Below are 72,089 nucleotides of genomic sequence, written 5' to 3' on the forward strand. Positions count from 1 at the left end.
CGACATCATTACATCTTGACGAAACTGGCGATTAGACTGAGCTATCATCATCTGAATAGATACAGCCACTAATGCTTCAGTGAAATATGCCACCCGATCCATATAGTCAGTGTCACTGCATCAATACGCCATTGCATTGATGCACGCTGAAATGCCTTCAAAACAGTTAATTAAAGCAGACTGTCACTAAAGTGCAAATAATGGTAATACACATTTAGTAATCAATGAAGGGCGGTCATCAGAACCCGAGGGCTGAAGTGAAAGCTTGCATTTCCATATAATGGGCAACTGTCCAAAATCTTGTCTGCCAAATTATATATTCCCTTATAGTCATGCATCAGTCCACTCATGTAATTCTAGTATATGTGTGGGCCAGGTTTTCTCTTTCTCTGAATCAGCAAAAAAATAAAATCCAATTACAGATATGTTTGCACAGCCTATTGTGTCAAGTTCATAGTGAACATCAGTCTATTGTAGCCTCTAAACATTGTCAATATGTCCTCCAGCACTTAACGTAATGATCTGGACCATGTCATGGTGTGTCAGACATATTGGTTTGACAAATAAAACTGGCAGTAGCCTGACACTATAGAGCAGGGGTGTAAAATAAAAATACTAAAAAAAAAAACACTACTTACACTACAGCACTATCACCCACCGACCTAGTTCAGGCCCTGGCCAAATCCCTGGCCAGACCTAGACACATCATCTAATTACAGAACAGGCAGAAAAGGGAGGATTGGACCCCCTGAGCAGAATGAGTGTCTGTCGGGCTGATAAGGACAGGGCCTCCTCTTCTTCTGCACCCATTCTGAGCAAGCGAGTGTTAGAGCGGGACACAGATAGATCATCTTTCAGGGATTAGAGTGCAGAGGGAGGAGGGCACCGCCTGATCTCAGCGCTGCTCCAGTTTAGGAGTAAGAGGGAGCAGTGATGCCACCGCAGTGCTAAATGAACATGAACAACATATGCTGGTCCACCTTATAACACTCTTTTACATTCTTTGTTTTCGGGCAAGTCATTTTGACCAATTAATCAGCCGCTGTGACAGGTGCCATGTAAAATGGTTATGCAGAAATAAAATGCTCTTCTCTTGTATTCGTATTTCCTGAAGAACTGTGCAATTTTGTACTAAACTACACTAATGATATTATTAGTTTATTGTTGTCATTGTTTTCAAATGATATATCATGTAAAAAAAGTAACGATCAAACTTAATTCCACATAAATATATACTACAGTTTAGAAGTTGGGGGTCAGTAAGATCTTTCAGTATTTTTCAAAGAAGGCTCACCATTAATTTGAAATATGGTGAAAATAAATAAATATATAAATAAATAAACAGTGATATTGTGAAATATTGTTACACTTTCTATTCAAATATATTTAAAATATTATTTATTCCTGTGGTGACAGTTTTTTTTTTAATGAAGAGTAATTTTAAATAGATTTGCATTAATCATTATTTTTGGTCAGTTTTGATCAGTTTGATTATATACATATATATATTTGTTTATATATATATTTATTTTTTGGTTTGATGGGAATTAAAAAAAATTGTTATTATTTATTTATTTACTATTTATTCATTTTTATGAGCCATTGAATGTTTCACTCAGGCTGTGATATGGCCTCTTTTTAGAGTACTTTGTGTCTGTAATGTCCAACTCTGTTTGAACTCTAGTTGAACGCTGTTGGCACATAAGCATCCTCCTTCATGGTCAGTGGTGGTCCTGCAGAGGGTTGTGTGTTTGTGTGTTTATTGTCTGTGTTTATTTTTGGACTTCAGAGATTACCCATTACATCCTTGCTTGCACTGGCAGACACAAGTTGGAGGTTTAAGCCTGTCTAACCCCCTCCTCCTTTTCCTGTGCTTGTAACCCTTGGCCTTTTTTAGACAGCAGCAAGAGAAATGAACGTGAACTCCTACTTTCTCAGACTACAACCCCTGACCCGTTTAAGACTGCTCCCCTGCCCCCCTCGGCCATTCATTTCTGAGAATAGAAACTCGGTCTGAACTCGAACAGAGATGACAGATTAGTGAGGAGTGTATAAATCTAATCTCCCAAGAGGAGAAAGGATGAATATTCCCGATTGCCCCAAAACCCAAATCAAATCAAACTGTTATATCACACAACCAAATCCATACATACGTTCCTCTTCTATTTTTAGTCGGTTTACTATATAGAGTCTTATTAAATGGTCGTGACATGTGATGCATTTAGACAGTAAGTCTCTTCATGAAATCACTGTTGTTGAAGCGGTTCCATTATGGCGCAAAAATTTTGTTTACATCACCAGATGGTGAATAAAAACATTCATCGACAGCTTGTAGCTTAAAAAACTTAGTTAGACATGTTTCATCTACACATCAGACATATATTGGTGTGCAGATATCAGCGATGGAGATGTTCACCGCTATCCAAGTTTTATAACAATTCCACCCACTCAATATGGAAAGTCAACAGGAAGATCCTCGCTCTACTGCTGTTCCCCTTGTTCTGTCCAATCACAGGCCAGGATTCTGAGGGTCAAGTATCTCCTGAGGGGTCAGTGACTAAGTGGGGTGATAGAATGAGATAAATAAAGGGGACCCGGTCTTTGTGCATTGGTAGTGACAGGCCAGGACCTTATAAGGTTGCATCTGAGCACTTTAGAGAATCACGTCTCCCCCACGAACTCTCAACCATCGTAGCCCACCCTTACCTTTTCCTTATTCATGAGAGAGGGGGTTTCTTAGGTTTCTTCTTATTCAACCAGTGTTATTCTTAAAGGCATAGTTCACCCAGAAAGGAAAATTCTGTCATTAATTACTCACCCTCATGTCGTTCCAAACCCATAAGACCTTTGTTCATCATCAGAACACAAATAAAGATATTTTTGATGAAATCCAAGAGCTTTCTGACCCTACATAGACAGCAGGGGAAATGCAACGTTCAAAGCCCAGAAGGGTAGTAAGGGCATCAGTAAAGTAGTCCATGTGACATCAGTGGTTCAACCTTAATGTTATAAAGCCGCGAGAATACTTTTTGTGTAGTTTTTTTAACATAAGGGTTGAACCACTGATGTCAGATTGATTATTTTAACAAGCAATCTCCTTGCTATGTTTCTGAGCCTTGATCGTGCAAAGATCCTTGTGGTCTATGGGAGAGTCCGAGAGTTCTCAGAATGCATCACAAATATCTTAATTTTTGTTCCGAAGATGAACTAAAGTCTTACAGGTTTGGAACGACATGAGGGTGAGTAATTAATGACAGAATTAAAATTTTTGGCTGAACTATCCCTTTAACCCCCAAATCCTCCATTTCACCATGGACATTTTTGACAGTTGGTAAAAATAAGAAACCAAGTCGAAAATGGAGGTGTCATGTGAAAGGAATATGAATATGTAGAGTTTACATAGTGTCCCATAACAAATCACAAGCTTGGCTTTGATATTGTCAGACAAGGGCAAACCATAGAAACAGAATTTTGGAGTGAAGGTCAGGACAGGGTACATGCTGTTCTGCTATGATCCAAACTCCCCAACTCTATCATTATGAGCGTAATACTCCTGACATTTTTTATCCTCCTCTGTCTGGGTCTCAGGCACTGAACCTCCACATGTTTTGGCACCTCTCTGCATCAGAGATGTGCACATTGCATGCACATCTTATGTGCATACGTTTTTAGCCCCGTTTTCTTCTTTTGAAAGATTTTCAAGACAAATATAATTTTCTCAGGGAGTAAACATAATGGAAGTTAATCAAAGCATTAGACAGGATTTGCAGATTATTATCGACTGATGTAACTCACCAGTTCACTTGACTAGCACAGAGAAAAATGTTTATCATGGCCAATAAGATTTTCTTTTGAGCACGACTCCATGACATCTGTCTGTTCTTAGCCAATGAAAATAATCTGTGAAATATCAGCAGGAAATTTGTTTTTCCTTAGAAACAATCTTTTCCATATGAGCAACATGCTGTGGGATACGAGCTGTACTTTTATTGAATTAGACTGTGTGAAAGACTAAAATCTTTCATTGTTTCTGTGGCAGCATCCTAAAGCATCGCTCTTCTCTTAATGGGGTCTTCATCATTATTTCAATCACTGCTGTAGTAAACTGTGATTCCCAAGGTTATAAGCAGAGAGCAAATGAGGTTGCATCTATTTCCAAGTCTTATTAATAAATCTGCCTGCTCCCTGGCAGACACTCTTTGACGAAGGATAAAAGAGTCTCTTTCGCCTCAATGCCAGAAACGTATGTTCTAGATAGATGTAGAGTATAAAGTTTTCCTGTTGGCGTATCTCTGTAATAAGTCTGAAGAAGATTGCAGACAAAATTTCTTCTAGCTGGGTTTAGAGCATATACTCTACATGACTTGTACATTTTACTAGCAAGTTTCCAGTTTATTGTATTGTTACATGGAAATATGGAAAAGCATGCATTTGTAAAATGAAAAGAAGACAGACAAGTAAGTTTAAACGTTAAACTTTACATATTGCTTATGAATTTTTATTGTCATTTTGGTCAAAAGTTTTAGTTGATTTTATTGTTATGCGCATTTTCATAGTTTTTTTGTTATTGTTGATGAAATCATTGATAGATGTTTGTTATCATCAATAATTTTGGTTTCTTTAAATCTTATGATTTGGGTGCAAAAATAACACAGACAGCATGGCAATAAACTGCACTATCAATGTACACTTCTTATATTTTTTGTTTTTATGGCATCAGAAGACCAATGTTTTTGTTAATTTTTTTCTTTTCTGTTTAGCTGGGTTTGTGTCAATGTCATCCAGCTTTTTTTTTCTGATGCAATGAACACTGGAGATGACACTCTTCCTGTCTGTACCAATTACTTCCTGCCTGCAAGGCAGCTTGAACCATTATGATATGTTGATCATCTCTCTCTCTCTCTCCCTCTCTTTCTCTCTCTCTCTCCTTCTCTCTCTCTCTCTCTCTCTCTCTCTCTCTCTCTCTATATATATATATATATATATATATAGATGCAGTTCATTTGATTTACCAATTTTAGAAAACACCCATTAAATATTATCAAGTTAAATCTAAATTGTGATTAAAATAATTAAAAGCTTAGCTTTAGACTTCAATAGTAAATGTATTACTATTTTAGCTATATGGGAAGTGTTTCTCTCTTTTTTTGGTATTCAACATCTTGCCTCAGATGCTGTCAGTAGAGCACAAGTTGTATTTAACCTGCAACATTTCTTTAAAATGAGAAGGATGAGATTAGTTTATTTATGGGGTTATACAGTACATTAAATCCATTAAAAGGAAATGTGCTATATATTTAAATGCTATCTAAATGAAACATGCATAGTCCCTAGTTCCTTCCTCTCATTTATTCTAGATAGGTGCCTTTCATTTTCCAGTTCCTTTGGGTTCATCTGTATCTCAGCACATTAAAATCCAGCACCAGCCTTAAGCCTTGACAGCCCTGACAGCAAAATCACAGTCTCCCCCATCAGACACCATTACATGGGAAATGGCAGTCACGGGGGAAAAAGACAGGCAATTTACAGCCGTTTAAATGCAAGACACAGTCCTGGCTCTGGGGCTTTTCTTACACTGACTTCTCAGAAAGGAGCCATAGATCTGGAGCAGACAGACAGCATGCACAGACTGGGCTCTAAGTAAGTAGAAAGGGGTAATGGTGATAACCTCTGACTGAGAGTGATGAGCATAGAGAAGCATGAGCGATCACCTTATTTGAACCTGCGGGGACAGAGAGAGGACCGGAGTTGGTGAGTTTCTGCAGGCTATAAATCACGTGGATAACTTTGATGATGGTGGTTCGATATGTGTTTCCTAACATCCAGTTGTGGGTCCTGACATGATTTCTGCACCAAGCAAAATTATGGCTGTTTTAGTATTTTCCTTTCTACTTCAAAATTAAATGTTTAATTCAGTGTTTTCGTTGCTGATTCTATAAATTTTCTAGCAGTATACTAGAATCTGGAAGTCTTTTCGTCTGCATTTATACACTCTAAAAAAGGGTGCTATATTTTTACAGGTGCTATATAGCACCTTTGTCAAGTGGTGCTATGTAGAACCATGAGAGGTGCCATATAGCACTTTATTGCTTCAACAGAAATGATGCTCAACAGTGGTTTGGGGGCTTTTTATCATAGGGGAACCTCTTTTGGTACTATATGGCACATATTCTTAAAGAGAAGAAGCTTAATTAGCATATTTGTCAAAATGTGTTACACAGAACCATTAGAGGTGTCATATATGACTGCCATAGATGATCCAATATGCTTCTAAATGACACTTTTACTTAAGATGAATGATAACTAATCATTTCTTACCAAATTGCAGCTTTAAAGATTCAATTTCCTGTACTAAATGCTTACTAAGAAACAATATATATATATATATATATATATGTATATACACATATATGTATATATATGTATATATATATATATACACACATATATGTATATATATATATACACACACACACACACATATATATATATATATATATATATATACACATATATATATATATAATATATATATACACACACACATCAGTAAATACTGATGATTTTGGCATACAGCTCATGAAAACCCAAAATTCGTGCTGAAAAACGAAATCTTCATCTCCATAAAGCTTTTCAGCAGATGGAAGCATGAAGTGCTCCAAAATCTCCTGATAACTAGCTGCATTGACCCTGCCCTTGATAAAACACAGTGGACAAACACCAGCAGCTGACATGGCACCCCAGACCATCACTGACTGTGGGTACTTGACACTGGACTTCAGGCATTTTGGCATTTCCTTCTCCCCAGTCTTCCTCCAGACTCTGGCACCTTGATTTCCGAATGACATGCAAAATTTTCTTTCATCCGGAAAAAGTACTTTGGACCACTGAGCAACAGTGCTGCTTCTCTGTAGCCCAAAGTGGCTTGACCTGGGGAATGCGGCACCTGTAGCCCATTTCCTGCACACGCCTGTGCACGGTGGCTCTGGATGTTTCTAGTCCAGACTCAGTCCACTGCTTCCGTAGGTCCCCCAAGGTCTGGAATCGGTCCTTCTCCACAATCTTCCTCAGGGTCCCGTAACCTCTTCTCGTTGTGCAGCGTTTTTTGCCACACTTTTTCCTTCCCACAGACTTCCCACTGAGGTGCCTTGATAAAGCACTCTGGGAACACCCTATTCGTTCAGAAATTTCTTTCTGTGTCTTATTACCCTCTCGCTTGAGGGTGTCAATGATGGCCTTCTGGAGAGCAGTCAGGTCGGCAGTCTTACCCATGATTGCGGTTTTGAGTAATGAACCAGGCTGGGAGTTTTTAAAAGCCTCAGGAATATTTTGCAGGTGTTTAGAGTTAATTAGTTGATTCAGATGATTAGGTTAATAGCTCGTTTAGAGAACCTTTTCATGATATGCTAATTTTTTGAGATAGGAATTTTGGGTTTTCATGAGCTGTATGCCAAAATCATCAGTATTAAAACAATAAAAGACCTGAAATATTTCAGTTGGTGTGCAATGAATCTAAAATATATGAAAGTTTAATTTTTATCATTACATTATGGAAAATAATGAACTTTATCACAATATGCTAATTTTTTGAGAAGGACCTGTATACATATATATATATATATATATATATATATATATATATATATAAGCAACCTTCTCGTCAGAACCACACCGCAAGCCGCACACACAGCACATCAATATCGTTCTAAAACAATGTGATGTTATAAAATTTATTCTGTGGGAATAACATACATCACATAATCTCTGTATTTTCCGTCCTCGTTTGCTTCGCATCGCGATTCGCGGAAAATGGCAACTGTGAGAAAAGTTTCAGCCCGTTTAGACGCGCAAAGTACATAAATGTCCCGGATATCAAACCTTCTTCTTGTTTAATGGTGAATAACCCCTTAAGTGCATTATCACCGCCTATTATACTGGAAGTCATATTAAACTTGCAAAAGGTGATGGGTCTGAAATTTAAGAAGAAAAAAAAACTTGTGGATAATTCAACAACAAAACCTGAACCCTTTTCTGATTTTACTTTTATGTGGTATGTGTAAATGAGTTACAGAGACATTTTATTTTGTGTGTGTTCATTAAATAAAAAAAGATGTGTCTGCTTATGTTTGTGTGTTTATATATATATATATATATATATATATATATATATATATATATATATATAATACATTTAAATCTGATTTAAGTTTAATTTACTGAAATAACATTAAAACTACAATAGCATGAATAATTGTAACCACAGTTAATAATTTACTTTAAGTAAAGTGTTAATCTTTTACTGCACTCATTCAACTTAAATAAGTATATGAATTAACTGATTTGTCTAAAAACACTGATTTATTCAGGAACAGCACTCTTGCTTAACTCACCAATTAGAACTCTTCCTTAGAATTTGTGTGCTGAATTTGAGAGAAAGTCTTTCAGTTTTTGCTATTTTTGTGGTACGGAAGTAAATGTGGTAAAATATGGTAAACAGAGCTGAGAGTACTACAGTCTACACATTAAATTGAATAACTCTGTTTGAGCACTTTATGTGTTTTCAGATTCTACAAAAAATGTGAGAGCTTTTTGCAGCTGCAGATTTTATGTGGCCTGATGTTTCAGCATCCTTGATCTCACTAGGCATGATGTTGACACACAGATTTCACATGTGCCATCAAGGTGATGCACTGGTTAATTTTTAAAACTCCAAAGTTTCATAAACCTGGACTCCAACATCAAAAGCAAATACATGAGGCCTGCTGTGTATTTGACAGTATTAACATCACCATTAAGAACCATAGCTCAGAACAGCTGAAGCAAGATGAGAAGAAACATATCTGTCAGCCTTCTCTCGCTCAGCCTACTCAATTTAATGCCAGGTGTACAAGAATTATTAGATGGGTAGACTATTGTGACTACAGTGATTTATTAGGCCCACAGACATGGAAAACCCAGTTAATGTAAATACAATATAAGTGCCAGACAGAGTGGTATAAAATCCTTTCAAATCGTACGCTATCATGAAATTAATTTGAATTGCCTTGACATGTGTATCTCTAAATACCTGCAGTATACACCCTGATCTCAATGGCTATCTCCAGGGAACTAATTTCATGGGTATAATGCTAATTTGAAAAGGAGTGAAGGGGGGTAGGCGACCGGGAGAGGAGGCGAGGGTAGATATAAAAATGGCCATGTCTAATCCTTCATCCTTTTTTCTGATGGCCAAGTTATTTAGGCACTGTTCCTCTGCATGCATATTTTTACAACCATTACAGCAAGACAAAAAGTAGTGTATTATCATTGCTTCCAAGCTGTGCAGGCTTAGGATTTACACACTGTAGGTTCACGCTTGGCACTTTATTATGATCATCAATTTCTGCAAATATGATGCGCTCTTATGTTGGGCCAAGAGACAAAATGATGAAAGCGTGGACCACTGTCTAGAGCACATATTTACTCACAGTTATCTTGAAACACACACATACAAAAATAATTGTAAGAGATTATCCACCAGTGTTTGTCCCGTTAGGAAACATGTCTCTTTTCTGCATCTTCTGGAATCAGCTCATTTGAGCTCATTAATGAATTCAGAACCGTCAAGCAGCAAACCAAAGTGGACAGTTCTGAAAACTGGCAGCCGTGCCGTCTTCAGAGCTGGCTGGCATGCCCCGGGATGGCTCTTTGATGCCACTATTGTAAACATCTGTTTGGTCTCATGGGAGACTGATGTTCAGTGTGCGTACCCCTCCAGAGGAATTAGCCGTTCCCGCCTATTGTTTTCTTAGAAACAGAGCATTAATTATTTATCAGTGCTTCTATTGAAAGTATTTGATGTGCCACCCAATTTTAATAATGGAAAATTACAAAATGTGGCTTGGTGTGAATTGAAACTTCAAGCAATAGCTCAGCCATCGTTTACTCACCCTCATGTCATTCCAAACTTTTCTTTATTCTGTGGAAAGAAAATATTTTGAACAATGTTGGAAACCAAACAACATTGGAACAAAGACAAAGAACTTAGACATTTCTCTAAGTATCTTATTTTATGTTCCACAGAGTAAAGTAGGTCACAAAGGTTTCGAATGACAAGATTACAGAATTTTCATTCCTGGGTGAATTATCCTTTAAATGAAAAGCAGAGAAATTGGAGTTTCTATGACTCCTATTTAGCTTAAGTAGCTTCATTTTCAGCCTAGCTATATTTTACTATATCAGTGAAAGTTAAAAGCATCATTAAAGCAATGCATTGTCCTTGGTAGAGCTCCAAAAGGTTTCCGTGCCAAGACACAGCATGCATCATGAGGGAACATACAGGAAGCTGATCACTGGTATAGGCTTCATATTTTCTTTGATTGTAGGCCATTTTATCTGCCCTGTTCTGTTATTTTGCCATTTTAGCTCTCACTTTAGGGTTTCTGAGATGATCCAAGAGCAGCAGCATCCTCTTCTTTCTATCAGATTGTTTTCTTCCTTTCCTTTTGAAATTTTTCTGTTCTCCCGGCACCCGTTTTCTTCCGCAGAACCCCAGCTGTTTGGTGATACAGTGTCCAAATCAGTACAGAAACACATGCTTGCTGCAGGCTCTGCACAAACACCAAACAGCTTGGTCCACACGCATTCATACAGTATAGAAAAAATGCACAGCATTTCATGTTGTTCCAAACCTGTATGACTTCTCTTTTGTGGAACACAAGATATTTTGAAAAATGTCCATATAAAGAAATTTTTTTGTTATGTTTTGGACCTCAATGACTTTGATTGTATTGGCTAAAACATTCTTAAGAATATATTTTGTGTTCCACTGAAGAATGAAAGTCATACAGTTTTGTTCCTTTTAGGGTGAACTACTACTTTTAATGTCGTCCTAGGGATATTCTTGATGGCAATGCGATTATCTGGCTCGGCTCGGTGTTCATCTTCAGTTCTCTCTTCACAGCAGTTCAGTCAGTGTAGTGTTTGAGTAAATGAATTACTCCGGGATATTGGTTTGTTTGAACTCAGAGGGAGTGTCATCCACATTAAAAAAGTTAACAGCTAAAGTCATTTGTGGATTAATGCGTATTGGAGACGTGAAGCGTTTAAAATGATTCAGTTTGATTTGGTGAACTGGTTCAAAAAGATCCTGTTACATCGAATGATTCGTTCGCGAACCGGATATGACAAACTGCTGTGTTTTGAACTGTCTTACAACAGACACTGAAGAGAAGACAATGCTGAATAAAGTCGTAGTTTTTGCTATTTTCGGACCTAAATGTATTTTCGATGCTTCAAAATCTTTTAACTGACCCTATGATGTCACATGGACTACTTTGAAGATGTTTTTCTTTCCTTTCTGGACATGGACAGTATACCGTACACACAGTTTCAATGGAGGGACTAAGAGCTCTCAGACTAAATCTAAAATATCTTAAACTGTGTTCCGAAGATAAAAGGAGGTCTCATGGGTTTGGAGCGACATGAGGGTGAGTTATTAATGACATAATTTACTCCATTTAATCTACTCAAGTAAAAGTAAAAAGTAGCTCATTTAAAATGTACTCTTTTAAATGTACATTTTAACAGTGGGAGCAAGGCAAAAATGGGACAGGCCAAGGGTGTCAAACTCAGTTCCTGGAGGGCCACAGTCCTGCACAGTTTAGATATAACCCTAATTAAACACACCTGATCCAGCTAATCTAATCATTTAGGCTTATTTGAAAACTACGTGATATGTGTGCTGGAGCAGGGTTAGAACTAAACTCTGCAGGGCTACGGCCCTCCAGTAACTGATTCTGACACCCCTGATATACAAGACATAAAATGATGAATACTCATTTGAAATTATAAGAAATTAATTATTAAGAAAAAATCAAAGTATACTTTTAAATGTGAAATTAAAATGGCCAGTATGTGTCAGCAAGTCACTGTTAACAAGTGAGTCATTGCGATTGAACCAATCATTTAAACAGTTGATTTATTCAGGAAGTAAACACTGTCATGTCGCTTAGAGACGCAAAACTGTGCTTTGGTGGCTGTGTTTGGAGTTATTTTTTGCTGGTCTCCCTAGGCAAGCACAGCTTACACTGTAGAGCACACATAATAGAGATAGAGTTTCATTTTCAGCTGTGTCTGCACCACTAACGCCTGTTTTGTCCGTCTGCATCTTTCTTGTGATTTTAGCACCAGTTTGCCCTTCTGCCCATTATTTACTGCAGTAGTTTCCAGGGAGCAATTTATTGATTTTTTTTTACTCATTAAATAATGTGTTTTAAAATGTAGCGAAGAACAATACTTCAAACAAAATATACTTAAGTAAAAGTAAAATTACAGATTTAAAAAAATTACTTTAAAAAGTAGAAGTCCACAATTACAGTGACGCAAGTAAATGTAATTCGTTACTTTCCACCTCTGGCCATTTCAGTAAACAGATCCTTCTTCTAAGCAGCCATGATATTGTAATTGATGCAGTATGTGGTCTGGCATTGTCATGTTGGAAAGTGCAAGGTCTTCCCTGAAAGAGACGACATCTGGATGGGAGCATATGTTGTTCTAGAACTTGGATATACCTTTCAGCATTGATGGTGCCTTTCCAGATGTGTAAGCTGCCCATGCCACACGCACTCATGCAACCCCATACCATCGCCTTTGCTTCTGGATCATGTTTAGATATGGTTTCTTTTTTTTACCTATAGAGTTTTAGCCGGCAATGGCGAATGGCACGTTTGGATTGTGTTTACCGACAATGTTTTCTGGAAGTATTCCTGAGCCCATGTTGTGATTTCCATGACAGTAGCATTCCTGTATGAGATGCAGTGCCGTCTAAGGGCCCAAAGATCACGGGCACCCAGTATGGTTTTCTGGCCTTGACCCTTACGCACAGAGATTGTTCCAGATTCTCTGAATCTTTGGATGATATTATACACTGTAGAGGATGATACTTTCAAACTCTTTGCAATTTTTATCTGGGAAACTCCTTTCTGATATTGCTCCACTATTTCTCACCACAGCATTGGGGGAATTGGTGATCCTCTGCCCATCTTGACTTCTGAGAGACATTGCAACTCTGAGAGGCTCTTTTTATACCCAATCATGTTGTCATTTGAACTAATAAGTTGCAAATTGGTCCTCCAGCTGTTCCTCATATGTACATTTAACTTTTCCAGCGTCTTATTGCTACCTGTCCCATCTTTTTTGGAATGTGTAGCTCTCATGAATTCCAAAATTAGCCAATATTTGGCATGACATTTCAAAATGTCTCACTTTCAACATTTGATATGTTGAAATATATATATTGTGAATAAAATATAAGTTTATGAGATTTGTAAATTATTACATTCCTTTTTTACTCACAATTTTTACAGTGTCCCAACTTTTCTGGAATCGGGTTTGTAGAAAAACAAGAACAGCTTTTTCTTGCTTTTCTTACTTTTTTTTCTTGACACCAAAACAGAACATAAACAATCTTTTTGCATGGCTGCATTGACATGTTTGATAAAAGCATCCTAAAATGTTACATTTTCAAATTATGCATAGAACTACCTGATGATATTTACAATCAGTTTTGGTCTACATTGAGATTCAACCTTCCATTTACTGGCAGTTTAAACTTTTAATTGATTGCTTGATTGATTCTTTTTGATGTCCCTCGTGCATTGTGAAAAGAATTAATTGATTTCATCAGGTCAAAACTAACTTCAGGACATTTCACCCTGTGTGAGCTCTTCCTGTGCAGTTCTTCTTATGTGTTGGTTATCTGGTCCCTCAGCATGGCGTTGCGTCAGAGACTCTTTATAAGCGGTAGGGTCCCGCAGTGTGTGTGGTGACCTGTGAAATGCCAGCGTCAGGGTGCGCAGATGAAGCACATCTGGAGCTCATGCTGAGCAGAGAGCTCTGATGTGAAGTTCAAGCTGGAGGTATGGCCAGCTGGGCTCACACCTTATCTTCCCCATAAGATATCACATATAAAGTAAATGTATACGCACACCAACAGACATAAAGTGGGCCCAAACAGTGTTTGAAAACTTAATTCGCACTGTCTGAATGTCATTGCAATGAATACAAAATAACAAAGCAATTTAGACCAGCTGTTTCTAAAGTGATATTCATTAAATGTATGAATACAAGTCTCCTCAAGTGTCCTAGCAGATGTTGTTCCTCATATTTTACTGTGTACACAACAGTGTTAGATTTCAGATTAAGTATTAGATGAAAATTAAACCTGAAAATTAGAAATGTTGACCTTGGAAACTATAACGGAAATAAATAAAAAATAAAAAAGATTGTTGAAGTACTAAAAGTACAAAAACTAAAATAAAATATTTGTCTTTAATTGAATTAAAGATAGTTAGAACTATAAAATAAATAATAATAAAATGCATAATAATAAAAAATTTAAGTGATTATTAAGTTTTGAATATTAATATATTTCTTACAAAAATGCAGCAATTCGCTACAGGAGGCCTTTGTACAGGAGGCCTTTGTTGTTTTATAGAAAAATTGCATACTTATGCCAAAAACATTGCTTAATATGAGACTATATTTAAAACAATATGCAAATGTGATTTTTATATAATTGTGCTCATTAAAAGTCCTGCTGAAAACAAAAATCATAGTGAGACAAGATTAATAAACTTACCCTTTATCAGCAAAAAAACCTATTTAAATAATTAAAAATAATATTTAATTGACTTTTTAGTATGTAATATTGATCAAAGAATGCATAGCATTGTTATATTTTTCAATTGCTCATTTATTTGTTGTTATATTAAATCTATATTTGATTATTTCTTAGGGATGCAAAAGGCACCAATTTCGTGGAATGACCCCCAAATACTTTTTGAGGCACTGTATATTTAGAAGTGCAACACAGAGTATTGCATCAGTGGTAATTGCCGCATTCCTATTGTAAGGACTATAAACCTATCATAAAGTGACACAACCACTGCAGTGCAGTTCCCATGCACACTCATGCTGACAGAGCACACCTGCAGTCAGCTTACTACACACTTGCACTTTCAAGAGGGACTTAATATATTCTTTGCAGTGTCATTGCCCTTTTTGTAGAGTGCAGAACAAATCAATAACATCTTAAACATTAATAATCATGTTTTAGCTTAGAGCTGACACCTTGTGCATCATCCACAGAAGACCAGTTATAAACGTTTAAAAATCTGCCATATTGATTGACCACTAATTAGAATAATGAGTCATATACAATGATTACGGGTCTGCCCTTTTTTCCCCAAAAGAGTGTGTAAATATTGTCATAACATTAAAATAATTGATTTATTAGGATGCAAGAGTGGATTAACCACAGTGAGGATTGCCTCGAAAATTAATGAACTGGAAAATAGGGTCTCACCCAGAAAACCTTCCTTGATCTAGTGGAAAATATGTTCCTTTGACGTTTCCGGTAAGGTGATGCAAGAGCTGCAGGTGGTAGAATGAGATGCAAGAGGGCAGTAGTGCTGGGCAGAAAGCCTATGTGCCTGAGGGGATGAAAAGACTCATGTGCACATGAAAGTACATGCATGCAGGCTGGTATTTATGTCTCTTTATGTGTGTATATGTAGAACAAGGCTATACAGTGACATGTGAAAGTTTGGGAACCCCTTGCAGAATCTGTGAAAATGTGAAGAATTTCAAATATTTTTTTATTAAAAAAATTATTTAGTGCTGTCCTGAGTTAGATATTTTACATAAAAGATGTTTACATATGGTCCACAAGACCAAAAATATAACTGAAATTATTAAAATAACCCTTGGTTACCAAACTGATGCTCCAGAGGGAAACAGTGCATTAAAAGTTGGGGGGTGAACATTTTTTGACTTTGAAGATCAAGGTAAATTGTACTTAATTTGCCTTCCAGGAAACATGCAAGTATCTTCTGTTGCTTCCGAAGGGCAGTATATTTCAAAATAAGAAAAATGTCTTTATCCTGTTCAAAAGTTTCCTAAGTTGGCTCTTAATGCATCAGTGAATATTTGAACATTTTTTAATAGTTGTGTTTGAGTCCCTCAGTTGTCCTCAGTATGAAAAGATGGATTTTTTTAAAATCATACAGTCACTGCTGAAATGGTTCAAATATGCAAAAGATGCTGGAAAACTGGACATGGAGGATTTTTTCTGAAGAACAGTGCTCAGTTTAACTGTTCAGGATAAACAAGGGACTAATGAACAACCATCACAAAACAAGAAAACTGTCATAGATCATCCAGGTAACCACATACAGTATTAAGAACCAAGGGTTCCCAAACTTTTGAAGGGGGCTATTTTAATAATTTCAGCTATGTTTTTTTTCTTGTGGACTATATGTAAACATCTTTTATGTAAAAAATCTTACTCAGGACAGTACTAAATAAAAAATTACATACGTTTTGTATGATCGCTCTTATTTTGTTAAAATTATTCACATTTTCACAGATTCTGCAAGGGGTTCCTAAACATTTGCATGCCACATATGCCATGTTTGTGTGTCAGTCCAGACTACAGTCAGATTTACACCACTGTGTCTGCAGTTTATCAAAGCCTTGCAGTCAGAAGCTAGCGCAGTACCTTTTTTTCTTTTGGCTGGTTCTTGAAAAAACTTTTACCTTCTATAAAAGGTAGTTTATAAGCAGGTTTGCCGAAGTCAGTCAGTTTTACTGCATCAAACAAACATAATAATTGTTGGGTCTGACTCTCATCAGTGTTGAATTGCTTCTGAGACACCCATTGGGAGCAGTGCTGCAGGAGACATGGATCTGCTGAAATTGCTGATCAGCAGGGTGCTTTTAAGGCAAAGCATGAAATCCTCTGATTGTGTACTGTTTTAAATGAGCTGGATTTCATTTCCAGGTCTTTTCATGTAGCTTAGCACTAAAAGTCCCCAGACAAGCAATAGACAGACTTTTTATACAATTCTGAGCTTTACAGTTCTGTCTTTAATTTCAGAGCACACACACACATATGATCTCTCTTATTTTGGTCAGATAATGAACATTTTGCAGATTCTGAAAGGGGGTGTAAACTTTTGACCTCAGCTGTATGTATCTATGTCTATATATATGCACATATATACAATTTATGTAGAACAGCTACATCTGTTGGACAAGAAATACAGCAAACATTCAAGTACTTCTTGTACAATTTTTTTTCAAAATAAAAATTTAAACTCATTTACTTCTGTGATTGGACCTTAGTGAAACAGGATATTCATTGGGAATAATTTGGAATAAATATAGGGTGGTGTATTTGATTTCCATTGGAAATTGATTGGATAGTGAAAAGCAGTGTTAATTTAGTATTATTTATATATTCTTATTATATTTATTAATATTTTGAAATTGGCTTTTATTTTTTAATTTTAGTCTAGGTTTTAATCTTTCTGTTGCAACATGCACATTTTTCATATTCTTATATTTCCGCATTGCCTTAGATTTGTCAGTTTGTTAATTTTCTATTTTTTTCTTCTAATATTTATTTAGTTTTATAGTTTAATGTCTTTATTTATAATTTATTTTATTTCAGCTCTATTTCAATTAACAAAAATATTTTTTTATTTTTGAATAGTTTTCATTAACAATAACAGCACTGGTAAAAAAAAGTGAGTGTTACATGCCGAATGAAGCCAGACCAAAATGTAAGTTTGCTTAAATAACAAATAAACATCTATTTGGAGCTTGGCAACAATATCCAATGATGTCATTTTAAAAAGCAGCAGAAAACTCATCTCACATCTCAGCTATTTTGATTAAAGAATACAACGTTTTTTTTTTGGTTTAACAATCACAATGCATCATTTGCAATTAGTTCTGGAACATGCATTAGGAAAGTGCATAGGGTCAATTTTGATTTCATGTTGACTTTTAGAATTACAATCCCCTGTTCGGCAAATTCAGTTTGTTATAATCCATGATTTCTCAGTGTTGTGTCTGGCTTTAGCAGACGATTATGACATAGCCGCAGAAACAATATGCTAATCCATAAAACCCTTAATCTCATCTGCAAGATCGTGAACGTCATATGGAAAAATTGATTTGTACATAAAAGAAAACCGGTGCCTCTGTCTGGCCTTCATTGTTTGAGTGGTTTGCACATAGAATCCCTTCAAACCCAAATGGACTACATTCGTAGGAGCATTAAAAGGCTAAACCTCATCCATCTTAAGGATTAGGGCAATATGTAGTTAGGCTCAGATCAAATAATCAGTCATGTTAAGACCAAATCCAGGCACAGTGCCACTAGCTGGACCTGACAGATTGCCCCAATGATTTGGATTGATGGAGTTGGCTGGTGATCTCTGGACCAAATGGCCAGGACTTGGGGGAGAGGTTTGCTTAATGGGATTTTTCCTGGGGATCACCTGGGGCCTGTACTAAGGACAAAGCAGTTTTGGGGGACCAAAATATAGTCCTTTTGGAAACATTGAACTGTCACCTCACTTTCAGCAAAAATGCAAGATAGTTCAATGGGACCTAGCAGCTTCAATACGAATAGAAACTAATTTTTAACATACAGGTTAATTAGCGCTTCCCTTCTTTGAGATGTAAGCACACATATAACATCTGTTGTAAGGGTTAAATGTGAACTGTCACTACACATCCCATAATCTTTTGTGGTACACTCAGGCTGCGCCTGCTGGGTGTGATTGATGATTGGAGCTCAGATACCATAATACACAGCTATACAGGAAAGTGTCAGTTTACATATATTCATAAGATTAATGTGTTAATTAGCAAAAAGAAACACGAGGATCTCGTTAACCCCAAGACAAACACTTTAAGTTCTCGAGAGACTGCACACTTCTTTCTGCCAGTCCCAGGTGTCCTACTGCCAGACATGCTAGCATGTATGCTAGCCTAATAATTGACATTTAACACAGTAAATCTGTCATCGTAGAGCAGTTTCTTTGGGCTGAGTGTCTTATAAGCTTTGATTGTTCATCCAAATGGCAGAAATAACCAGCTTCTGCCAATTAAAGATGGCATATGCAATCTAGACTTGTAAGTTAAACAATGTTACATAGCGTATATTGGGCAGAGTGATTATGGCCTCTGTGCTTGTGGTCCATATCGGATCTCTTTGACATCAGTGTCTGTTCAATATATTGATTCACTGTTTGTCAAGTCAACTGGTTTGTGTTTTGCATTTTTACTTACTCGCTAAGTGTTGTTTTTCTTTCACATGGGATTTTACACATATAATTAAAAGAAGAGGAATGCTTGAGTCAATGAAAGGTCTTTTATATGCATAGTTTTGGCACATTCAACCTTTTTTCATTGTATTATTTCTGTCTGCATTTTTGATGTTAAAAACAAACACATGTAGGTTACGATTTTGTCCTATTTAATTTTTTTTATAAATAAATAAACCATTTTTGCCTACCTAGAAAGAGCTGACCAAAATGTGTGTCAATATTTTGTTATGAAAATTAGTAATATTAGAATATATAAAAATATTTTAGAAGTTTAGAAATATGTTGGTATAGGAATGAAAGTATTTAAAATATTTAAAGAATCAAATAAGAATCTGTATTTTAAACAAGATTATTATTAATATATGTGTCACATTGGAATACCAAAGGATTTATGTGGCAGAGGAGGCCCATTCTTACACTACTGTTAAAAAGTTTGGGGTCAGCAAGGGGGTCATTTATTTATTCAGCCATGATGCATTAAATTAATAACAAAAATAACAATAACAAAAAAAAAATACAAAAACAATAAAAACATAATTATTTATTTATTCTATTCATTAAAGAGTCCTGGATGAAAATAATTACATATTAAGCTGCACAGCTGTTTCCAACAATGATAATAAGAAGAAATGTTGGATCATGTGACACTGAAGGTATATTGGCTCTAAGAAAATATTATACAATAGATAAATATTTTAATACATTTAAAAAATCTTACTTGCAATGAAACATTTGAATAGCAATTATTTTATTTATTTATTTATTTTTATTTTATTTTTTGGCTAAAAGTTACATTGTTTTCCACCTTTACCCATTCCAGTTTAAACTTGATAGCAGTACACGAGTTGAACTAACTGCATTGGGTGTTAAAAATATGTCAAATATGTGAACTTGACTTGAAGTTAGTTCTTGTTAATATGAAAAAAGAGTTTAGTTTGTACTTCGCCTGTAATGGTTATTTCTGTGTCTCTCACTTGTTTAGCAGATGTTCCATCACTGCTCATTACAGCAGTACATCCATCGTTAACACCTAGGCCTACTCTTCTTTTTCCAAACAGATTATTTCCCTTCTTCCCTCCTATCCTTCATGCCACCCCCTTTTTTCTCTCAATTCATCTCGTCTTGCCATAGTGCTTTTGAATAGCGTCCCGCTTCAAATCCCATGCCATTCACTTATACCGGAATAAATATTGCTGCCATGCAGCATAGTAATTACTATGCATTTTTTCATGTAAAAAGCCCAGTGTGGCAGAACTGGAAAATGGTAGCTTATTTCTGTAAGCCATGATAGACCAGCTAATCAAAAAAGAAAAAAATCAGATTGAATGCAGCATTCTGAGGCAGAGCCTATGATGCTGAGCTGGTTTATCCATACAGTGAGTGAGAGATATGGAGGAACAGAGAGCGGCTCTTCACACCTGAGGGCGTAGAGCAAGCAGCCTGGCAGAACAAATTTGTTTATTAACATTTAGAGCTGTTATTACAGAACAAATGTTTTTCAGGTCTCTTTATTGGAATACACACACACATATTTATATTAAATAAATACATATATTTATATATTTTGTGGAATCTTATTGTGCTAAAGTATCAATTACATTTAAATTACAAATGCATATATATATATATATATATATATATATATATATATATATATATATATATATATATATATATATATATGCATTTGTATGTATATATATATGTATGTATATATATATATATATATATATGTATATATATATATATATATATATATATATATATATATATATATATATTCTGAAGTTTTGAATATTATAATAGATCAAATCTGGTGCTTCAAGTTCAATACTATAGTGTTTTAGATTTTGTAGGTTTAGATATATTAACTATGAGAAATATCTTAATCCTTAATACCATATAAAAGACAATGGGGTGTGAATCTTTGTAGCCTTGTTTTATGCTGCACTTAATAATTTCTAAATTATTGAATAAAACAGTTAAATGTTGCTAATGTATAATACAACAAAGGAATTGGAGTAGCTGCCTCTTCCTGTCCGCTGAAGATAGAATCCAAGTGCTAAAGTCCCTTTGAATTCACACCGTTTTGGGAAACATGGAGACAGCCTGCTGCCAAGATGTTGTCAGCCATCTGCAGTCTGTAGTATCTGAATCTGAATACAAAATAATCAAGTTCAGGACAGGTGCTGGGGTAAGCACTTTTTCAGGCTCATCTTAAAATGATCCATAAAGTTCTCCTCACATCTGTCAAACTTCTTTGATTATGACTCCAGAGATCAAACTCAAGCAGTTCTATATTATTCAGATTATTCAGTCTCCATCGCTGTTGTTGTATGTTTGGGTGAATTAGCCTTGAACAGGAAATCTGGGTTCTCTCAGAAAAGAAAAGTTCTCTATAAGAAATTCTTTATTTTATCAAAAAATGAGATTTTATTTTGTTCCCTTTTCTCCCTATAAATAAAATAACAAGGACTGTTCTTATATCTCTCAGGAAAAAATAATAAAGTGAGAAAGAGGCTAATGTTTTTTTTTCCCCAATAGTCCCTTTATCTACTCAAATCAGCCTAAATTTTACACCCCACAGCATTCGTTCTCTGCACATTGCAGTCATCTGGTTTGCCTGAATAATTCATGAGATATCAGGGGAGGCAAACCTCATAGCTTGACGGTACCCATCACAGTATGACATGAAAACAGAACAAAAATGGAAGTTAAAAAATCTCCTCTCCTCTTGTCAATTTTCTGCCATAATTCAGAATATTTTGAAAGTTTTTTCCCCTACCAATGTATGGGTATTAATTGGGAAAAAAAATTATTTTAATATTCATTAACAGGCCATTTACATATTAAAAATTGTGTGTGTGTACTTCTGTTCAAATCTAATCGGCTGAGAGGTCTTTCTATTTGTAATGATTTACCAGTTTGGAATTGGAACCGTTTCACCGTTTGTATATTACAGCATTTCTCACTGCGAGTAGCAGAGCAAACCAACTATAATTTTACAAATACTTCTGTGGGCCTCAAAATGTAGTTTTAAGAGTTTTTAAATGAGAGTAGTTGTTTAAACCTCAAAATATGTGGTGTATTTAAAATGTTTTGACTATTGAAATTTTTACTTTGTTTGAGCTCCAAGGCATCAGTGGCTATTCAGCACACCTATCATGCAATATTGCTTACATATAGCAATCATAAAACATCCTTATATTCCTGATCAGTCAGGAACATATTAAAGGGGTCATATTTCAAATTTTCCTTTCTCTTTGGAGTGTTACAAGGTCTTGGTGCATAAAGAAGATCTGTAAAGTTGCAAAGACTAAAGTCTCAAATTTTAAGAGATATTCTTTATAAAAGTTAAGACTCATCCACGCACTCCTAAAACAGCTCATTCTTATACACTGTCCCAATATGTCTGTGTCACGATGTGGGAAGGTTTGGATGGCACCGCCCAAATGTTCCCATAAAGAAAGAAGGCGTAACCTTTGATTATCGCTGTTGCTGCCGCCACCATGTTGTGGAGAAGCTGTTCCATTGTGAAACCAAAACTACTTTGTTTGGCCTTCCAAAAGGGGACAGAACAAATGTGTTCTGCGAAGTGGACATCACAGGATATTCTGCCATCATTCCAGTTCAAAGTGCACTGAAATGTGCGAGACATTAATTAAAATTGTATTTATTTAAAGAGGTACGCTTGTCCGTGCGTGAAGAAGTTGTGCTCCGCAAATCCGTGAATAAATGTTCCGAAGTGAGGTAACTTAAACAGATTTCCCCTGCTCAAGGTGTAGGAAGCAATGAACACTGTGTAGGGACCATGTCAATCGGAACACAGTTCATGCATGTAGCTCTCTTCTAACGAGCTGATTATCTGAATCAGGTGTGTTAACAAAGAGAGACATGCAAAATATGCAGAGCTGGGGGGCGCAAGCACTGGAATTGAGAACCAAGTAGCGCTTGTTGTTCATCATTTCTCCAATCACTAATGGAGACATGGTTTTATGTTTACGCGGCGCGATGCAGTGCAATGTGTAAATACAGTAAGTCATATGTTCCCACTGAATGCAACAAATGGCTCGTTTGTAAAGGGTTTTATTGTTTTTGTCTTGTAGCGCAAGTGTTCTGACCAGGACCCGTATCACAATATGGCAAGGGGCGTTGTAACATTTCCGTTACAAGCTTCAGGCATTCGGCCAATCACAATGAACTGGATAGCTTTATATATGTGGTGTTACTTTTAACTGTGTACATACTGTATTTCTGTGACTGGTTGATTTGAATGAAGAGTTGCTTTAGTTTCAACATTAAATGTAACTATCTTCTGTGCTACAGTTTCAGATGGCTTATGAGAAAAGCTAGGACATTTTCTGATAGCTTTTGACTGTATTTTTCTCTGCACCAGGGAACATTCTCTCATTATCTTTGAGTCTTGAGTAGGTGAAAACGTGTTTGTTGTGGTTTGCCCTTTTTAATTCCAAAAATCTAAGAGAGTGAGGCTGTGTGGGAGGACTTTTTGTTTGTGTGCAAAGATGTGTTTGCATATGTGTGAAATTCAAGGGTGTACTTAGTATTTAAAACCTCAGTGAGTCATACTTATGAAACAGATGTTAGTCTTGTGAATTCTCCCACTATTTACTCTCTCTTCCCTCTCTTTCTCTCACCGTTGCCATGGAGTCCTGTCAACACCCTCTCCTAGTCTGAGAAAAGTCTTGTGAAGTATCAGTTGCTCAGACTCATGGACGTGTGATCAGTCAGCCAGAAACAGAAACAGGAGTGAACAGACAGAATCAAGATGGCAGGGCTCCAAGTATCAGCCTTCTCCTCCTCCTTTAAAATGGGCATTGCCCCTTCCCCTTCTCCGTCTGCTCCCCGCTCATTCCCCCTCCATTTCCCTGCAGCCAAAAGTGGGGAGAGGAGGGGGGATTTGGAAAGGAATTGGGGCAGATAGATTGTGAAAACCATGACAGCTGGAGCAGACCCTGGGAGGTTCCATCTTGTTAATCTATGCAGTGTTTCACTCACCTAATTGTTGCCATTTCACTCTGATCAGCAAAATAGCTGTTCAAATATTGAGTGCACTGTGAATATTTGAGTATTTGCCTTTACTGAGCAAGTGCTGTCTTTAAAGGTGAGCTGCTAACCACAAATTTATTCTCCAGTGGTGGGTGTGCACATGTGGTGTGCCATCACAATGTGCTGAACTCCCCCCAGCCCACACGGCACATTTCTTAAGAAACAATATGCACCGGGGTCAGAAGTACACTGAATGGCAGTCCAGAATTTAAATTATATATATATATATATATATATATATATATATATATATTTATATACATAGGTATAGTATAAAAATACACATATAATTTTTGTAAAACACACAAGTTTGTATAAAAGACCCCAAACAATCAGACCTTCGTTCATCTTCAGAACACAAATAAAGATATTTTTGATGAAATCCTTGTGCTTTCTGATCCTGCATAGTCAGCGAGTTTGTTAATAGGAGCAAAGGAAGCAACGTTTCTTTTCTTTAGCAAAGGAAAATCAGTCTCCTCTTGGTTTATATCGAAATCCTCTGACATTTTTCTTAGCAAATCCTTGGTTTGTACTTCTAATTCGTGACCGGCATTTTGTTTTGTTCTCTCTCCGCATTCATCACTAATCACGCCATGCCAACATGCCACGTCATCCGCCAGAACGCCTTCTGCATATGACAGATAATGGAAGTGAGATTAAAGTGTTTATTACATTTGAAATATGGATATTTTTCTGACAAAAAGAAGAAAAACAGGAGGCCTTTATTCACCCCCCGGAGCTGTGTGCGGCACGTTTTATTATGTATGCATGCGCTTTATTTGACGACTTGTGTATTGTTCAACTGCAACACCTGCTGACTGCAATGATAGAGCTTGGAACAGCCAGGACAATTTTTAATATAACTCCGACTGGATTTGTCTGAAAGAAGAAAGTCATATACACCTTGGATGCTTCAAGGGTGAGTAAAATACAGGTTAATTTTCATTTTTGAGTGAACTAACCCTTTAAGATTAAAGAATATCTTATAATGTAAACTATAGGGAGCAAGGTTAGAATTAACAACAGAGCCCAAACTAAAAGGCAGTTTTTACTTTAACTTTACATTAACTTTTGTATTTTCTATTCCAAGTAGTTTTAATGTAAATATGCTACTTAAATTTCAAACTCCTCATCGTGACATTCCAAATCAGCATATTTTTCCCATTTAGAACTTTTCCAATTTTAGTAAATGGTGATTTGGGTGGTTTCACAACAGTCTTAAAAAGAAATCCTATTCTTTGAGATTACATTAAACAGTTCAATGCTGTGATGACCTTGTTCTTTTCTGTGGACAGTCTTCCATTACTGCAACTCAAACAGTTTGCTTTTAGTTCTGTTATGGGCTCTCTGGGGGTTCATAGTGCTAACCTCACCGTGAAGCTGCCTGAGGCCCAGAAGTCCAAAGATTCACGACCTTAACCAAGTGCTTACGCAGGAAACCTCAACCCCAACAAGTGTGTGAGTTCAAAGATCAAATCTGATGTAGCGAGAGAGAACAGACCTGAACAATATTGGTTAAGTTAACCTACAAAGCCATATTAAAGGTCAGTTTTAAAGGTCAGTTCAAAGCATCAATGTGCTGGTCATCAGTTCTTTTTTAATCTTAAATTGAGTTGAATGTGTAGGTGAGTGAAACTGGTCTAGTAGGGTGAAACTGGGATGGAAGAAAGGTGAAGGACATGTCCAATCTCTCCAGGCCCTGTTCTTTGTCCATATAAACACTGCTGTGCAGGAGCGAGGATCAGGGAATCAGTGACCAGTCTGGGGGCAAGAGGGGAATCAAGGCCAGCATTTCATTACCGAGACCTAGACCAAAACCACATGTGCCTGAGCCACAGCAGACTACTCGGTCTACTGCGGATTTCATTAACCTTGGTTTCCCACATCCTTTTGGCAGATATATGATGAACAATGGATACAAAATCAGTTCATGCAGGTGTAGTTCATTATATGATTCAACTAACTTCCACTAGCAACCAGAAAACTTCTAGTGTGTCTTGATTTCAAACAAAATATATTTCTTGATCACCAAATCAGTGCATTAGAATGATTTCTGAAGGATCATATGACACTGAAGACTACATTCAGTAGGTATAAAGTAAATTTGTTAAATAAATTCAAATTAAAAACAGGTATTTTAAATGTATAATACTGTTTTTTACTCTATTTTGGTCAAATAAATGCAGCTTTGGTGAGCATAAGAGACTTTGTCAGTTATATGAAGAAGTTTACTAGAGGAATAAGATGTGAAATGGGTTCTCATAATGCATTTCATCATCCCTTTTGCTCTTTTCCTTTAAGTTTGCAAAGAGCACTAAATCAACGGATATGGTTTAACATGCTAAAAATATGCTGCTGTCTAAAGAAATTGTCATAGAAACCCACCTGTTTCCCAAAGAGTGTGAGCTAGAGAGAAGTAACTCATAGTACCACAGGTGCCAGACACTGTCTGCAATTGATTTCCTGTATGTCACTGGCACAATTTCAAGGCTTTCAGAGGTAAAACAAAGTTACTTTACAGCAGCCATCTATAATGTAATGAGCAGTGGATTCTTACTTAGTATTAGGGGCACATTCAGTCATAACTAAATTTGTGATATCTAACTCTTAAAAGCACTCCTAGTCCACTATCGATTCAGATGTATTTTGTTTTCTTTTAATCATCATAGCTGGTGTGATGCTGGCCTTCTTCAGAGTAATGAATTATTTAAAAACAGCATCAAGCACCCATTTGATGATAAATTATTCATAGTGTATGAAGAATCCGCATTTGATCAATTGTGATTCATATTGTCAGCTGAAAGCATTTTAAAGGACACTTTAAAGAGTAAATATGATGAAACAGTTTATGTCTTAAAAATTATTTTTGTAAAGGTTTAGTGAAACTGATGAGAATCTGTGATATATATATATATTATATGATATATTGTGATATATATATAATAAAAAGACCTGAAAATCATTTGAGAATCTAAGGTAATAGCCCTGTTATGAAATATTAATACAAATAACAGAACACAGTAAAGTGTGAAACTGAGTAACTATAAATATGTTTGAGTAAGTCAGGTGTAATAATAAACCAAAATAAACAAGTGTTAATAGCCCTGCAGTGAATAGACAAATAGAAGACCATAGCATGGTCTTTGTGTCTCAGTCTAAATGGAAGAATTATTATTATTATTTTTTTTTTTTTATAAACATTTTTATGTTGACATTGGATTAATCTGCTTTGGTTTGAGCCTCAGTTACACATAATATAAACACTGTGTGTGTACGTCATGTGAGATCTGTTTCTACTGAGAAAAAAAAAAAGGACTGGCTAATCATGAGTTTATAAACTTTAAAATGCAATATAATTTAGCATCAATAACAGCAATGATTAAAATATCCTGTTTATGTACTGAACATTTACGAGATCCCTTCAGTGTACAGCAGGGCCTGGTAGCAGGTGTGACCCTGTTCCTGTAGTACTAGTTAAAATTTAGTGACATCTACTGTCTAACTGTGGAAATCATTTCCAGGTAAAGCACTATTAATACTCATGATATATATATGGGAAGTGGGAAGTCGTGGCCTAATGGTTAGAGAGTTGGACTCCCAATCGAAAGGTTGTGAGTTCGAGTCCTGGGCTGGCAGGAATTGTGGGTGGGGGGAGTGCATGTACAGTTCTCTCTCCACCTTCAATACCACGACTTAGGTGCCCTTGAGCAAGGCATTGAACCCCCAACTGCTCCCCGGGCGCCGCAGCATAAATGGCTGCCCACTGCTCCGGGTGTGTGCTCACAGTGTGTGTGTGTTCACTGCTCTGTGTGTGTGCATTTCGGATGGGTTAAATGCAGAGCACAAATTCTGAGTATGGGTCACCATACTTGGCTGAATGTCACTTCACTTCACTTATATATATATATATGTAAATATATTTGTATAAGTATATATCTGCAACATATGGTGTCAAGCCAGAGCATAAACTAAAAGAAAGATGAACCAGGTGTAACAGAGTGTAGGCTGCAATGAAGCAGACTCTCCCTGATAGATATGAAGGTTCTGGTGATTTGTGGAGTGCCACAAGGAACTACGTCATGCATGAATGGGCACAGTTGGCGCAGAGGAATCAAACTAGAGTCAGTAGTGATTCAGGGTCCCCACACAGTCGCTCTACTCCCCAGAGTGCTCTCTGCATCTCTCTCTGTGTCCCTCTCTCTCTCTCTCGTTGGCATGGCTAATGTGGATGTGGGTGAAAAAGACCAACAAACAACTATAATAAATTTCTTTACAGCATTTAGCATTTTTTTTCTGAATTCTGAAATAATTTCTTCCACCCTCTCCTTCTCTCCCTCTCTTTTAAGCAGGATTAAAGCAAGAATTTCCTTCTAAAATATTTATTTAATCCCAGATGCAAGTAGCATCACACAGACCTGCTCTGATTGGTTTACACTAATGCTGTTTGAATAATATATTCCTGTTTGCTAATATGTGCTGAATGACAGTATCAGGTATAACTGCCTGCTTGAGTGTATTGTAATTGTATAGAGATGAGTTCACTTCAAACATGCCAATAAAACAACAAAAAAAAACGAATTGATTTCTATTCTGTTCTCTTATGAAAAAATACAGTAAAAACTGTAATATTGTAATATATCTTTACAATTTAAAATGTGAATTTTATATTTTAATACATTTTAAAATATAATTTACTTCTACGATACAAAGCAGCCTTTTCAGCAGCCATTATGCCAGTCTTCAGTGTCACAAAATAAGTTGATTTTGAGCTCAAGAAATATTTATTGATATATTTATTGAAAAAAACTTAATTCTTTGAGGATTAGAAATCTTTTATAACTGTCATTAAACATAAATATTATTGTATTTACTACCACTTTTGCTAAATTTAATGTGTCCTTGCTGAATAAAAATATTAATTTCTTAATTTTGTTTTTTTACTGAATTTTCTACATAGACAGACAGACAGACAGACAGACAGACAGACAGACAGACAGACAGACAGATAGATAGATAGATAGATAGATAGATAGATAGATAGATAGATAGATAGATAGATAGATAGATAGATAGATAGATAATATATTATTTGCTTGATATATAAATTCATGCTTAAGGCTAACTTTAATAAATCAGACTTTTAAAAAAAAATATATATATATGTTCTGTGAGTTATGGAACTGACAGGCTCCTGGTGTACTCAACTGCTGTGTGCGCACTTTCCAAGAATTACCCATCTCTAAACCTGTCCTGTCATAACACTGCATGCCACCCTTACCGACTTCAAGGAGGTCTGGAGAAATATCTCCATATCTCCGAGTGACAGTGCCACGTCCCCTTACTGTGAGTGTAGCCGAGCGTAACCTCCACGCAGGGCCCCCCTCTGCCTGTGTTGGCCTTCCCCACAGCAGGGGTCCCATTATTGGACTCAGCCAGCCGAGTGTCAGCAGTCCCCAGATCCAGCTGAGGTGGGGCCGCAGAGACCAAAACATTTAAAACAAATCTGCAGATATGTGCAATGTGGAGTGACACTCTAATATGAACTTACATGCATACTTTGTGTGTAAAAGAGTTTTAGGACGTGTTCCTAAGCATGTATGCAAGACTGAAGTAGATATCAATAAAAATATCAAGGCATTGTTATATACAGTATGTACATAGTGGTGGAAATTTTCCAGTGACTCTTTCTGCCAGTTACATTGTTTTCCAGTAGGTCATTAAATCATTCATTCATTCCATTCATTCAAAACACTGATTTAGCAACAAAACAAGTTGTTGTTGTTTTTAACCAAGGGCTATTCAAATATCAAGCAGGCATTCCCTACATAAAATGTATTTATGTCATGTTAGGTATACTACAGTTAAGTAAGTACTTTTAGCATACTAAACTGGAATACTTATTATCTGCTTTACTGGAACAACTAATTTTTGTACTTAATGCACTTTAACTGTGCTGAAAGTTGTGCTGAAGTCCAACTAAATTTATATTGAAGTATATTTGATTGTGCTAAAGTGGATCTATTGCAAGTCTTGCATTTAGAGAATTTAGAGAATCCAAATTAAATTCAAATACCTTTTATATCAGTATGTCTTGAGCGATATGTAAGTAAATATGTTAAAAGATTTGACCTTGAAATAAATGTATTTTAAATATATTAAATGAAATATATGCAAACAAACACAATGTATCCAAACAACACATTGAAAGAGGAAAACATTTATATGTATTACAAAAAATATACATAAAATACACAAAAAAACAAATTATGGGGGGTCAAACTATATATATTAAAAAAGGTAGTTTAAATTTATTTGTTTTAGCTTCTTAAGGGATAGAAATTAGCAAATCTATACAAAAAATCTCTACAACAACAAATCTACAGCAATGAAGCATGAATGTCTTTAAGAGTGAGTCAGTGGATCATTCACTCAACCAATATTTTTCAAAAACTGATTCATTAAAGAATGCAACAGATATCTTTTTTGAATGAGTCATTGAATCATTGAATCATCTCTACTGTGTATCCCTACAGATGATTGTTCTTTACATTTTTTTACTGTTTTCATTAGTGAAACAAAAGTAAACGGCAAATACTCATGCAAAAAAATGCAAGTTACTCGATATTTAGTTTTTTCTTGAACTGTTTCATTAATTATATATGATAATTTGAATATTGTGGAAAATTTATTTTAATCTAGAGAAGGGTGCCCTTTTATGAAACCTTTTCATTTTTAGATTAACAGTTTGTAACTCAACAGCTGTTTCCCACAGGAGCAGGACTGGCCTGACGTGCCTGTTTGAGTTTGTTAATGTGTGTGCTAGCTGAGATATCAGCTATGACCTTGTTAGCCCTGCCTTCTGTCTGCCACCTCCACACTGATCTACAGACTGTGCAAGAGATTATGCCCAGTGCGGCTAATCTAGAATAATCCACAACCCAGGCAGTGATGCTCTCAGCGCAGGGGAGCATTCTGGCAATGAGAGCAGCTTACTGAACGATACCAAAACAGAGCATCAGAAAGTCCCATCGAGACAAACGGCAATGCAAATCCCCCCTTTGGGTGGAATAATAACAGCGGTAATCATTTTCTGGCAACCCGATTAACACTTTTTCTCAGTGCAAGTTCTTGTTGTTTTTGTGGGCCCAATGAGGACAGACTGTCAACCTTGAAACCCTCCCAAGTAAAGGGGGTCACATATGGTTTGGGACCGCAATTGCTGAGCAGTGTGTTTGTGTGCCACAGATGTGTGGATGAGATTGTTTGTGTGCATTGAGCAGTCACGCTTATAACGCTGGATGTTTGCCATCATTTCACCCCATTTTTGAGACCCCCAACAGAGGGACTGACATCCATGGCAACAATTAGCGGCAATTACAGTTTGACGGGAGCACAGAGTAGATTTACTGCAGCTGTGAGAGGTGAAGTGTGTCCTATCTTCATGGACATCTGCAACTGTACTCCAGAGAAGAGGGTCTCCTCTTGTGTACTATATTTCTCTGCAATTGGTCAATTAAGTGGCTCTTAACTTCCCTTTCACTCTCCACCCACTTTGAAATGCAATTATGTCCTTTCTTTTCACATGGCTGATTATCAATGCGGGTCCATTAAAATCAGATTTGCATAATATAGCATGCTCTGTAGCATCAGGCTATGACAACACATTAATCAAACAGAAGGATGTGTGACTGTAGGACAGAATCATCTTTTAAGACTGTAATAGAGGCTGTCACAGCTCCTCATATCCCGTGTGGCACTAGTTGGGCCAGAGTGCACACTTGATTTTCGCCCTACATGTTTGCTGGCTGTCCTTGGCTCTTGGCACCCGGCAGCGTAGCCAGATGTACATGGATGACCCTGCTCCATATGTGTTCAGTGGATTAGGGTCAGCTGCTTAAGATTCAGGCCCACACTGGCTCCCTTACTCACCTTCATATGGCCTGTGAAAGGACAAAAGTGAAGAAGGGTTCCCCCTTTTTGGTTTGGGCCAAGTCAGGATGAATTGTGGAATATTTTAACTGATCACTGAAAAAAATTGTAGCTTCACTGTAGTAAGCTACACTGTAAACCGTAAACGTGTTTTTTTATAGAAATAACCAAGAGCCACCTAATAAAAAGAACAGTTGTGAGGTAAGGGTTAGGTAAGGGTTAGGATGAGGACTCCTGAAGACATATATATCACCCTTCTACAAGTCACAAGTTTCCCAGTGGATTCACCAAAAACGAATTACTGCACACCTCCACATGACCAGCCCAACGTCAGAGCATAAAGTGAGTATTGTGGAGCACGTGAAATGCCTCGCGCATAAGAAATGCCGGGCACGTTCCAAGCACTGTGCTTTTATTTAAGAAATTACATAGCCTACAGAGCTCGTTTTTCATGTTTTATGTTTAGGCCAGAGGTCTTCAGGCTTTATAAGGCCAAGGATAACTTGATAGATAGAGAGATGGAGCAGAGATCCCCTATATAAAAAAATGTGTGTTACATTTTAAGCCTGGCTTGTGAGTGTAGTACCTTGTGAATGAATTGACATACTTTATAGTAAATGTATTGCAAAACTGTTAAATGAAAGTCTTTCATTCATGTACATTCATTTTACTTTACTACTGGGAAGGAGCTTTAGGGCCCTATCATACACCTGGCGCAATGCGACGCAAGGCACAGCACAAGTGTGTTTGCTAGTTTCAGTCCGGCGCCATTCGCATTGTCCCGTCCAGTGCCACGTCGTTTGATTAGCAAATGCATTTGCACCCATTTGTGCGCCCATGGGCATGCCAGTCTAAAAAAGAGGTATGTTCAGGCGCATTGCTGGCGCATTGTTATTTTAAGGAGATAAAAATAGACTGCCCCATAGACCAACTCAAACCTGGTCTAAAGTCTAAAGTCAATGGCGCGATATGCTTTTGATATTTAAAGTACACACAGGGATGCGCATCATACAAACATGCCAAATATTAAAAACAAAAGGATTACAGTGTAAAATAATATTATTGTGTAGACTACATAAATATATAAATGTATTGATGGATAGTCAGTGTGTGTATAAGAATTAGGCTACCTATTTGCAATCCATTACTTAATGTCTTGTAAAGGGAAGAACTGCATATTTTTACAAAACAAATCCATTAATGAGACTTTTTAACTGTTGCTTCTGACTGAAAATGTGTCCTCTATCCACAATATTGCTTAATACTCTTATTTTTACGGCACCCATTCACTGCAGATTATCCATTGGTGAGCAAGTGATGTAATGCTAAATTTCTCCTAATCTGTTCTGATGCTATGTCACTATTAACTAAAAAGAAACAGAAAAAAAAGCTAACTTAACACTGTACACAGAGATTTTTCATTTCCTTCTCTTATTTTGTGTTTTTATTTAGAATCCATTAATAATGAGAGAATTGTGCAATCAGATTCAAGTGGGTGAAATCACATGTGCCTCATATGCTACAGATTACGTCTGAGCAGATGGAGAGAGAGCAACATGCATAGGGTATGCTTGGCACTCAACATTGTTAATGTAGTTACAGAGAGAGGCATACAGTCTCTCTCTGTCTTTCGTTCTCTGACTTTCTCTTTATCTGTCTGATTACATTGTGTCACTCACATGAGCCTAGTTAGATGTAAACCAGTATGCGACCAGTAAACCAGTATTTTTCCATGTCCTCTTGGGACAAAAGTTTTCATGTGTCTGAAAGCTATCTTGACTCTGGTGTGCATTGTCAGACTGATGGTATGTGAGAGAGCAATGCTGAAAATGTAAATATTATTGTCTAGAGCTGAATGTTGTTCATAGGAATGACCACGTTTACAGGTTCTAGCCTGTTCTTGAAATCAAAATACAGCATTTTAGATTAAATTAGTTCTAGTTTTCTTGGGTGATCAGTTTTGTTTGGGGATGCACTGGTATTACAATTCTCATTGATACAATAAGCTGATAATATTTTTTCAATTTAAAATTCTACATATTAAATTATTATACTATTTTGTCTAAATAAATGAAAAATTTATTATAATTTACAAGATGGATAATGAAATTTTTAAAATTAAATTACACTTAACAGCATTATTAAACTATTAGTGTTTTGCTAAATGTAGAAATAGAGTATATATCCAATATTGACCAATACCAAACCTGATACGGATATCATACTTATGAATTTAATTTGCTATTTTTTTATATTTAATGCAGTGGTGGGTCGTTATCGGCGTTAACTCGCTGCGTTAACGTGAGACTCTTATCGGGCGCTAAAAAAAAAATTGCCGTTAATCGATTCTCAAAGTTGGGTTGGGAGCTGGGTCTATACTAAGCAAGCTATGATGAATTTCATCTTGATATTTTATATAACCGACTGGCTGAGGCCAGCCTAAGAAGATGCTCAGGACAGTTGATGGGCCACTGCTGCGCATCGTCACGAAAGCTTATCTTTTTCACGTGTTTTTAAGCCTTACCGCTTGACGATTTAAACATTAAAGCATCTAAACACAAGTAGCGGAAAAACTGAACAGAGTAGCTGGTTACTCGAGATCGAGAGCCGCGTATCACGGACAGCGACACTGAACCGAGCTCTCTTCTGCGAAGTTCTCCTCGAAGTCCCTCCTGCACCTGAACGAACAAATACAAATCGCAGTTTGAACAAACAAAAAGTTGTGAAAGAGCCCAATTCAGTACAGCGGTGTTCTGGTGTTCAGGGCTCACGCAGAGAAAGGCGTCTCAAAACACTTGAACAGCGAATTTGCTTCTTTTTGCTCTTGTGCCGACAAATACATACAAAATATGTCAAAATGTCCACCTTGGAAATTTTGCTCGAAAAAACTGTCAGTTATTTCTTAAGTGAAAGTAAACAGTTTAGGAAAAAAATGGGATGAGTATTATATTGGATGTGTTCATCGTCTCTTAAAGTGACCGCGCCTAATTTAGCTCCTGGCTGCTGTGATGCTAATCCAAGAAAATGAAAATGAAAATCACTCACTGCTCTTGACTGAATTACTTTGTAGTTTTAACAGTCAAACCAAAAATTATTCAGACACCAGATATATTATTTTTTTATATATATAGCAAAACTGTAATAATGTGAGAAATGTTGAAGGTGTCTGAATAAATGTAGGTTTGATTGTATATTTCATTTTTACATTGAAGACTATACAGTGCTATTCTACATTTAATTATTTGGTTTCTGTACCTTGTCACCTACAAACTTGAAAAAAACTTAAACATTGTGTAAATAGCACAAATAAATAAAAATAAACCCTGCTCACGCCTGTTTCACACATCCTCCGTCTGCAGTGCGTATGCAGTCCATGTGCGTGACGTATGTGGTGCAGCACGGACTCGATGTGCTTCCACACAGGACGCGTTTGCAGTCCGCTACTGGGACTGCTGCAGACGCAATGCTCCTGGAACGCAACTGGAATCCGTTAACATGGGTGCGTAAAAAAATATGCAACGCATACGCACTGCAAATGGAGTATGTGTGAAACAGGCGTAAGGTTGTTTGCACCCTGTGCAATGTGGAATTAGTTTACACCTTTTTAAGCACTTTGTGATGCATTTTGGAAACAGGAGATGAGCCCCTTTTCTAATGCACCACCTAGCTTGATAAACCCCTTCTCAAAGACTTACTGTTTTTTCAATTTTATGTGGGTAACACACATATTCTGAATGCCTTCGGCAGAATTTGAATGAGCAATTTTAATCTAGATTATTCTAGATTAATTTAGATTAATTTCAAGATCACAGTGAGATGAATCTAAATTTAAAAAAATTATCTATGCCCACCACTAATTTAAAGTAGTGCTGTCAAATGATTAATCATGATTAACCGCATCCAAAATAAAAAATTTGTTTACATAATATATGTGTGTGTTCTGTGAATATTTATAATGTAAATATAAATACACACATGCATTTATATATTTAAGAAAAATATTTTCTAAATATATACTGTATCTGTGTGTATTTATTTTTAAATAAAAAAATATACACAGTACACACACACGTATATTATGTAAACAAAAACTTCCACGTTGGACTCGATTAATCATGATTAATCGCTTGACAGCACTGAAATATAAATATTCTTAAAAGTGCTAAATATCAGGTTATTTCACTGTTTGATGAATGAGCTCCTTTATTACATGGCTCTCTAGAATACTAGGTTCTGATTGGTCATTCACTGCATTCCACAGACAAATATGTTTCTGTAATGACTGTTAAACTGTATTAATTAACCACTTTTCCAGGCAACTGATCTTCTACACATATGTGTTAGTTTCACATATCTTGAATTTTCTTAAACTTGATTCAGTATTCCAAGTGCATTAATTTATTTATTTATTCAGATTATTTGTTTATTTGGTAAGTAGTCATATAATAAGCAAGAAAAATAATGTGTGTTACACCCATGCGAATCTGTGTTTATTTTGTTAATGACCTTCAAATTGAACATTATTTAAGTTAAAGTAATTGCTGTGTTTTCTGATTTTTTTTTCTTTCAGATCCCGATTCTAAAAGTGAAGAATGTGTGGGAAACAAGTATCAGCATTTGATTTCGGTCAAGGGCAATTCTATGCACACCAAAGAGAAGCTAGGTTAACCACTGTGTGAAATGCATTACTCTTAATAATAGTAATGTCAAGAGAAGTGAAGTTGCATTATACATATGAAATATTTTTTCAAACCTTTGGATCTGCATCTAAAAGTAGAAAATTGCTTGCAATCAGACAAATCTTGTGAGGTCCCCAAATTAAATTTTTCCTGGTCCCGTGCTTTGGATTTGGGTTGGAGTCTGTATCTCTGGTAATGGGCCTCACATGTTACAGATCCTGTGGCAGAACTCGAGTTCGACCCATTGGCAGATCAAATACTGCATGCTGGATCTATACACACTTTCTGAGCTGTTCATGTACATTCTGCATTAAACTTTTATTGAAAAGTATGAATACTGATTATTAGAAAATACAACTTGGAAACAAATGCAGTAGGAAATTAATGTGTCTAATTTATCCATAGTCACATGTTGGTCTTGTTCTAATTTCTGGTCCTATGATTATGATTCTGGATCAAAAAATATATATATATTCCCTTGTGATTAGTTAAATTTGCAATGCATTCACAGGCAAAAACATTATGTAAGTACACTGAAGACAAAAAATCTCTACTGATATGAGTGCCAGATATTCTTATATGGTAGGTTTTAAAATTTTTCTTCCCACAAATCTGATTGAAAGTTTTGCTTGCGTCTGATATTTAAACCCAGACACACCTACAAATTACAAAACATTTCATTAGGCATGACTAAACTATAATACTGAGTTGTAACCAATCAGAGCATTTGTGTGTGTTAGTGAGGTCAGGCATTTGGTTTACTTAAATGGAGAGGGCTGCTCTCTCATTCACACACTGCTAAAATCCAGGATCACTCTTCAGTTGAAAACAAGAGGACAACACAGAAATAACATGCATAGTAAAGACCAAATCTGGTAAGTTTTCTTTCCATTTTAAGGTTGAAAATAATCTTAGGATTGTGTGTATGAAGGAAAATAGTATACATAACTACTTTTTGTCAAAAATGTAAAAGTTTAGCTCTGTTTAATGTTGGATATTGTATGACATTTTATAGTATAGAACATGCTTTTGGTTAAGCAAAGGGATATTTGCCATTTTTATCAATAAAGCCAATATAATACTTTTTAATAGTCACAATAGACCAAATGGAACAGTCCACAATCTGCAGCAAATGAATTGATGTTTTAAATTCCACAATTTTCTCAAATTTATTTGAAATAGGGAGTCAGGCTTTTAGTTTAATAAAGATTTTTCTTTTCTCACCAGCCATGAGGACTATCAGAGAACTGCAGACTGGCTGCTGTCCCAGACACAACATAGACCCAAAGTAGCCATCATCTGCGGCTCTGGACTGGGAATGCTGGCAGATGCGCTCAAATGCCAAGACTCTTTCAAATACTCTGACATCCCTGGCTTTCCTCAGAGCACAGGTAAGATGCAGCTGAGAGCATGTAACAATGTGTTTGCATAAGTGGTTTTTGTTCATTTGCAAAAATCAAATCAAAGTATTAGCTGAAAATGTTAAATGCTGTTAGCATGTTACACTGTTAAATGTTTAGCCTGCAGAAAATCGAGGATTTTTGTATAGTGTGTTATGTTGTATTTAATGCTTGTGTGTGTTGTGTGTATTGAAACAGTGAAGGGTCATGCTGGAAGACTGGTTTTTGGAGAGCTCAAAGGGAAGACCTGCGTGTGCATGCAGGGCCGCTTCCACATGTATGAGGGGCACTCACTAAGCAAGGTTTGATCTTTTTAAAACAATGGCACTAAATGCTACACTTCTTTTCTGTAAATTATTATTCAAATTTATGCTGTAGATGTTTGATTGTTTTGTTCACCAAAGCTGTGTTTATTTGATCAAAAATACAGTAGAAACAGTAATATTCTGAAGTTTATTACAAATTGAAATAACTGTTTTTATGTTTTAATATGTTTGAACATTTATTTCTGTTATACATAACTGAATTTTCAGCAGCCATTACTCCATTCTTAATTATTCTAATATGCTGAATTGATGCTAAAGAAAAATGATCAATTATCAATGATAAAAGCAGTAATGATGCTTACTATTTTGGGGGAAAGAACATACTTTGTATACCTTTACTACCCCTTTAATCATTTTAATGTGAATAAAAGTACTCGGTAAAAACATCTTGACCCTAAACCTGGCAAGGTGTTTTTTGTTTTTTTTTACAATTTTCACTTCAGTTCATCTTGGTAAGTTTGCATCTTTCTTGAAAAAAAAATGTCTCATCAAGCTTTATCTGCATAATGGTTTGGGATAATACAAAATCTGTATCTTGGAAGTTTCATCACGTGTCACAAATGCATTCCAAAAGTGACTCCAAAACACTGCTCTATTCATGCTGTGTCATGCTGCAGTCTAGAATGATGATAGAATAAGGTGATTTTTTCTTTTTGGATGCCCGCACAGTATATTCACTCCATCCTGGTCATGCTGATTTGAGTCACATGCAGTAATCAGAGCACAATGAACCATTCAGTGAAACTTTTGAATGATTTATATAACACAGGGTTAGATTAAAATAGCTTATTGGCGGTATCCCTGTACAGTACACCCGCAAGCTTTTGAAAGTTCATTACAAAGGTACTGGATGTTGAAAATGGACTGACTGAATTTACACTTGTGTTCCTCAGGTCACTTTTCCAGTAAGAGTGTTCAAGCTCCTGGGAGTTGAAACCTTGATTGTCACTAATGCTGCAGGGTCATTAGCGGACACTTATAACTGTGGTGATATTATGATCATACGTGACCACATTAACTTCCCTGGACTTGCTGGACTGAACCCGCTCAGTGGCCCTAATGATGATAAGTGAGTATCAATGTACATGTTGAAGTGAGTTAAGAAAGCATTCATTCATTAGAATCACCAGTACAAGGAATGAAATCATTTATCTGTTGCTGTCAAGGTTTGGTCCTCGATTTCCACCCATGTCTGGGGTTTATGACAAAAGCCTACGGAAGATGGCGTTTGACATCTGTAAGAGCATGGGTGTCTCCCAGTATGTCCAAGAAGGCGTCTACTGCATGGTGGGAGGACCCAACTTTGAGAGTATAGCTGAGGCCCGCCTTCTGCACAAACTGGGAGTGGATGCAGTTGGTAAGCTTGCGTCTCGTTTAGGAAAATCAATGCAATTCGTTTCTAATCCAAATATCTAAATTGATTTTCAAAAAATTTAATTTTCACTTAACTTTGACTGAGGATGTAAATGAGCAACAACTTCACATGAAAATTGTCATAATTTAGCAGTTCCAAACATATATGAGTTTCCTTCTTCTGTTGAGCACAAAAGAAGCTATTTTAAAGAATGCTGAAAAACAAGTTGCTGGTAGCCGTTGACTTCCATAGTATGGAAATAAAATCATATGAAAGTCAATGGCTGCCAGAAATAATTTTTAAGGTTATTTCAGTGCCTGATGAATGAGCTCCTTTATTACATGGCTCTCTGGAATACTTGGTTCTGATTGGACAATCGCTGCATTCCACAGACTCATATTACTCTGTAATAAACTGTAAAACTGACCACTGTGACGGGCGTCTGATTTCCTGCACAGCTGTGTTAGTTTCACATATGTTATATCGCTTTGTGAAATTATAGATTTATATCATAGTCATAATAGAATTTTTGGTCACAGTTTATTTTAAGGGTCCAACTCTCACCATTAACAAACCATTAACTATGACTTTTGCCTTAATAAACTACTAATTTGCTGCTTATTAATAGTTAGTAACTTAGTTTTAAATTGAGGTAATGGGTAGGATTAGGATATGAAGAATATGTCCATGTAGAGTATGGACATGCAAAATATGTGCTTTATCAGTACTAATAAACAGCCAGTATGTTAATATTATGCATGCTAATAAGCAACTCGTTGAAGTGAGAATTGGTCCCTATACTAAAATATTACCAAATTATTCTATTGACATAATAGAATAATTTCTTTAACTTAAATCAGTATCACAAGTGCATGTATATTTGTAGTTGTTAAGTAGCCATAATAATAAGCCAGTAGGCCATTTTGGCCAAATCGCTTTGTAAATACACACCTGTGTATTGTATAGAAATAGTAAGTCATTTTATGCCTATGTCTAACTTTATGTCTAACTTGCCTTTAAAGGAATGAGTACTGCACCAGAAGTGTTGGTCGCCAGTCATTGTGGCATGAGGGTCTTCGGTCTCTCCCTCATCACTAACAAAGTGGTGAAAAGCTATGAGGACAATGAGTCTGTCAATCATGAAGCTGTGCTGGAAGTGAGCAAAATGCGTTCGGAGACGCTGCAGGCGCTCGTCACAGAGCTTATCAGCCGTATGGACATCAACAACAACACGGCGTGATGTCATCAACACTGGAACTGCCAATCAAAACCTTATCCAGGAAAATCTGCAGCTATACTATGATCATGTTTTTCATTACTTTATACTTTTCAATGCAGTTACAGAGCATCTGTTTCAATAACACATTTTAAATATTTAAATGTTAAGATTTTAAATATGATAGAAAATATGATCTAGTTTGATGGTGCCATAACAACAAATTTAAAACACTGGGCTATTCCATAGGTTATTCATTAAATGTTAGTCTTTTTTGTGCTTTTTTGAAGGCTGTATATACATTTGTATATTGGTGATTTCATAATATTAATCCCACCTTTATTTGGAATTATGCAGAAACAAAATGTATGCACTGCTGTTCATTGTACAAAATAATATAACTCCCAGTGTTAATATGTTGATGATAATGTTGGGAATCATTGTTATGCTATGTATAATACATTTTATATTTACTGTTCGCGTTGTAAATGTGCCATTAAATATAGACCGTTTTGTATAACCTTCTCTTCTATAAACATGCATCTTAATGCAGAAATATCAAGCAATTAAAGTATTTTGAAAACAAGTTTATTGTTACTCATTTCAATTACATCATAAACATATTTAATTTATGTATTTAGAGAGGTTTTAAAAAATAGACAATACAAACCCATTAAACAAACATTAATTTCCCAGTAATAACGTAAAAAGACATTAGGCCTAGTGTATATTTAAAGATGAAAGGAAAACATTTAATAATAACAAAAGTGGAATTTTGAGAAGAATTTGGAAATGACACAACTGAATTCTTTATACTCTACTCTCAATTTTGCTACTATCACATGGAATATATAGGGATTTATAGAAGTTCATAAAGAAATGCTCTTTACTGTTAGGCCACATAATGATAATAGTACAGCGCAGTTTTGCGCATGTTCAGTATGTCCACTAGATGGCAGCAGAAGTACGCTGTTCCCAGGCGTGTTTCTCCGGTTGCTATGACAAACTTGTTGAAACTGTCTGTCGACGGCTCTGAAGAAGTAAACAACATGTCAGGTCAAGATATGCATAACTTTAAATCCGTGGTATGACTAACTGTGTTATGGTAATGTACTGTAATGTTAATGTAGTGGTCTGGCATTTTTTGGCATAATGAAAAGGTTTGCAGTACACACCATATTTATTATTTAATGTATGAGTATTACTTTCTGTAAAGTAGACTAAAAACTTACAGATATTTTTCAAGGATTACAGAAAATGGGAGCGAAATACAAGACCTAAACCTCTGTTCTGGGAAACTCCTCATCGTAAAGCAGGCATATCACCTAACAAAGGAGAAATCCGACCATCTCCGACTGGAAAATCAGCTGTAAACATGGGTCTGTCTGGATCATAGCTTCTACTGTAGTGAGGCATATCTGTCTTCATGAATTATTTTGTAATCTCTGCTTTATGAACAGGAAGATCTCAATCTCATGTCCACAATGATTTAACAGCACTCCCCAAATTCCCTTCAAGAAGGACAGCTGAAAAAGTGGAACAGGACCAGGTCACCTCAAAGATGAAATACAACATCAAAGAACTAATGGTGTGTGCTATAAAGAAGGAAAGCAGACTTTAATAGTTCACTTGTGCGCAGTTTTGTGTATACGCCATGTCAACGGCTGCACTCTGTTGTAGATACTCATCAAATCCAGGAAAGAAACAATAAAAGACCTGGAGGAGCTCTGTGAACAGCTTCAAGAGAGGAACCTGCAGATGGCCAGAAGCATAATGGATACAGACAGAAGCTCATTCTCCAGAACCAATGAACTACTCGTCCAGGCAGAGCAAAAGAGGGTGAGCGAAACTGTATCAGATCTTTAGATCCTACTGTAAATATTGTGCACGAAAACTCAAACTTTATAAAAATTTAGCTTGTACTGAATATCAAACATGATCTTTTATGTTCTTTCTAGAGATCAACGGTAGCTTTGAAACGATGGAATGACAGTCTTATCAAAAATGCCAAAACAGAGCTGAGAGATAGAAAGGAAGCATCACAGACACTTCTCAGTGGTTAGTTTATAGTTTATAGTATAGTTTATAGTTCATCAACTAGTGTTCATCATTTTCAAATGCAATATGTAGACTACACAGTCAAAAATTTTTATATATTTTAGAATGTAATTTATTCTTGTGACAGCAAAGTCATTACTCCAGTTTTAAGTGTCACATGATCCTTCAGAAATCTTTTTAATATGCTGGTTTGGTGCTCAAGAAACACTGAAAATAAAACTTAAAAACAGTTTCTGCTTTATATTTTTGTGGAAACCATAATACAGGTTTTTTTTTCGTGATTCTTTGATAAATAGAAATTACAAATAACAGCATTTATTTGAAATAAAAATCTTTGGAAGTGTAATTGTCTTTTACCTTCTTTTTTGATCAATGCAATGCATCCTTGCTGAATAAAAGCATAATTTTATGATGATTATTATTATTATATCTAATTATACAGTACTGATCCCAGTACTGTAGCGTATATCAAAGCAGGTGCATAAAATCTAAAATCTAATCATAAAATTTACTGTAGAATGAGGCCCTCTTCTGTTCAAGCATGATAATGCCTCAGTGCACACAGAGAGGTCCACATGTTTGGGTATCCACATTATTTTGGCAGTATAGTGTTGTTTCTGCAATGGCTGTTAATGGTAAAGCAAAAACAAACAACCCCAAACTACAGCAACAAATTTCAGCTGACTTCATCTGATAAATGTAGGTTTGCAGAAGCAGTTGGATCTGTTAAAAGCGAAGGTGGTAGAGGCTCAAAAGGAGCTCCGCAGACTGAAGACGTATAAAGATATGGAGTTCCCAGTCAAGGCTTTGCAGATTGCAGACATGGAAAGAAAGCTGGACAGACTGAAACAGATGCAGCAGGTAAAATATGAACAGGACTTATTGCTGGATAACTGAGTGAAAAGTTATATCCAGGAAAATCCTTTATTTATTAAAAAACACATGTGGTTCCAGCTCGCATAAGAACACTTCAGTGTTCAATAACATTGTAGTGTATTTGCCCCCTTCATAACTAACAGAAAGAGCAAGAAGATTTGAATCTGTTTTTTAAGAAAGAAATGGTCAATTTGGAGAGACGCCAGTGCCAGAAAGAACAAGAAGTGCTGTCTGCTGTTGTTGAGGTAAAGAAGTTCTTCTGTGTTGATCTTTAGATTTATGTTATTTTAAATGGAGATCATTTTTTACTTAAGGAGCTTCATAAAAAAAATATGTTTGTGGTTTGTTTTTCAGAAACATGCTTCCCACATCCCTCCCATTGTCAAACTGATGGCCTCACAGAACGATACAATGAGGGAAGATATTCATAAACAGAAAAAAGTAGTTATTTTTTATTTAAAAATATACTTTAAAGTTTATTATTGATTATTAAAGTGGAATGAATCTTTTAAAATACATTTATTTGCATTTTTAAATTTAATTCGCTGTATATTTTTTTTAAGTTGGTAATGGAGATGGAGCGAAAGAATGAAGAGCTAAGGAAGTGCATCCAGGAACTGCAACTATCAAGACCAAAAAACATCAGGAGAGAGATCTTTCCAGATGTTTTCCTGAAATCAGACAAGTAAGTGGATGAGGACATTAAGTTATTGTGGCAAACAGCTTCTTTATCACAAACAGTTCTTATGTCCTCCATTAACACAAGAACATTGCCAAGCTCTTCAACTGAAGCATTCCCAAGTTATACAATAATTGCATCTCCAGAGAAACGTTCTCACAAAATTGGCCACTTGAAAGGAAGTTCAACAAACCCCTCGAAATGTCGAACAGTGTTAGTATGACCCCGACCCCTCCCATAAACAGATATAGAACAGCAACACTTAGAGAACTTCACTTTCAAGAGCCTTCTCTAACACACTGACAGCACACAGCCCATGAGAATTTAACTTCCACTATGAGATAAGATGCTCATTAAATGCACTGAGGAACAATTTAAAGAAATAGTTCACCCAAAAAATTTAGTCAATCATCATTCCAAACCTGTAAGACTTCCTTGCAAAAGAAGAAATTCTAAAGGAAGTAACAAATTATTTTGTCCCATTGAAGACAATAGGGTCCAAAAAACACAGAGACATTTTTCAAAACACCTTCCAGAACAAAATCATGGTTAGTTTCCTAAAAGCATCATTAGCCTATGGTTGCAATTTTCGTCATTACTAAAATATGAGTGTACAGTACAGTAGTCACTAGGATCTCCACCACTTTCATTTGATGTCATTAATAACACTCCTATGTTGTTGAAATAATGTGTGATCATATTGGTAATTAAAAGATGGCTGAATTTTACCAGGCAAATATGTATGATAAGAAACATGTTCACTAACCCATTAAGCTTTTTTGGAGATTGTAATGGAGCGTTGCAAATCAGATACTGTAAACTAGAGGGAAAAAATTACCCTATCTATTTTCAAACAAATGCTTGGTTTGGAAAAAGCATTGAGCTGTTGGAGATGGTGTTATATTACACAGTACTGGAAAAGACTCCAAAGGCCATCTTAAAGATAAATGAAGAACAAGAGATTGCTGTGCATTCATGGAATCCCTGGCATCCATTAAAGGTTAATGAAGGTTTCACATTTCCCAACAGTCATGGTGTTTTCCCAAAACACCATGTCATTTTCCTCTCCGTGACAATCGGTCATATCTCCAAAACTATCAGACACTTTATTCCAAGGTCCTAGGAGTGCATGCACAACCTCTTGCTGCCCATGGGAGCTGTTATTATCACAGATAAGATTTATTCATATGGACCTTCGGTCCTTAAGTGTTTTGCCCTAGGGGACAAAGAATGTGGAAAACAAGCAAAAAAAACATTTACTGTGTTCACATATCATGTCACACTGAGCACCAAGTTATAAAGGTTTCCATTAAATGGAGATAATGATAAACAGATCTGGGATTTCCTGCTTCGCTCATGACAGAGACGTGGCTTTAGTATCTGCAGATGTACTGAGCCCCAGCAGAGAAAGTTCTCATGTTTCCTGTCTTAAACAAACCGCCTCAGGCTGTGGTGACCGTGTTTAAGGGCAGATGTCCTGTGAGGAGTCCTCCTGATTTACATGGTCTTTACACCAAAAAAATGAAGATTCGGTCACCGTTTATTGTTCCAAACCTGTATTGAGTTTGTTCTGTTAAACACTAAATAAATATTTATTTTCCATTGTCCATAGTTTTGGACCCTATTGACATTCATTGTATGAGCAAAAAACATTCTTCTGAATATCTTCATTTGGTTTGCAGCAACATGAGGGAGAGTAAATGACTGAATTTTCCTTATTGGGTGAACTAACTCTTTAAGGTCATATAATGGCTTTATACAGTTACTGTCACTGTGTTTTCTGTATTTTAGGTGTACTCCAGATATGGACGTCCATCTTAATATACCCCAAGTGGATTTGCTCCATGTGTAGCCTTGTGCTTAAGGCATTACCTTTTTGAGTCTTCCCTTGAGCTGCTATATATTACTGATGAAAGTCAATGAAGCCACTTCATTCATTAAATCATTTTACTCAGTCAAACAATGGTACAAATCTTCTTTTCTTTATTTGTCTTTGCTTTCAGTGTGTTTTATATGCTTTATCGTCTCTTTATTTTCTAAAAACACAATATATTGTGTATATAATAATATATACACTCTAGTGCAAATGCCATAATTTACTGATCTGCTTTTAGACATGCAACTGCATACATGTCTTTTTGTGTTTCACAAACTAAGCCGCATATGTTAAATGACCACTTTTATTTGGTAAGTAGTAACAACATACCTCTTTAAAAGCCAGACTTTTTATATTATCATACCTAAAATAAACGGTTTTCTGTTTTAATAATTTTTCAAAATAGATTTTTTTCCTGTGCTGCCAAAAATGAATTTTCAGCAAACATTACTTCAGTCTTAAGTGTCACAATAAAATGAAGATTTCGAAAAAACATTTTTTATTATTTTCAGTGTTGAAAATAGTTGTGCTGCTTAATATTTTAGTGGGAACCAACCGTGATACTTTTTTTTTCAGGATTCTTTGATGAATAGAAAGTTCAAAAGAACAGCATTTATTTGAAATTGAAATATTTATAACAGTATACTGTAAATATCTTTACTGTAACTTCTGATCAGTTTATTGTATCCTTGCTGGATACAGTACTAAATAACTTTCAATCAATGAATCAATAAAAAATAATAAAAACAATATGTGTGTGTGTGTGTGTGTGTGTGTGTGTGTTTGTTTTTGTGAAAAGTGGGGACATCCCATAGGCGTAATGGTTTTTATACTGTACAAACTGTATATCCTATGGCCCTACACCAACCCTACACCTAACCCTAACCTTCACAGGAAACTTTGTGCATTTTTACTTTCTCAAAAAACTCATTCTGTATGGTTTATAAGCGTTTTGAAAAATGGGGACATGGGTTATGTCCTCATAAGTCACCCTCTCCTTGTAATGTAAGTGTCACTCATACCCATCTCATTATACAAAATTGTGTCCTGAAATGTCACAAAAACATGCGCACATATATTGTGTGTGTTTTCTGTGTGTATACTGTGTGTACCCATATATATGTTGTACATTTTTTAAAGACTGACATAAATCACCATTCAAAAGTTTAGGGGCAGTAAGATTTTTTTATTATTATTATAGTTTTTATTGATTGATCGATTGAAAGAAATGTATAGTACTTTATCCAGCAAAAATACAATAAACTGATCCGAAGTTACAGTAAAGACATTTACAGTGTATAATGTGATTATAATACAGGGTGTACTAAAAAAAAAAAAATCACAGTTTTTTCTATTGTTTGCAATGCACATAAAAATGCTATTGCAGCTTAAATTTTTGCAGTCCATATCCCCATGTCGGAGGACCACAATGTTAAAGTACCAGTCAGCAAGCAAATGTAATTTTAGTTAATGATACTTTAAAGTGTCAATCTTCCAATTATATGTGCTTCATTTTATGACTATATATGACTCTATTTACCTTGCAAATGAAGCATTTCAAAGCCATTTTGCAAACTGAAACAGAAGTTTTGTGACATTAATGTAATTGACCAAAGTGTGGGAACAAGTCTTGCTCTGTAAACAGTTATGGATTTCAGCACCCCAGTGTATGGGCGACTGGTTTGATTACTTTTGTTGTTTCATTTGGAAAATATTCAGCTGAGCCTCAGAGAATTACAAATTCCTGGTAAAAAAAAAAAAAAACTTAAACAACACAACAACAGTGAGATCTAAGCAGGGGATAAACCTTCTTTCCTCTGTTTGACTGTTGCAAGGATTCGGAGTTCTTTTTTTTCCACTCGGTGCTGGAATGCTTTTTCCAATAAATAAAACTTATTTTAGAAACAAAAATACTAAATGGATGCAATAAAATCGCAGCATTCGTTATATAATTGCATAAGCCCCGAGAAAAGAAACAGCTGTGGATGTTTGTCCAATAGAAAAATAAATGCAATGTGTGTGGTTTAGCATTGCATGACTTCCCAGTGATGACATCATTAAATCAAGATGCGCTTGACATCAAAGCAGCCGGACTAATGAGAACCTCCTGATAACATTATATCTCAGCTCAGCTTTAAGCAGGAAATGACAGACCACCGACGTCATGGGGATGGTGTGGGACGGTTCTAAGAGGCACATTATAACACTTCGTGGCCCATGATGATGTTGAAATACGCTCAACGAGGACCCAGGAGACTTACAGTTGAGGGCCTATTTGCTGAGCTGTGTTTATGGATCATGTGAGTAATATAAACAGAAAGCAAGTTTCTGAGTTGGCAACAGGAGCCCACCTGTGTTTAATCACAAAGACACGATACATGCAACTTCACCCCGATCCAACTCTGAGGGCTGACGGTCGAAGTCTACAAGTGTAAGGATGAACTGAGACGTCGCGCCTGGGACTGCTAAAACTTGCTTGTTGTGAGATAAAGGTGAGTGAAAGGTCACAGATGTGAACTTGCCTCTGTTTTTCCTTCCTTGCGCGCGGTGCGGGTGAGATGAGATGAGATGAGGCTGTGACAGACAGCGCGGGAGATTGAGGGAAATGCTTCATTCCGCTCTTTAATTTTTAAAGCGTCGTGGAACTCGCGGAGCTGTTGCTATGACTGTAGTATTTCCCTGCAGCCGGTAATACATCAAACTCCACAACTCGCAAGCAAACTGATTGGTTCGCTTTAAACATCATTCTGCGGCTTGATGAGAACATGTATGCTTTAAAACGTTCTTTTACGGACATGGTTGTGAGTAGAGTACACATAACTTTCTCAAGATGTTGTTGTAGTAATATGTCTGATTTGTTCAGCTGTTATGTTATTAATATATTAAATATAATAAAAATGCATGAATATACAGAGGACACCGGGGCTTGTTGTCACAAAGATTCCAGCAGCATGTCTATATATATATTTTTTTTAATCCAACACTGTATTAAGTATTATAGCTATTATTACAATGTAATAACTATTTAAAGTTATAAATATGTGCTGGATTTTTGTGTAGGCATGGCGAAATTGACTTAATAAATGAACAAATAACCAAATTAAATTCACTGGATTACAAAGTGTGACAACTAGCCCCAGTCTCTTCAGTGCTATACATATAGAACACTCAAAATAATTTCATGTAAACACTTATCAGTGCCTAATGTCCTTACAAAATATGTTAAGAAATCAGCAGAAAATTATTTAACTGGATAATAAAGGAGAAGCAGTCAATAACCTAAAAAAAGATGCACCTCAATATATATATATTAAATAAGCTCATACTGTTTGTTTTCCTATCACGTTTTTTTGTTCAGGCATACCTATGTTTTTAAGATGACACTCAACACACAGAAAGAAGGAAAGGAACCACTGAGGAGAAGAGCGAGTACTCCCATCCCCTCCTCTCGTCAAGGAGGCAAGGGAGTAAGAGACCCCTCTGCTGACCCCTATCACCCTCCGCTCGCCCAATCAGCCTCGTACCACCCCGGAGACAAGAGCATCCACTCACGGGTCAACTGGTCTTCAGACTCAGATTCGGACAGCTCTGGAGCCGAGTGTCTTTATCGTGTGGTTTTGTTGGGTGATCATGGCGTGGGGAAGTCAAGTCTTGCAAACATTTTTGCTGGAATACAAGAGAAGGATGCCCACAAACACATTGGAGGTATAAAATCCTTAATATATTATGGCTTTTCTGGATATTTGTTCATGTCTACGTTTCAGATCAGCTGAGTTGATTCAGATGATTATTTATGTTCGGTACTGTTTTACAGTAAATATAGCATTAATACACGACTGTAAAAACTCATGGCACTGTAGGGCCTAAAATAACCTTGACTAAACTGTTAGGTCTGCCTGATTGATTGCCCTCTCAAATTGTCACGTGTCAAGATTGATCCTGAAACATTAATTGTATGGTGATATTGAATAATACATCGGTCAAAGGAAACAGTACATAAACTACTTTTGACTTGCAGCTGTTATCTAGAACATTGTTGCCTGTTTTATTTCTTTAAGCACAGATTTTAAACTTTGCAGCAGTTTAAACATTATACTTTTATACTAAAAATGTAGAATCATTTCACTTTATAACCGGACAGCAAATGACTTATTTAAAGTCAGCACCATTGTGGTCTGTCTCATTTGTCCAGTCCTGTCCATCTTTGGTGTCCCAAAGGTGTGAGGCAGTCCATTTTGACTGACATGAAACTGGTCCATCAAAGACCTATGTATAAACCTCCCAGTTTAAATATTAAGCACACAGATTTGTGTGTCTCCCTAATGCACTGAACTATGCAAAATGCCTTTATCAAAGCAGTAAATGAGCTGCTTTGAAAGACAATCTGTTGACCTACATGTTGTTTTTTGTCTAACAGCATATGACCTTATGTCTCGGCTGTGTTGGCTTTGACCTGAGCAAAACACTGTCCTGTAAATAATCATGTCATTGACAGACTGATGTGTGTATATTGATTCTTGTATCAGTGGAGACATTAGTTGGCTACACTTCTGCATGCTTAATAAAATAAATGTTTTATAACATAAAATCTTCTTTACACATTTAGATGAATGATTTTATTGTTTTTTGGCAAATCTTCTACGCTTATGAACGGTTCATTAATATATAAATCATATTGTGAAATATTACTACAGTTTAAAATGTTTTCCAAGTTCATATATTTTAAAATGGAATATATTCCTGTGATGGTAAAGCTGAATTTTCAGCACCTGTCTACAGTGCCAGTCTTCAGAAATCATTCTAAAATTACAAATTACTTATTTACAAATTAACTTTAATGATAGATAGATAGATAGATAGATAGATAGATAGATAGATAGATAGATAGATAGATAGATAGATAGATAGATAGAATTTAAAAATGAATTATCATTAAAACCGTGTTTGATTATCGCGGTTTTAATAACTCGCTATTAAATCATGTCCAGCCAGCAACAGTCTGACGCAAGCGCAGCGCACAATGTTTTTTTGTTTTTTTTTTCAAGAAGGAATGCCGAGTCAGTGACTTTTCTATGCTTTTCTATGCTTCTACACTTTTCATTGTAAGGAAGGAAATGCCACAGAATTTAATCTTTCTTTAAATTAAGTGCATAGAGCTGCTTGTTTTATTAGTTGTTTGTTGATTATTAAATATAAAACTTGCTGAAATGTTTTCAGTGTGAGCATCAACTATTTTTGAACAATTTCATCTCGTTTCAACAAAACCGTGATAATATTGATAATCGTGATAATTTTAGTCACTATAATCGTGATATTAAATTTTCATACCATCCCATCCCTAATAGATAGATAGATAGATAGATAGATAGATAGATAGATACGTAGATAGATAGAAATACAGGGTAGAACAGGATTCTTTAATATCTCATAAGCGCACATAAGGTTACACATTTCACTCTTGCCATAACTTGATTAATAGTCAAACAAGAAATCATGTAATAATATAATTAATATCAGTATGAAGGATATGGCAACTCGGCATCCACTCCTTCAGTAGGGCATGTCAGTATTATATTTCAGATTTGGTCTTAACATTTAGATGTTAGCTGACATGAGGCATTGAAGTTGATTAAGAACACTGTTATTCTTTATCGTGAATTCACATGTTTCATGGCCAAGTTCGTCCTTTAGTGCTGTACATCTTGTAGAGGTCTTGAAAAGTGACAGAGTAAATGTGGAAAAATGAGACAAGGTCGGTATCAACCTAGACTGGAGCAAAGTGTGTTTTAACTTCTTGTCAAACTAGCTGCACGATCAGTTTATCAGACACAGCTCAGTGATCTTTCTACTCTTCCACTTCACGTGCATTTTTCACGCTTGTTATTGTAATAAAGCACTGTTCAAATGTATCACTGATTAAAAGCAGCAGAAATGTTGTTTTTTAACAGTTTGGTCAATTCTTGATAAAGAATAGGAAAAATACTTTAAAAATTACTTTAAAAAGCAATGATATTATAATTTCCTAATACATTGTGTGCACACTTAAATCTATAATTTCCAAGAAAAAATGTATATATTAAAAATATTATAATAAATTATGTTTTTGGGAAGTCTCATCAGGGGTAATTTATGTTGTTGTTGTTGTTGTTTTAGTTTTTAATGTAATATGTTTTTCTGTGTGGTGGATCACATATCTTTGATTTGCTGACAAAAGTTTTATTTAGTAATATGCAGTGAAATGCTTTTATAAACTTTTATAGCTAAAATACACATTTAAATAGTACATTATGCCAAATTACATGAATTTAAGAATAAGTCTATTTCTTTATTATTAAATCTTTATTGTGACTTTGTCTGCCACAGAACAAATAAAATGAAAGTAATTGTTAATGTCAATGCAGCAATTAAAAACACGAGCATATAGAATAGATGAGCTTAAGTTTTATTGATTTTATTTATTTATTGAAGTATTTTGAGTAAATTAAAAAGGACAAAGAATGAGTGTCAGTGTCATTGACCTAGCTGTTTGTATAGCAATGCTGTTTTGGATGTCAGATTGATGTCATTGGTGTTTTGCGCCCAATCAACTGAAAGTAGTGTGCATGTTTCTATAGAGGATACATATGAGAGAACCCTCACGGTCGATGGGGAGGAGACGACCCTAGTTGTGATGGACACATCGGAAACAGAAACACAGGTATTGCAAACAACATATATCAATGATTCAATATATTCGCCTCAGTAACCTACTCTTAAGGCAGCCACGAGTCTGTGCTTTGCAGACACAGTTATCACCTACAGGGCTATAATGCCCTTTATGCAGTGCTGTGGAAAAAACGTGGCCACTTGCTGCCAGTGGCTAAACTCCACTGAGCAATGCCCTGCAATGAGCAAGCAACATAGAGCTGGCCCCTGCTGCTGACCACACAGCCAAGTACACTGATCGCTCTGGGGCCTAATTACACCGCTATCGACGACTCTCCTCTGTGAGGTCTGTCTGGCAACAAGGCTTTTCTGGACTCAAGAATTGTTTACAGAGATAAATGATTCTGTACTTACAGATTACAGGGGGGAAACATCTTACAATGCACAACTTTTTTTTGTTTGTTTTTCATCTCTCAGTAAATGCATAATTGTTTAAGGGTATAGTTCGTCCTGAAACAAAAATCTGTCATTATTTAGTCACCCTCATGTCATTCCAAATCCAAACCTCCTACCTTTGACTTGCTTTCTTCTGTAAAACATCCTGGCCATTTTTTCCTTACATGAGGAATGAGGAGTATAAAATGACAACAAAGAGCAACATGAAAGTATAATAAGTGCCCTGGCTATTCAAAAAAAAAAAATGTTATTAAAATTTAAAGTAATTGTCTTCTATTGCAATATATTTGAAAAAATATAAAATGTATTACTGTGATGCAAAGCAAGATTTTCAGCATCATTACTCTAGTCTTTAGTGTCGCATGATCTTTCAGAAATCATTCTAATATGCTGATTTGGTGCTAAAGAAGGGTGTTATTATGATAAGAAGTTCTTATGTTCATTGAAAAAGTTATGCAGCTATTATTTTGGGGGGGGGCATATATGAACTTTTATAACATTTTTAATGTATATACTGTTATTTCGATCAATTTAATGCATCCTTGCTGAACAAAAGTATTTCAAGAAAGTACTGACCCCAAACCTTTAGCATTGTTAGTGTAGAAAATATGATGTGAGTAGCCTATTGACTACTATTAAGATACTTTTGTTTTTGAAGCTTGAAAGCCTTGTGTATGTTTTGAAAAAATATATATATTTTGAACTACATGAGGTTGCGTAAACAATGAACTTACATTTTTTGTAAAGTATTCCTTTAAATTGTTTAACCACTTTTTTGATTCCCAAGGTGGAAGATGAGAAGTGGGTGCAGGATTACTGCATGCAGGTGGGCAATGCTTACATCATCGTTTACTCCATCACGGACCGCAGCAGCTTTGAGAGCGCATCGGAGTTACGAATCCAGTTGCGTCGCATCCGGCAGGCGGAAAACATTCCCATCATCCTTGTGGGCAACAAAAGTGACTTAGTGCGATCTCGAGAGGTGGCAGTGGAAGGTGAGAGGAGTTTTGATTTGTATCATTCCCACAGACAGATCATAGTGGGATGTTATACACTACCATTAAAAGTTTGGTTTGGTATAAGGACATTTTTTTTAGAAAAGAATTTGAAGAAATTAATACTTTTAATAAGCAATTAAAATGATCAAAAATTACGTCTATAATTTTACAAATTATTTATATTTCAAATAAATTCATTTCTTTCTATTCATCAAAGAACCCTGAATAAATTGTATAACTGTTTCCAAACAAATGTGCCCAAAGCATCACAAGTGTTTTCACATAACAATAAAAAAAATGTTTCTTGATCACCAAATAAGCATATCAGAATGATTTTTGAAGGATCGTGTGACACTGAAGACTGGAGTAATTCAGCTTTGCCATCACAGGAAGGAATTACATTTTAATATACTGAAATATAAAAGTTCATTTAAATTCAATACTACTGTATTAGTGTATTATTAATACACTTCTCATCTGAGCATTAGAAACTTCTTTTAAAAACACTTCAAAATCTTACCCCAAACTTTTGATTGGTAGGGTACATCACAGTCTAACTCATGAATGCACAATTGTTTGACATGGTGCAGATGCATAAGCCTTCAAAGCCTTGTGACGGGTTTGGTTTTACACAATCCTGGTCTTCTGTGGCAGAGGGTCGGGCTTGTGCGGTGGTATTTGACTGCAAGTTCATAGAAACCTCTGCCTCTCTGCACCACAACGTTCACGAGCTCTTTGAGGGCATTGTGAGGCAGATCCGACTGCGGCAAGACAGCAAAGAGATCAATGAGCACAGACGCTCCATCTACAAGCGAAAAGAGAGCATCACCAAGAAAGCCAGACGCTTCCTAGATCGACTTGTAGCCAAGAACAACAAGAAGATGGCCCTGAAAGTGCGTTCCAAGTCCTGTCATGACCTTGCAGTGCTGTGAAGCCACAGATCACTCTCAGTCCTTCAGCTCTGGGTTTCTTAGGGGTTTTTATTTTTATTTTTTTTCTTAAGGCAAAAGAGGATTTGTCTTTCTGATAAGACTTCTTTTAAAATTGGACATTAATTCACATTTTTCACATTAACAACCTTTTTATTGACTCCCCTGCAGATCTTGAGGTTTTGCTCATTGTTCTTAATCTTATCCCATAGATCACATTTTTGATAGATGTTTGAATTAAATCAAAGGTTTATTACTATATATCACCAATTAAGTGGACTTTGTTTTATATTGAACATTTTATCGATGTTTGCCTTATTTGACAAACTGAGTAGGCAGTATAATTAATTAACAAGCAATATTTATTATTTATAGTTGTTTATATGTTTTCCTTAAAAATTATCATTTCACTTTTTTCACCAATTTTGTATGCACTGAAAGAATTAGCCATGAGAAAAGCACAGCCAAGTGGAAACGTTAAAGTAGAGAGAAAGCTAAAACCAATCTTTTTTTTCCTTACAAGTGTATTCTGTTAAAGCAAAAAATAAGATGAACGTCAATCATCATAAAAAAAAGGGCATGTGAATATCCTCCATAAGCCGGTTACAGTTTAGTTTATTTGAAAGAGAATTTGGTCAGTAAACATTATAAATGTATCAGCTATTTTTGCTGGAATAACAACAAAAATAATGGTTTATAGGCTAATTCTCTAAATGTATTTTTGTCTGCTTTGTTGGCACTGGACATGGAGGAGAAATGTTTGTTTTGTTGTACAACTTAATGTTGTTGATTTGTAAATATCTATTTCCAAAAATTGTATAATAATAAATGGTTTGAAATATGTAAATACAATTATGCTTTGCATGAATGCAGATATAACTTTCAATGTTTTTTTTATTATTAAATCCAAATCTGAACTGAGTTTCTGTTTTTTTTCCCACTCAGTCTGTCTTTCAGAAGAACATAAGAGTTGTTTTATTTCGTTGTCGCAGGTCTTCCATACTTGATACTTTTCAAAGATTTAAATTGTTTTTTAAAAAAAAAAGATCCATAAGGTGCACTGCTGTTCAAAACGGAAGTATTTGCTCGTGTTCCATGACCTCACCTTGAACCTACTGCTATTACTTCTGAAAAGATTTGTTCAGATATCCAGATCAAAGTGGATGCTGTCCTGAACAATCCTGTATCGTCCTTGTTCTCGGATACAGTCGAATGGCTCTGAGGGCTTTTCTACAACAATATGGAAACAATCACTGAAATCCAATCACTTAAATGATGTTCCTAAAGGACTACGATGAAATGCCACGGTCAGTCCATTTAAGTTTAGTGATCCATTTAAAGCTATTAGGCAGATTACTCTCTAAAATGCTAATTTTTTTAGAGGATGTTTGTTGTATGGGTCATACATAAGGTCAAATATATTCCAAACCTAAGGCAATGCGACTAAAAACCATTATGCCTCATTGATTCCATGGTGCTATTTGTATTCTTAACATCTTCAGCTACAAAAACAGTAGATATAGACAAGTTCTGCATACCCAAAAGCCAGCCCTCAAAATGTCCAAGAATGCAACTGTAAAGACGTCAAGGTCAAGTTTGTGTATAGTGGCTTTCCCAGATGCTGATTAAACCCTCATATATAAAGTTACACTCTCAGTTAAGGGTCACCAATGAAAAGTCTACTCTTAGACTAGATTTGTGTCCATCTTCCAAAAGAAATTCCTCCAACTGCAAAATTGCTGTTATTATTATTATTACTATTATTATTATTATTATTATTGTTATTATTTTGACACATACCCCTGGCATAGTTCACCCAAAAAATACAATTGTCATAAGTTGTTCAGCCTAATGTTCCAAACCTGTCTTGCATTTTCTTCTTTCTGCAGAACACAAATATTATTATTTATTTTTTTTTTATAATAATGATAATAACTTTTTGGTTCCACATTGAAAGTCAGCTAGGTTCAATGTCTTCTTTTGTGCTCCACAGAAAAATAAAAGTCAGGTTTGGAACAACATGAAGGTGAATACATGATGACGGAATTTCTATTTTTTCCTTAAAAAGGAATAGTTCATCCAGCAAAAATGAAAATTAGCTGAAAACGTACTGAACCTCAGGCCATCCAAGATGTAGATGAGTATCTTTAGAACAGATTTGGAGAAATTTAGCATTACATCTTTTGCTCACCAGTGGATCAGGTGCCATCAGAATCAGAACTGATAAAAATATCACAATAATGCAGCTTTTTACCTGAAAATATGTTAAATGATGGCCTGGAGTCTAATTTGGATAATTGTAATATTTTTAACAGGTTTTTGGACTCTCATTCTGACGGCACCCATTCACTGCAGATGATCTATTGGTTAGACATGAAGTGATGTCATGCTAAAATCTGTTCCGATGAAAAAACAAACTCATCTTTACCTTGAATGACCTGAATGTGAGAACATTTTAAGCATATTTTCATTTTTGGGGAATTGTTCCTTTAACAATCCATTTTGATATGTATTGTTGCAACAGTTGCTCCTGTGTCCATGTGTTTGAATATTTATCCGCATAGGGAGGACATGTGCTGGGGCAAACACTGTCCAGCACCAGTAAAAGAAGCAGGGGGCCAGATCTGCAATTAGGCCAGCCAGTGTGCTGTGCCTGGGTCAGCTATTTCCACTGGCCCTCTTGTCACCACTGGAGTGGGGGAGGGGAAGTGGTGTTCTGGCTGGGAGCTCAGTGCATTGATTTGGTCAGGGTAATGGAAAGAATTCTTCACTACACACTCAACCTTTCCCCCAGCCAATACAGCCTACACACATGTACATGCAGATTGCACGCAAATAAACAGCTTTTGTTGACTTTCTGTACATTTAATAGGATTTTTCCCCATGGTCATGTACATAGTTAACATTTGAAAAATGTTTGAACCAGTGGCGGTTCTACACGGAGGCCTAGGGAGGCCCGTGCCTCTGTAGACATGTCCCTGGCCACCCCTGTGGCCACCCCTGTGGCCACCCCCGCGCTGTATATAAAAAAATAATAATAATAAAAAAATTTAATATGATTTTATACACGAGCGCCAAAAGCGGAACTAATGCGACGCAACATTCTACACGGGTAAATTTGTGCAGCGCACCCAAACACTGTTGCCTGCGGTGCTGCTCATAGACAGTAAAAGAAATGGACACAGCGACCCCATTGGAACTCAATTGAGACGAGTGAAGCCCATTTTTAGCAATTTTTTGCACTTCCGTTTCTGACGCACTCAAACTAAGCTTGATGACGTCAGCAACCTGTCTGACAGATGTAAATCTTCTAGTGGCTGTGCGTACAAACTGCCATCGTTAATCTTGCAGAGACGGCGAGCTTGAGCGGGGAGTTCTTTGGCGTGAGTGAGCAGGAGTAAGTATTCTGATTAATTATTTTTTATAGTATTTTAAAATGTAACGCCAGTACACCATATTAAGTTAATTGCCTGCGAGCTTCTCCTCCTGTCTGTACAGTAATGCGACAGTGAGTCGAGTGGTTATGAAGTAATCGTTAGCCTATTTTTACAAAAACTGTTTCTACGGGGCCATAATGTAACATAGAAGGTAATGGAGCCCTTTATACATTGTCGTGTATCTTTAGAAATAAATAATGGACAAATGGAGTCTTTAAACGCCTCAGATGTAAAGTTTTTCGCTGTCAAAGTGACGCCAAAATGAATGCAAAGTCAATGGGATGCTAACGCAAGTGAAGTTCTGCTACAAGATGGCAGCTCGCGGCCGACTTCAACTTCCGGTCGACTTCCTTGCCGCCTGGTGCTCCTCAGAGAATGAGAGCTCAGCATCTACTGGAGAGAGGAACTACGATTTCTTCTTTTGCAAGAGTCGAAGGTAAGCAAAACTATTTAATCTCGTAAGTGACTTGTTGTTCTTGGACATAACCGAGTTACTTTTCTTCCTCACACTGATAATGAAATCAAGTTTGTAAATGTCTGGTCTAATATGTTTAGAAACTTAATCATATTCAGGGATGCAAACAGCGCGCTTTTCGGCGCCTCCCGCTTTTTTCACGCCAGTTTGGGTGACTATGATTTGGTGATTATAATTTCACAAAGTCATCTGAAGCCATTCCATAGCTTAATGTGAGGGACAGAAGACTATTTACATCATTAAATTAAAGTTTACGGAAACCTCGTTTTCCCTCCTCTGCGGCTGTCAATCATTCTCCATTCAGTATTCAAAGAGTGCGCGCGCGCCTCGTCCGGTTACAGCAGGATGTACGGTAAAACTCTCTCCAATATGGTAAATTCACATTATAATGCTTGATCTGTAGACAAAAAGGCTGTGGATTTGCATAAAATGACTTTATTTTGTGAATTTGTATTTTATGTTTGTTGCTGTTTTTAAACGACTCGCTTGTGCCTGTTACTGTAGATCACACCATAGACTGTATAAAAACATGGACGTAGTGTCCGTGACGTCACCCGTAGACTCCTGAAGAGAGTTTCTGAAGCCTAAAGTGTGCAGAGCGAGCCGTCGCCATCTTTGCAGCGCGTCACCGCGCGACTCTCCCGGACAATCGAAAATGGGCAAAAGGGTGGGAGCTTGTTGCTGAAGCCACGCCCACCTAGCGCGACGGCTGTGACAGCAGTGGCAATTCACCTGTCACTCAAGTGGCCACGCCCTTAATTATGCAGAACCTAAAGGCTTAATATAATTTAAACGGATGAGTTATAAAAAAATTCACCCCCTTCACAGTTGTCATGAAGGGCAAAATTAGCTATATAGACCAAAATAATTTTTTGCACCAGGCTGAAAACATGTTTTTTTCTGCTGTAAAGTTGGGCATTTTAACATGGGGAGTCTATGGGATTGACTCTCTTTTGCAGCCAGCCTCAAGCGGCCAGTCGATGAATTGCAGTTTTAGTCACTTCCTTATTGGCTTCACTAGAGAGAGCGGGAGGTTGCCGCTCGGATCACACACATCACAAGGACTATTAGATGGTGGGCCGAGGGTCCGTATCTGCTTTACTTTTCGAAATGGATGATCCCCATGGAGGGAGAACCTGGATTTGTAAAGTTGGGACGGTTGTTTTATTCTCAACGATATGAAAAGTGTTGCCACTCCCATTTATTGCACATTTTCCCCAAAATCATAATGCACGAAACGTAAATATGCAGGCAAACGCGGTTGCCTACTATATTAGTTGAGCCAATAGCGTAGCAAGATACTGACATGGGATTATTATTAACCAATCAGATGTAGTTTATTTAGAACAGCTGTTACACGGATGATTTAGCTATCAGACACGAGCGAGCAGCAGCGTATTGATATCAAGGACATTATTTGTGTGATTGTAAGTGTTCATTTAATTAGAATATGATATCTATATAACATGTTTGTTTTGTACACTGTGTTTTTCAAACGTGTGTAAGCGTCTCGTTAGTGTCGTTTTAAGTAGGGTAACGTCTCAACTGGCGAACTAGCAGTAACCAGAGCCTTTGAGAATATACTATTTAACGACTCTGGCAGTAGCTAGCATCATGCGATTAAATATTTGTTTTGTTGTAAACATTCCAATCTCACGGTAACACTTCGTCCAACTCACATAGACTACAGCTCCAATGTATGTTGGCGGATAATTACCTCAGACCGTTTTGCCAACGTTCGCCAAAAACTCAAGGCAAACATGAACATGTTGATGTTCAAGGCCTATATTAAATTATCAGTTACATCTTACATAACGTTAAAGGATCTGTATTCTAAAATTCTAATCAATTTTTAAACCGGAGAGCTAAGAGCTATAACGTTAGTTAGAACTGTATGTTATAAAAAATAAGATTATAACAATCAAAGAACATAAACCGCATGCAAAAGAAACAAGATTATAAGAATTCGGTAACTAACAAAGAACTTAGGCTATCAAGAGCAAAGTTATAATGTACATAAACATGTCATGCAAATTTACTTCTGCAGGAGTAGCAAACACACCAACTCCTAACATGTGTACACACATGTGCCTTAGTAATCTTCAAGTGACTTATTGTCAGTTTACACACTGACAGAGGTTTGTACATGGCAGCTCATGCAGTTTACATGTGCATCTACCCTTAACACAATACATTTTTTTACACGAGCAGTGCACAAGTCTGAGTATGGCCTGTGGAGCTGGCGGAAGTGTCATCCAGTCCACTCCGTAGAAATCTCCTACAATCTTCCAGCCATGATTTACAGGAGGAGGAATGTCTGGCATGCACTCAAGACTCCTTCTGTGTACTGCAGCCTGATAACCTGCCCACCGGATGTGTTATTTTTTTCTTTTATCTATTCTTTCTTTCTTTCTACCTAATTTATCTTTCTTTCTACCTATCTATTGAACTGTATTGCCTGAACTTTCGGGCTAGGCTTTTTCAAGCCAACTTAAAAGTTTGCCAACAAATTTCATCTAGTTTTTTGTACTAATCTTATGTTGTTACTGCAACTACACTGCACATATCTGTACATGTTGTTCATACTGTATCTATTCTGCTCTTATATATATTTAATTTATATTACTGTAAACCACACTACTTAACTGTGTACTACTGTCCATTCTCCACTGTACAGTACAGGTAAAAAGTTTGTAATCATTACTATTTTGAATGTTTTTGAAAGAAGTATCTTCTGCTCATCAAGCCTGCATTTATTTGATCAAAAATACAGAAAAACAGTAATATTGTGAAATATTATAACAACTTAAAATAATAGTTTTATATTTGAATATCCTTAAAATTATTTATTCCTGTGATGCAAATCTGACTTTTCAGCATCATTACTCCAGTCTTCAGTGTCACATGTTACATTAGTCTCTCACATGATCTTTTAGAAATCATTCTAATATTCTGATTAATTATGAGTGTTGAAAACAGTTCTGCTGTCTAATATATTTGATGAATAAAAGGTTAAAAACTGCATTTATTCAAAATAAAAAGGGTCTAGTTACTAAAAAAGTTACTAGTGTATATTGTATATTAGTGTATATCAGAGGTGGGTAGTAACGAGTTACATTTACTTCGCTACATTTACTTGAGTAATTTTTGGGGGTAACGAATACTTTTCGGAGTATATTTAAAGATGGGTACTTTATACTCTTACTTGAGTAAATTTTTGGGGGAAAATCTGTACTTTTACTTCGTTACTGTGGGCGACGCTCCTCTCGTTACTTTATCTTAATGCAATAAATGTTATAATGCTTCAGTTTATTCCAAACGCGCCGTCTACTTTTCTCTGGGCAATGAGCGATGCCCACTCACGAATGATTTATTCTTTTGAGTCAATTCTGTTCAAAGGCTTGATCAAACCAATTGGCAGACGAGTGAATTGGTTCATGAATCAGTTTGAATGAGTCGTTCAGTTCCCTGCCGCACGCGCTGAGCGTCTGAAGTGGTTCACTCGGAGTTGTAACGTTTAAGAACAGAAAGAGCGCTGAAAACGTGGCTGGAACTGCACTGAATTGAAATCTGCAAAGGTTATTATTTGCTAGCGATGGAGATCCTTATTAGATGAACACCGCGTGTGCTGTCTACTGTTTAACAGGTAATAACTTGGGCTACATTCGATTACAGTACACGATACCACTGTGACATTAGTTTGTTGTACGTGTGTGGCTTATAACAGAGGGGAGTCAAGTTGAATGCAGCTTCCAAAAGACAAAAAATAGCCGATTAAGATTTTATTAATTTTAATACAATCACACTGGTGCAAGTCAGCTGCTAAATTCAGATCTGTGATCGCTTGCTGGCGCTGAGCCAGAGATAGATGCGTTTATACCGCGCTGCGCATTATAACAAATCACACATGATTCTTTTGAGCTTATTAAAGCATTGGCCAATCAGAGGTGTTCAGATGAGTCATCGCTAAAATGCCGGTGCTTCCTTCACTCGCTCACTGACTGAATACCTCTTTCTGGCGAATTCTCTCGCAGGAACAACAAAGTGCAGATGTGTGTACGAATCTTTAATTAAGATATTGATTTCACAGTGTTAACAGTTTTAGTGATTTTAATGGGAGTTTCTGAGAGTGATTGAAATCTAGACTGTCAGTGAAAATGATCTTTAATAATGTAAATGTTATTTGCTCTCTTTCTGAACAATGAAAGATTAGTAGCAATATTTAAATCACATTAACTTTCAATGTTAAATTCACATTTAATATAAAGTCAGTCGTATTAAAAATATGTTATGGCATGACACCGATATATGTTACTTAAGTAAACAGACAAGCTCTTATAATAAATTACATAAATTGGAGTAAAGGATGATGAAATATATACATTTATACACACACACATACATTACATACATTTTATCTATATATCTAAATAAAAATAGGCTCAGTATATATGACCCAAAGTAACTAGTAACTAACTACTTGAGTAGATTTTTTTATCCGATACTCTTTTACTCTTACTCAAGTAACTATTCAAGACTAGTACTTTTACTTTTACTTGAGTAAATATTTCTAGAAGTACTTTTACTTGAGTACAGTTTTTGGGTACTCTACCCACCTCTGGTGTATATTGTTACAAAATATTTCTATTTTAAAAACGTAGCTTTTTTTTTTTTTACTTTTTATTCATCAAAGTATTAAACGTTATTGTGACGAGTGGGGCGGGGCCGAGGGATGTGGGAACACGAGTGAGGCCGGTGGAGTGATTGGGAAATCCACGACACCTGCGAAACCACCACCGGTCTTGAGTCCCACAGAGGAGATGGAAGGATATAAAACTGGAGCGACGACAGTAAAGGACGAGAGAGAACCAGGCCTGGGCTTTATTTTATGTTTTGGTTTTATTTTGTGTGCATCAGTCGTCCGTGAGGGGCTGATGCGCTGTTTTGTGTTTATTTTGTAATTAAAGTTTAAATCACTTAAAACAGACGCGATAGCAGTTTCGAACGAATGTTCCTCTGCAGCATCCATCTTTGTAATGTACAAAATCTGCTTTACCGTCGCTGCGCTGTCGTCATCGTGTAATCCCCGCCTCAACGTTTCTGATTGGTGCCGCGATTTCGGCGGCACAGAAACGAGACACCCTTCGCTGCAGACTGTAGCGCGGTGACGTCACGTATGTACGTATGTGTTTACCGCGCATGCGCTTGTAATTTGCATTGCGTGATGACGTTAGTTGTTTTCGGGTCATGCGTGCATTAAAACGATGCGCATACTTAAAAGAAAACTATAATAAAATGCTAAAGTATTAAAGAACATTAAGGTGTAAAAAAGACGGGAAAAACTACCATGTTTAACCATGTTTCATCTGAGGTAAAATTATACGGAATTAAAGTTTATTCTGTAATATCTGTGTAGTATCTTACAATATATTAACATTCTGTTGCACTTTACACTGTGTATATTGTAATATTACACTTTAATGGCACCTTATATTTCTTTTTGAGCTAGTCAAAATTAAAACAGATAAAGTACAGTCGTCGGCTCTAATAGTGCAGATGGTAAAACGTGTGTTGTTCACAATTTGATGCAATCGATCCGGTCTGAATCCGAATCTGCCTTTTTTTCCCCCTACCTTTTCAAATTTCAAATCACATCAGAAAAACATTTATTTTAAATAAAAACGAAGGAAATAATCAAACAGTTTTGAGGGAGGGCTTCATTGTCCTAATATGCTGGCATCCATTTAATAATTTGAATTAAAATTATAATTTACACTCATTATTGCATACTGTTTTATAATGTACTACAATACTGAGGTGCAAATAATTGCCCCTATTTGCAATAAGTAATATAAATAGCAGATAATCCTGCTATTTTAACATAGTATAAATAGAATCTATAGCCATTTGCTCAGTGTAAACCACTGCCTTTCTTATTTTAATCTTTCTTTTGCTATGGTTCTTGTTTATCTATTTTTTAACTATAAATTTGGACATTTTTCTTTTGCTTTGGCAATTCTGCATGGGAAACATTTAAGCCAGTAAAGTAGTTTTAAGTTCAGTAGACTACATACAGTATATTTTCAGTGTCTGCATCCCATTTTATGCAAGGTGCCTCCAAAAAAAACAAACTGATGACAGTGATCTTTTTTTATTTATTTATTTATTTATAACAAAACAGAAAATATAATTGTATATACAAATATAGATTAAGACTATAGACATGACACAAGAAAAAAAAAATCTGAAACTCACCTCCATCACTGATAAAACAATAAGTTAAGCAGTAGCCCTCAAATTCTTTGAATGGATAAAACCCACACAGGACTCTCCTCCTGCGATTCCTCACACACAGGTGGACAGTCTTTAAATATCTCACTGCACCGGAGGCACTGGGTCAGAGAACATGACGCCCGGACACTCAGGTTGTATTGCTCAGACAATGCACTCCAGTTCACGACACCTAATTTGCATAAAAGAACAAACAATACTAAAGCAAAATTAAATCATTTTGAAGGAAAATATTTTAAATGTATTTTTAAATATATTATAGCATGGTGTTAGAAAAAGTGTTATTTGCTTTGTCTGTAAACTACCTAAGAGATTAAATTATAACCAGCATTAACATCAACTAAATTAATAAATTTTCTCAAGTCAAAATTTAGGTTGGCTTGGCTTGAGAAAGCATGGCCTGAAAGTTTGAAGTTTTTTTCAATTTGAAAATTTTACAGTTGAGGGCTATACAGTCTGTCAGAGAAAGAAAAACAGATAATTACAGTACTCTAGCCACATGAAGTGGGTCTCTTCTCTGAATTTCTTCTCACTGACAATGTCCCCAAAAAGTCATATTAAGACATATGAAGGTCAGTTTAAGAGGTGTCATTGGTAAACACTAGTTAATGTATTAATTAACATGAACTAATATTGAACTAATATATATTTCTTAAAATATATTGTGATATATTGTAATATATTATTTTCCCTTTTTATTTTCTAATATATATTTGAATACATTGAATAATATATTGATGATACATATATCATATAATATATTGCAAAATATACAAATGATTGCCGCTTTCAATATATTGCAATATATTGGAAAAATAAATATTAAATCCCATATATAAGAATATATGCCTAATATATTACATGATATTTTCCAATATACTGCAATATATTTTTGTTTCATAAGGGAATGGCTTTACTAACATTAATAAAGTCTTTCTGCTCTATTTTAAGAAATCTTTAATGGTTCATTTTAGGCGAAATAAGACTTTGAAAGACCAGCATTCGAATACTATATCATAAAACATGTCATAAGTGTTTGAAATCGCACACATTTGCAATGACACTCTCTATGATTATGACCAAAGCAGTCTTACAATTAAAAGCAATTTAAACGCATTTTTTTAGGAACACAAAAGTAATATCTCATATCCACCATACCTTACGAACATCCGGAAGTGAATGAACCTGGATATGCGCATTAATGACAGTCAGTACGGTGGGTACGGCGCACAATCTTACCGTAAATACGATATACGTAAATACATATACGTTACTGCGCATGCGCGGTAAACACACGTCACGTACATACAGTCTGCAGCGAGGAGTACTTGACAGAAACGAGCTAGATAGTCCTCTTTGCCAGACTATTCTGTAGAGAGAATTGAAATTCGCCGGAAGTAGTCTGGGTTTTCCCAGGCTAACAGAGAGCTGTAAATTCTCTATAGTGCTAAAAATGTGCTATTGCATGATAAAAATGCTTAATGTGTCCACCAGATGGCACCAATCTAATTTCAAAAATTGTTTTCTATAGGCCTTGGCTGTACTTTAAAATAAAATACAGCATTAATAAAATAAAAAAAAAAATTACATATATATATACATTTTCTATTATATTCAATGGGAAAAAATGGATCATAATTATTGCATAAATATTCATTATTATCATAAAATTCTCTCAAAACACCAAAAAAAGAAAGAAAAAATATTATTGAACAAAAATACATTTGATTGATTTTACTGAAAAAAAGTATACCTGAATAAAGTATACCTGACCCGAAGGTCCTGAGTGTGACTCATAAATGAAGAACCCCAGAGGGTTAAAAACGCTTTGTGAGCTGTTTTGAAGCGTTTCATATTATCATGGTTTTGCACACTAAAAGATTTTTTAAAACTTATATATTTTTAGCCTGCACAATACATTTAAAATAAGCATAATTTAATTGTATATTATTTTTGTGTAGTGTAAGCATTATAAATATATACACTTCTGAATTCTTGACATTCATATGTAAATATAAAATTGTGAAATGTATGATTGCCTGATTTAATTTTATAAGTGTACTAATAGTAATTTGTTTTTATTAACATGTTTAGATTGTATAAAATTACTGTGCAGATTTTCTTTCAAGAATTACTTTTTGCTGCTGATACACTCACTTAGTTTAATAAAAATACATAATACATTTATTTAGGTGTTAACTGTAATCTTACACTGCAAAATGATAACTTACAAAGGATTAAATTAATCATAATCCCCGTATTTTTTCAGAATATAAGTCGCATCTGAGTATAAGTCGCATCAGTCCAAAAATTCGTCACGATGAGGAAAAAAGCATATATAAGTCGCACTGGACTATAAGTCGCATTTATTTAGACCCAAGAACCAAGAGAAAACATTACTGTCTACAGCCACGAGAGGGCGCTCTATGTCTTCAGTGTAGACTACTCTGGCGGCTGTAGATAGTAATGTTTTCTCTTAGTTAATTTCTCTTGGTTCATGTCAAATTAATTTTGATAAATAAGTCTCACCTGACTATAAGTCGCAGAACCAGCCAAACTATGAAAAAAAGTGCGACTTATAGTCCGGAAAATACGGTATGTAAGTATCTGGATATTGCCGCGGGGCGAGGGCTTCACCATTTTTAATGTGACCCTCTGGTTAAACACTGGCCCCTCCTTGGCCCCCCTAGTAAAATTTGTCTAGAACCGCCACTGGTTTGAACTACCCAACATATGGTGCCATCTTCAGTTCAGATGTGCCTTTCTCTAAACTGCTTTGAACTATGATTCATCTTCCAAGCTGTTTTACAAAGTAACAATTAACTTGCGCATACCCAGCAGGTATTTTTGTGGTGGAAAAGGATGCAAGGCTGTTTCTTCCTTTCGTAACAAGTGAAAGTTTTCTCCAAATTTCAAAAATCAGTGTCTGAAATGAGATTTAAGGGAGTGCATTCACCAGAGTCATGCAGTTAAAAACTAACACAACAGGGAAAGAGAGAGAGGGGGAGTGCAGAAAGGAAAAACTGAACAATACAAAAAAGACAAATGGTCCTGCACTGGTTGCACTGACTGGTTCTTGTAACGTGTCAAGAATCTGGCATCCTCCAGATGTGTGTCATGTTCATGCTGTGGAAAGCCTCTGGAGAGATTTACATTTGGCTGCACTCTGGCTCACTGTGAGCGCAGGGAGTGAGAGAGCTAATTACGGAAAGTTGGCAGCCACCAGAACATCAAGCAAACTGTGGCGAGAGTCAACGGAAAGAATGAGATTAAACCAAGAAAAATGTGGGGTCATATATTTTTTCTTTTTTACTCATCAAATAGATAAGTAATGAATTTGTTCATGAGTATTTTACTTTGTATAAGCTTTCTCATGGTGTATTTGAGTGTTATATGTGGTCTCAGTAGTCATCTGAGTGACTCTGACTTAAAGGCTTGAGACAGGAAAAGATTATTCCATAATGTGCTCTTTAATGGGTTTAAAAAAAACAGTTAACAATTAGCCTACTTGATATATGTGTGTGTGTGTGTGTGTGTGTGTGTGTAATGTATTTTATATTATTTAGAATTTCTGTCTATCTATCTATCTATCTATCTATCTATCTATCTATGTGCAAAATAGAAAAATAGACACCCACTCAACACACGTTGTAACACAGACCAAAGATTTAAGAACTTGTGAAATAAATTAAATAAGAGGCTCTGATCAAGCAGTCTTGTTCATTTTTGTTACTTTTTTATTCAATTTTGAACTAAAATTATGTGTAACATTATAGAAATTAAATATTGTGCATATATTAAATATATATAGGCCTATATATATTATACGATCGTGTACTCCCGGTCTATTTTGACAGCGAAAAACACGAGGATGACTCGGAAATGAACAATACCAGAGGATTAAAATGAACAGGACAGTTTGAAAGTGTTTTAACTGTGCGTGTCACACTTCTGTTGTCAGTGTGTGACGAGTTCCCTCTGGTGGACAGTTTCGCGCGTTTCCTCTTATGCAACAATAACGGTACGTGCACGCGCAGTGGCTCTTTGTAACCGCAACACGCGCCTTGTGATTAGTATTAGTTCAAAAAACGAAGTTTTGGCTTAATACAATTGTGTTTTTTAGGTTTGTGTGGATTCGAATTAATCCTCTGGGGTTGCAGCGGCAGCAGAAGTGGACAGTAGACCCGGGTTTTACCGTTCGTTTGTGGAGTCGGGATTGTAAAGCTTTATAGGCCGCAGTGTGTGACGTAAGACGGAAAGGCTAATGGCTACTTACTGTTTGTATCCATTTATAAGAACAGTGTGACCAATATCAGTTTATTATGTATCATATGAGAATCATATTGATATTAAATTATTATATTTACGACGTTTAAGGTGGGTTGTTCAGCTAGTTTGCAAAGACGAAGCGACTTTATCCAGTTAGCTAACGTTAATGTGCTAACAAAGCAAGCATTGCGATTATCTGCTGATAATGCGAAATGTGTGGATGTATAATATCCAAATCTACCTATAGGTCTGTGATATATGCTCGTGCTGTCTAGAGCTGTTCAAAATATGATCTATAAAAAAACAGTTAACGTTAGCTAGGATGCTAACGTGCTTAAACATGGGTTTCGTGACGCGTCCAGTCACGCATGTCCGCAATTCAGAAATTTACATTACAGTCCGATTTTAAATGGCTATTTTGGGACACAGTTTAGACAAATATATGTCTTGTAATTTCAGAACAAGGTTTCTGTGTTTAGATTAAACATTAAATGTCACTTAATATAACGCTTTCCTCGTCTGCAGATCAACAACAACAAAACAACAACATGGCCGATGATTTGGACATTGAAGCAATGCTGGAGGCTCCATATAAAAAGGTGGGTGTTTATGCAAATAAATGAACTCGGTCAGGAATCTGTATAGCTTTCATTTGAAACTGCTAACCAGTCGTGTTTTCTCTAAGTCTTTATTGTCAGATCAATAACTTGAATGTTTCTGTCATAGTGGTTTCAATGAATAAATTGCCCATCTATCTCTTTTTGTAGACTTGCCTATATCTCACCTCTACTCCCATGAATTCCAGTGTGAACTGTCAAAAAAATGAAGGTAGTAATTGCCCAATATATTGATGTACTGTGGTACCCTTGGTTGAAATACAAAATTATACATAGGTACCGCAAGATTAAATACAGTGGGTGCACATAAGAGCTGGTATAAACTCTGTGGAGACTGTATTCATGTTATTGTATGCATGATATTCTTAGCTTCATATTTTTTATCATCAGGAAGTTTACTTTCTAAATAGCTAGAACTAGATTGCATGTTTTACAGTATAAATATATGGTAGGAAACCACTTAAAATGTCCCCAGTGCAGAAGTCCTGGAGTTGACAAACACAAGAAAATCCACAGTCTCTTTATTCACCATTCATCACTTTGAAAGTAATCTGTATACTGTGAATGTCATCTCTTTTGGTGAAAAAAGTATTTATGCATGCTGCTGACATTTAAAAGTATTTATGAATGGTTGTTCTGCGGTTTTACAAACTGGAAACGATGGGGCTCAGCATATAATGTCATAACGTTCACTGTAAGATATATTTATCTTATAAACAATTTTGCCTTTTAACAACTACTAAAGAAAAACTCAACTTTAGATGGTCTGTGGGAGTCGCTATTACTAAGCCGTGTGAATCCCTGTTTGCTTCAGGGCGAGATGTGTGACTGAGGTGGCATCGAGCTCTTTCAATCCACGAAGGCAAATGGGGTGAAGATCACTGGAATGGCATCCACCACTGGAGCTCGTTTAGTGGCTGGCTGCTAGCGTTGCCACTTTGGGTCTTAGGCTCAGATAGCCTTGGTACTGAACATGTTGGGCTGCTTAATGAATGAATGATTGAAGTGTCTTAAAAAGCAATGCTATTTTACACACCCAGCATAGTACTAGAACTTGAATTTTTGACTATCTTACACAAGTAATGCAAGCACTAGTAAGAAAGAACGACATTGGCAGCCATGTGGTTGGTTTCTTTCTAAAGGTCCCCCTTGTATTTTTCGACCTCCCACTCAAACCCTCTAATGAACTCCTATTTAATGATCATATCATATTCTCTTTTGTTCCCATCCCTTCTTTATCCTTACGACTTGAAATGTATCGCCGTCCTCCTCATGCTGTCTTCTATCGACCCTGCTTAGGATGACAACAAGTCCTTTAGTACCAATGGCCACGAGGAGCGGAGTAAGAA

At 36.1% G+C, this 72,089-nt stretch overlaps 4 protein-coding genes across 8 annotated transcripts in view; all 4 read left to right on the forward strand.

Annotated features, from left to right (window-relative positions):
- Window positions 1-37,299: 37,299 nt before the first annotated feature.
- On the forward strand, window positions 37,300-41,701 carry pnp4a (purine nucleoside phosphorylase 4a). Its single transcript, XM_059537450.1, has 6 exons — window positions 37,300-37,713; window positions 38,066-38,229; window positions 38,437-38,540; window positions 39,458-39,633; window positions 39,731-39,921; window positions 40,941-41,701. The coding sequence occupies exons 1-6, from the start codon at window positions 37,691-37,693 to the stop codon at window positions 41,156-41,158; spliced, it is 876 nt and encodes a 291-aa protein (XP_059393433.1). The 5' UTR covers window positions 37,300-37,690; the 3' UTR covers window positions 41,159-41,701.
- A 460-nt stretch (window positions 41,702-42,161) lies between these two features.
- On the forward strand, window positions 42,162-46,737 carry c44h20orf96 (chromosome 44 C20orf96 homolog). Of its 3 annotated transcripts, none has more exons than XM_059537716.1 (10): window positions 42,162-42,219; window positions 42,381-42,513; window positions 42,631-42,722; window positions 42,815-42,973; window positions 43,093-43,192; window positions 43,896-44,053; window positions 44,212-44,313; window positions 44,423-44,509; window positions 44,632-44,753; window positions 46,539-46,737. In XM_059537716.1, the coding sequence occupies exons 1-10, from the start codon at window positions 42,184-42,186 to the stop codon at window positions 46,597-46,599; spliced, it is 1,050 nt and encodes a 349-aa protein (XP_059393699.1). In that variant the 5' UTR covers window positions 42,162-42,183; the 3' UTR covers window positions 46,600-46,737. The 3 variants fall into 3 exon arrangements, with proteins under 3 accessions (XP_059393699.1, XP_059393702.1, XP_059393701.1); XM_059537719.1 differs by having other exon boundaries at window positions 44,245-44,313; XM_059537718.1 differs by having other exon boundaries at window positions 42,168-42,239.
- A 2,034-nt stretch (window positions 46,738-48,771) lies between these two features.
- On the forward strand, window positions 48,772-55,782 carry rem1 (RAS (RAD and GEM)-like GTP-binding 1). Its single transcript, XM_059537926.1, has 5 exons — window positions 48,772-49,115; window positions 49,982-50,328; window positions 53,238-53,320; window positions 54,512-54,719; window positions 55,377-55,782. The coding sequence occupies exons 2-5, from the start codon at window positions 50,001-50,003 to the stop codon at window positions 55,652-55,654; spliced, it is 897 nt and encodes a 298-aa protein (XP_059393909.1). The 5' UTR covers window positions 48,772-49,115; window positions 49,982-50,000; the 3' UTR covers window positions 55,655-55,782.
- Window positions 55,783-70,648: 14,866 nt separating this feature from the next.
- Window positions 70,649-72,089, forward strand: part of LOC132126828 (RNA-binding protein 39-like) — a 4,670-nt gene continuing 3,229 nt past the window's right edge. For 2 of the 3 annotated variants that reach the window (XM_059538359.1, XM_059538360.1), the window contains exons 1-2: window positions 70,649-70,722; window positions 72,040-72,089. The exon at window positions 72,040-72,089 ends at the window's right edge or, in 1 of these variants, runs on beyond it. In XM_059538359.1, coding sequence (XP_059394342.1) covers window positions 70,672-70,722; window positions 72,040-72,089 — 101 coding nt within the window. In that variant the 5' untranslated portion in view covers window positions 70,649-70,671. Of the gene's footprint in view, window positions 70,723-70,890; window positions 70,952-72,039 lie in introns of all 3 variants that reach the window. The other variant, XM_059538361.1, reaches the window with a different exon arrangement.

The sequence above is a fragment of the Carassius carassius genome, chromosome 44, assembly GCF_963082965.1.
Source record: "Carassius carassius chromosome 44, fCarCar2.1, whole genome shotgun sequence".
In the NCBI taxonomy this organism is placed as follows: Eukaryota; Metazoa; Chordata; class Actinopteri; order Cypriniformes; family Cyprinidae; genus Carassius; species Carassius carassius.

What these genes read in the sequence shown, in the direction of transcription:
- rem1 (XM_059537926.1), top strand. Translation starts at nt 50,001, where the DNA reads ATGACACTCAACACACAGAAAGAAGGAAAGGAACCACTGAGGAGAAGA. An exon ending in TGCCCACAAACACATTGGAG is followed by an intron (nt 50,329 to 53,237) that starts GTATAAAATCCT and finishes ATGTTTCTATAG; the next exon opens with AGGATACATATGAGAGAACC. An exon ending in CATCGGAAACAGAAACACAG is followed by an intron (nt 53,321 to 54,511) that starts GTATTGCAAACA and finishes TTGATTCCCAAG; the next exon opens with GTGGAAGATGAGAAGTGGGT.
- pnp4a (XM_059537450.1), top strand. Translation starts at nt 37,691, where the DNA reads ATGCATAGTAAAGACCAAATCTG. An exon ending in CATAGTAAAGACCAAATCTG is followed by an intron (nt 37,714 to 38,065) that starts GTAAGTTTTCTT and finishes TTTTCTCACCAG; the next exon opens with CCATGAGGACTATCAGAGAA. An exon ending in AGGGGCACTCACTAAGCAAG is followed by an intron (nt 38,541 to 39,457) that starts GTTTGATCTTTT and finishes TGTGTTCCTCAG; the next exon opens with GTCACTTTTCCAGTAAGAGT.
- c44h20orf96 (XM_059537716.1), top strand. Translation starts at nt 42,184, where the DNA reads ATGTCAGGTCAAGATATGCATAACTTTAAATCCGTG. An exon ending in TGCATAACTTTAAATCCGTG is followed by an intron (nt 42,220 to 42,380) that starts GTATGACTAACT and finishes ATATTTTTCAAG; the next exon opens with GATTACAGAAAATGGGAGCG. An exon ending in TGCTGTCTGCTGTTGTTGAG is followed by an intron (nt 44,314 to 44,422) that starts GTAAAGAAGTTC and finishes TTTGTTTTTCAG; the next exon opens with AAACATGCTTCCCACATCCC.